The sequence below is a fragment of the Ascaphus truei genome, chromosome 3 (assembly GCF_040206685.1).
Source record: "Ascaphus truei isolate aAscTru1 chromosome 3, aAscTru1.hap1, whole genome shotgun sequence".
Lineage (NCBI taxonomy): Eukaryota > Metazoa > Chordata > Amphibia > Anura > Ascaphidae > Ascaphus > Ascaphus truei.
The window spans coordinates 400349571-400421659 of record NC_134485.1 but is presented as its reverse complement, the minus strand read 5'-3'; positions in this window follow the sequence as shown (position 1 = coordinate 400421659).

Genomic DNA, 72089 nt, shown 5'->3' with positions numbered 1-72089 from the left:
ATTCTCCTGCGTAACGGCTCACGTGATCAGGGGATTTAAACCAACCATAGGGATACCGGCACTCTTTAACAGGGTCTGTAACACAGGAAGCAGGGAATCCTCAGACCTGAAATCAATGTGATTCAGCTCCGGTGACCTCCCTGCTAGAATACTGTATTATTAAAATAACAGAAGTGCAGCATCATTACCTTAGCGGCTAACTGCTAAAGCAATGAAGGGTTAAGCAAAACTACCTGGTTTATTGGGGGCATATGGGGTGAGTGAAGAGGGTAATTGCCCCCAAGTGGGTGGTTAGGCCTCCAGGGAAGGTTGTGGGGGATTAACTCCTTCATTCCCTTAGCAATGGTAACTGCTATGTTAATGAAAGGGTTAACCCCTCCCACTGCCCACCTGAGAGGCCTAGCCACCCACCCTGGGGCAAGTATCCCCTTTACCCAATCACTCTACCCTCAATAAACTTTAAACTACAAACATCAATAAAAAACACTGAATCCCTGCCACCCCTCCGCCTCCCCCAAACACGTACAGTACAGTAATGGGCAAAATCCCTATTATCCATTACTGGATAATACTGTAGCTAATTAAAAAAAAAAAATACATAACCAAAAGATTAACCAGACAGCATATAGTAAATTAAAATTCTACTAACTCATTTCTGGATGGAGGCCGTACTCGTCCACCTCATCTTCCTCTTCTTCAGTGGTCACCAAAAAAAAAATTACTTCTAGCACTAATCCCTTAATCACCTTAGCAGTGATTAATTGCTATGGTAATTAAGGGGTTAACACCCCTCACGCTAGCCACCAGGGAGGCATAACCACCCTCTCTGGGGGCAACTACCCCCACCTCCTCTACCCATTGATTGGCACAGTGTTACACCAATGCCCTATGGGCATGGTTTGACACTATGACAGTCAATGGGCATCCTGCAAAACCAATAAACCCAGCGGCAAATAAAAACACAATCAATTTCCATTTAAAAAATGCCAATTAACCAATTTATTTTCACAGAGCCACACTAATGTCCCATGGGCATGGTTCGACACTATGACAGTCAATGGGCATTCTGCAAAACAAAACAAAAACCAGCAGAAAATAAAAACACAATCAATTTCCATTAAAAAATGCCAATAAACCAATTGATTGTCACAGTGCCACACCAATTCCCTATGGGCATGGTTTGACACTATGGCAGGTTGCCCATTGACTGACCAATCAAAAACTAAGCACCAAATAAAAAATATTACATTTGAATAAAAAAAATGCCAATGCAAACCAAAAAGAAAAACCTGCCAATCAAAAAACATTGGCATATGGCCATGCCCATAGGGCATTGGTGTGGCACTGTGCGAATCAATTGGTTTATTGGCATCTTTTTAAATGGAAATTCAATGTGTTTTTATTTGCTGCTGTTTTTTTTTTGTTTTGCAGGATGCCCATTGACTGTCATAGTGTCCAACCATATGTAAGGATTGGGCTTTGGTCCCGCCCCCGTGATGCGTCCGGTGACGAGACGGATGACACGCCTCACACTGAGGTTACGCACAGGTGCCATGCGGCCAGGCGTAAGGACCCCGCATGGATCGGTCTTATTGCTGCTACAGTATACTAAGTGTCAGACTTTCAAGTTAGTATTGCCACAGCAATGTTACATTCTATTTGGAAAATGTTACTGTGTAACCTTGGCTAAAGGGAGCTATAATCAAATTGTATCCAACAAAATGATGCATGCTAACAATAAGCATTAGGTTTTGCTAGAGGTTTACTTTAGGTTTTTGGGGGCAGTATTGCTGGGAGCGTTTCCTGCACCAAGGGGGGGGGGGAGGAGATTTCCTGCACGTTGTCTTCGCCCAGCTCCAGACATGCACATGCAAAACAGAAATAGAAAAAAGCATTAAACAATGAAACAATTTAAAACAGTCAACTGTCTTTTTTTTACATTAAAAACATTGGCGGCGCATCTATATTGTTAAAAAAATGTATAACTAGCAGCAGTCGTCAAACAATTTGATGGACCTCCAGGGAAGAGCCCTTCTATGCCTCAAAAAGCCATTGATGCTGTTTCTCATGGTTCTCATAAGAAGAGTGGTAACATTAAAATAGCGCTTCACTTCTTCCATAATTGTGTTCCTTAAATTTGCAGGAAGACAATTCTTGTATTTATTGCCTTCATTATTTAATTTTTTGGTCCACTCACTGTACAGCTCAAAACTGACGTGGTGTTTAAAGATGAACTGGGCATATTTCTGCGGTAAGAACACTGTGGAGAATTGGCGGACAGCCCAGGCAAGCCAAAAGCACTCACAACTCACCAGGTTGGGACGAATTACAAATATTTATTGATACTACATAAAAAACATAATGGGGACACAAAAAAAAAGGGGTTCTCCTCCCACGCATTTCATGGTATTATAGCGCTTTCTCAAGGAGTATATGTGAGGATTCACCATCCTGGCGGTCGCAGACCGTCTCCTCTCCCCAACAAGCCTTCCGTGACGGACACTCGGGATGCGCAGTTTCGTGGTCCCAGTACATGAGCGTGGACCTTACACGTCCTGTTACCCCGCCGGTGGCTTTGGATCCCGCCCCCCTCTCTGACGCACGATGGGTGCGTTTGGCCAGCCACCGTGCTGATGCGCGATTCAAGCCCCGCCCCCGCTCTGGTGAAAGTCAGGATCGCCGTGGGAACGACGCGCATTCTCGGCTCCCCCCCTGATCTCCGTGACACGCACGGGTCGGCGCACGATTGGTTCCGCCCCCTCTTGCCCTAAGAATCGGTGTAGGAGTGACGTGCGCTCCAAGCTCCGCCCCCTGGCCTCCGTGACACGCGCAAGACGGCACGCGAGCAGTTCCTCCCTCATCCCCAATTAGGCTGCATCATAGGGCACACCTGTGTGCACCAGCAGCCTATCGGCACTTACTTCCTGGTTCTGCCCTGGCTGGCTATTGGAGGCTCCTCCTATATATACCTTCAGTCTGCTCTCTATCCTTGCTGAGCATAGTCAGTGTGACGCCGTGACGCGTTGCTGCATTCTTGTTCCTGAGACCTTGCCTTGCCTACAGTAGACTCCTTGGGAAAGTGCTACGATAGTGTGAAACGCGTGGGAGGAGAACCCCTTTTTTGTTTTGTGTCCCCATTATGTTTTTTTATGTAATATCAATAAATATTTAAATTAATTATTATTATTAATTCGTCCCAACCCGGTGAGTTGCGAGTACTTTTGGCTTGCCCGGGCTGTCCTCCAATCCTCCACAGTGTTCTTTGCTTCTTCCCCTGATTGGACGGACCCTCAGCAGCAGTACAGGATCAAAGATTTGCAGACTTCACTACAAACAGCTCTGGAAGGCGGCACGGGATACCAAGCACCTTGTGCTTCACGCTGGCGCCATAACGAGATGGGAACAGACTGTGACATTGAGCAGGACCATAGAAGTATTTTTTCATTTATATTTTTCCTCTACTTTGGTTATTCCTGCCAGCAGTCAGTATTAAGCCTTCCAGCTCTACCTCTCTCCATCAAGGTCTATTATCTTCCATATGGAGAAACGGTAGTTTCATTATACTGCAAAGATCATACCAAAGCTGTACTTGAACGCTGCTGTTATTATGCCATTTATTCAGGATTATACACTTCTGAACAAGTTTTTGTCTGCATACAGCTATCTTTTGAGCTGTGAAGGGTTTGTTTGTTATCATATTTCTGCGGTAGACCACCACATCTGATCTTGTATTTATCCGGACGCTCTGGGGCAGTTCTCTCAACAAGATGTCTGGGAGCATTATAATCCTGGGTGCTAGAGTGGGTGAGTGTCTGGCAGTGGGCGGGGGTAGATGTCTGAGAGGATGTTTTCCTCCTGTTGTTGACTTATCGGGGTTTTCATCTCCTCCATCAGAAGGATACACATGTATTCTGCAGGCGGAGGGGGTGAGCGTCAGGGTCCTGTGGTGTGCTTGGTGTTGGCACGGTGAAGGTCAAATCTAGGGATTGAGAGGGTGCATGGGGGGCGGGCTATGCAGTTCCTCCCTGGGAGAATAAGGCGCTTCCAGGCCACCATCCTGCTCCTGCGTTGGAGATACAGGGGCATGGACTCCAAGCAAAAATAGAGCCCCACGATGTTCCACTCAATCTTATCCAGACAAACAACCATGCACCTATCCATATTCTCCATGGCCTCCCAAAGACAATCCATATTGGCCTCCATTCGGTCCCTGTATTGCTCTGTTGAGTTGTAAGTGAAAGTGACATCACTGAAAACATTCAGCATGCGGGCGACCAAACTGGATCTGGTGCAAGAAGTGCTAGTGTCAACCGGACGAACATCTGCGTGGCTGGCTGCTTGAGCAAGTAAGCTGGGGGTTTACGGACGGACATCGGCGTAGATGAGTGCTGGAGCAGGTACAGTAAGCTGGGGGTTTCCAGATGAGCATCAGCGTGGATGGGTGCTGGAGCAGGCAAGTTGGGGTTTCCGAATGAGCATCGGTGGACAAAGGGTCAGAGTGGGCAAATGTTTTGGAATTGGTGGTGGTGGGTGCTGGCAGTGAAAAGTCTGGGACGTCCGATTCTGCTTTTGTGTGTGCAGGGGCACTTCTGGTGTTCGGCCAAACAGATTGATTGAAGTTGATTTTGATCATTTTCTTCCTCACATAATAAGGACCAGGTTTCTTTGCCTCGGGAGCCTTCAGAATGTTTTCTTTATTAACCTTTGGCTTTGGTTTGGAAACAGTTTCCGCATTTTTGCTATCTCATGGTCAGTATAGCAGAAGAAAGCAGGTTCCTGCTTCCGTAGAATCGGGAAGATCCATGGAAGCAGATGAACAATGCACAATACAGTTTCTGGACAAGAGCTCGTTCAGAGAGAGAACAGAGGCTATGCAATTTGTGTCACCTTTTATGCACTGAATCCCTATTTGAAGTTTTTGAGTGGGCATGGACACGAGCTGCAGGTGTTAAAAGTGGGCGTACAGTGCTTAACCTGTTGAGCGAGGTCCATCACATTGTGCAAATACACCATAACTTCTATTGATTCAATGTACATTGAATATACATCGAATACACATCAAATATACATTCCTCTGTGCTTGATTTATTTTCTAAAGCAGCGATGCAGAGGAAACTTGTTTCAAAGGATCTCAACATGAGAATACAGGATATGTACAAGAAAGGACACAGAATTTTACAGATCAATGCTGGTTACATTCTTCGGGCCTCGTTTTAGCACAAATCACTGTCAGTTATCATGCCCATGGTAACGCAAAAAGTGTGAAGCGGAGTCCCACAGTCACAACAGAGTAAGTATTTTTGTTTTTATTACTGTACAGTATGTAATTACTGTATTACTTGTATACGCTTATTGCCTATCAAAATGCATTTGTATGTTTACTTGTTTTCTTTGCAAGTATTTTAGAGGCAAATACTCCAAGGGTTTAAGCTCGCCCCTCCCCACTTTCCATGTAAGCAGGGCTTTTTCATGCAGCTGGTTGGGACAGATTCAATGTGATCATTCTTCCTCTATATATAGAGGTAAATAAGAATTGTATTCAGTTAGTGTTAGGACCTGCACATTTGGTCATGCCTTGATGTGGTTTGCAGGCTTAAAATGCTTTGGCCAAAGAGTTTAACTAAATGACCCTTTTCAATGGATATATAGGTATTTCACTGTTTTTTGTCATATTGAATGTAGCTTTTGGCTTCTCTGTTTTTTGTTGTATACATTTAGCCACGCTGAGTAGCACTCCAATTGACACATATACATATACAGATTATGTGGTAATTTTTGGGGTTTCTTAGAAATTGCTGGGTATCTGTGTGTTTATTAACTTTGTCCAGCTGGTCTCAGCTGTTTTGGAGGTTAGTGGCCCCTCCCTCCCAGGGTTTAAGCTCACCCATCCCCACTTTCCATGTAAGCAGATCTTTTTCATGCAGCTGGTTAGGACAGATCCAATGCGATCATTCTTCCTCTAATTATAGAGGTAAATAAGAATTGCAATCAAATAGTCTTATGACCTGAAAATTTGGTCATGCCTTGATGTGGCTTGCTGGCTTAAAATGAGTTGGCCAAAGGGTTTAACTAAATTATCCTTTTTCAAGAGATATATAGGTATTTCACTGTGTATTTTTGTCATATTGGATGTGGATTGTATATCTCTGTTTTTTGTTGTATAGAATATTGACACACTTACACTTTGTAGATGTCGATGTGCCTCATGTGTATTTTTTCTCCAATAGAGCCTTGGAGGATTATATCTATATACATTTTTAAGATATTAGATTAATGTACAGTACAGTCAGCTTATATTTTCTAATTATTGGACATTATACCACTAAGTGGAAATTAAACCTTATTAGCTTGCATTTGATTGTGACTTTTACCAAGACCCTGTCCATTTTTATGTGGGACTAAGCTCATTAATTTTTATTCAGAGCTTGTTGCTTCTCAGCTGTTGCTCTAGATATTTGTATTTTTATTATTTGTTCGCTCCCATTAAACTTATTTTATGTAAGCCATTTGTTCATTCCTCTGAAAAAGAAGATTACTATGAAATGTATCTAAAAAGCTTGGATACTTCAAATGCAAGAATTGTTTGCAACTTTTTTATTTTTTTTACACAAACTACATGTGTATACAATTTCTCAACGTTCTATTGGAACTGTTATAATATTTGTTTTTCTTTTTTATACCCTGGCAACTAGGATCCATGTGCTTGGAGCCCTTGTTCTCTTATATTCATCTTGCAGTTATGCCAATATGATATATTATGCCATTAAAGTCGGGACCGATAAGAGTGCATCTCTATCTGAGACTTATCAGTATATCATTAACAAGTACCCATTTTACACAAAAATACCAAATGAAAAAGGCTAGAATAATTCTATTTAATACAACTTAAGCAATAATGATTGCTTTATTAGAACACCATGCCCGTCAAGAGGGGCGGGTGCTGGGCACTGCACACAGCATGATGGGTATGTTCAATGATGGCAACTATCAAACGATAAAAAGATTGAATAATTGACATTCCGAAACCGATAACTCCAATCTGCCCCCACCCGAGTTCCTGCCTCCATCTGAGTTCCTGCCTCCACCCGAGTGTGATGGCAGGGGGTAACCAGGCCCTCAAATAAAGGTCAAGCCTGTTCATGGTTACCCCTGATCCATATATAAGTGTTCAAGAGAGTTAGCTCTTAGACCCAGAAACACATTATCTTTCATTGCATAAACTGTACTAAAGATATTTTTTGTGTTTTTACGTTTCCGGGCATGTCAGTGAGCAGGGATTGCTAGGGCATGAGTTTGAAAGGGGATTTTGCCGATGAATTGTTGTCAGAATGTGCCTAGGTAGTTGGGGTCTGGAGTTGTCGGTTTCCCTAAAAATGTACCCGGGAATCATGCCTGATTCCTGGATACATGTAGGCACATTGTCCCGGCAATATCTCCCCTTGCGCGACTCACCATTAGGGTTCCCTGCTTCAGCATAGCCCAGAAAGGTAAATGAGGCACAGGGATGAAAAGTGTCCCTGTAACTGAAGTGATCCCTATGTTAAGGGTGGTACCCCAGTTAATGTTCAGGTAGCCCAGAACCTGTATTTGGTTTGTGGGTGCTCCAACCGTAGATAAGGTTGTGAGGGGACTCTCGGAGTCAAGTCTAAGTCCCAGAGATAGTGTGTGGGGAATAAAGGCTGATAGAAATAAAAGTACACCTTTCTATTCTATTCCACATACCCAGGGCTTAGAGATGTATTAAATGCTATTTTATTAATACATTGTAACATACTGAATTGTAGTGTTGTGTACTGTATGGGCTTGGGACTTTCAGAACTGATGCCCAGTCAGGCTACCAGGGCTACCAAGTTGGTTCCAGTAAGTCTGCAGGACATCGGAGTTCAAAGTAGTAGGGAACATCCACCTTTACGTTATACCAATGGAAACTCTGGCAAGATAAGTAATAAACTGTGGTGGATAGCCAAGTTGATAAGACCTGGTGCTCTTCAAACACCATGTGAGTTTTGAGCAATATTCTGAGTGGTCAAAACAAGTACACTACGGCGGCTCAAGGGGCAATTCCGATAAATTTGAAAAAAGCTATTATAGACAAACTGAAGAAGTCATTTAAATTCACTTCTGCACAATTCAAGATCATCAAAGACACAATCAATGCAATTTTATGGCATCAGAGGAATATGGGCTACCGTCTTCTGAGTGAAGAAGACAAATTTATGGATTGAATAAATACTGTTTTTTTTAAGTTTTTAATCAGATAAATACAGCTTTACAAATTTTTCATTTAATTAAGTACTTTATTGTAGTCATTATTTAATTATTGTTTTCATACCCTTTTTGGAGGTTGGGCAGGCTGATGAGTAGCAACACTGTGTTCGCGTAGGAAACACATCCAGAGATACTGTCAGGTAATGTGCTGTAATTCATGCATATACAGTATTTTCTTCTATAAATAACATTCTCACAATTAATTAACATTTGAACATGTAAAAGTGACAGCAAGAAGATGATGTCAGTTGAAGAAGATTGTATTATTTAAAAAAAAAGTTATGTTACAGTCATTGTTTAATTCCTGTTTTTATTCTTGTTTTGCAGGTTTCGCAGGCTAATGAGCATCAACACTGTGTTCATGCAGGAAACACATCCAGCAATACTGTCAAGTAATGTTATGTAATTCATGTATCTATTTATTTTTGTCAATACCTGTACTGCACATACTTTCGGTACAGTTCTTACATATTGAACAGTTTGCATGCACACAAATTCAATGACACGCATATGCGTTTCAACCAGGTTCCACATAAACTCGCATGCACACAAATTCAATAACACGCATATGCATTTCAAGCAGGTTCCATAGAAACAGTCATGCGCATACAAGTTTATCAGTAGTACGCGTACCACACAATGTAATTAATGCCTCTATTTCTTCTCGATTATTAACATATAACAATCTAATTTTACAGGTGACAGTGAACAAGAGCCAGCCCGAAGAGGATGCCAGTCAAAGAAGACTGTACATTTGGAAGAAGATCGAAGAAAATTGAAATACAGTCTTGTATTTTCACAAAGGCTTTGTGCATTATCTCTGTAGCGGTCATGTAAAATGGCTACAGTCATCTCTCCTGCTGACAGTAAGGCCTGGTAAGTTGTGGGCATGCCAGCAGTAATTATGGAGGTTTGCCCTCACACCCTGGTGGAGTGCCCTGTGTATGGATGGGAGTAGTCACATGCTCTGACTCCATGGTTAGTGATGTCAGAGGTGTGTCAGCTTCCAGAGTGTACATAAGGCACAGCACTGTGTCTAAGAGTGAGTTCTGCCAGAGTTCTGCTAAGTGGAGGAGGAGTCCTACAAGAGTTCTAGTACAAGTTCTAGCAGATGGTTAGGTTATAGTAACTGAAGAGGAGACTGTGTCCAGGGACCTGGCACAGGGCAGAGATCCCTGCGGGGATAGGGAATCCCTATCTAAGGAGGAATACACCTTTTAAAGGGAGGCACTGACTGAACATGAGTGGCTAGAAATCTACTGCGAGGGGCAGCTAGCCCACTCAGACAATAAAGATGTTCTCAATCACAAACCCTCTCGTGTACATGTGTGGAGTGAATGTACAGAGAGGAGCACCACGAAGGAGTTCCTCAACAGGATCATCCCCATGCGGACGCAGGGACCCTGATGAGGTGGAGGCGCTGCACTGGAACTAGGTGAGACTCAGCACACTACCTCAGCTGCCTGTCTGGACGGGTCCTCCCCACACACCATCATGCGGGAGACTCAGGAGTCCTGTTGCCAACAGGTGCACCACCAGACACTACCACACTGTAATGGGGGCCGGTTAGACCACAGGGGCCAATGTGAGATTGGGTGGGTCAGGCCGGTTCACAAAAACCGTTACATTTGGAGGCGCTGCTGAGATCAGATCTGTCATCAGGACAGGCTCTAGCTAGGCACACTGGGAAACAGGGAGAGAGTCTGCTGCCACTCTGTGCTGCGTAGGGATGGACCTAGGGGTGGTCAGGGGGCTGACGGGATATTGTCAGTTCGCAGGGACGACCTAGGGGCCTGAAAGGACTGAGGGGTCTGGAGCCGGGCTATAGCTGACCGAGTCACCTTGAGGTAGTGCTAGTTGGTAGGACGCCAGAAGGGATAGCCTGTTAACATGGTCAGGAATCCTGGAGAGGGTCTGCGCTAGGCTGACCAAGAGAGGTAGACGCCCCAAGTACTGCATGGCAGAGCCAGAGTACTCTAGCCCATTCCAGACACTTACCATAGGGAGCACAGACTGGGAGGAAGGAGTCACAGCAGACACTGAGAGAGTGAGCCTAGCCTGAGGTAGTGCAACATGAGTCCAGCCTAGATCAGGTACACATGTGGTGGTGCATCTGAGCAATCTTTATTGTTCTGGTGTGGAGGCTGCCCCGCAGAGCGGAGCCCCATGTACGATAACTGTTACGAGAGAATGGAGGATCCGCGTGGTGCGGAGAACACAAAATGGCGACCAGAGGCTGATGGGGAAGGCACCCGTGGCGTGCGCCCCACTGAAGAGCAAACTGTCGCCGAGTTATCTTTAACCAATCTGCTCTGGAGTGGAGCGAAGGCCATGGCTGCCCCGTTTTTATCCTGTCTGGGACACCGAGGAGCCACCCTTGAAGAGTGTGAGGAAATTGTGATAATTGGGGGAGAACCCCGCGAGGAGAGCAAACAAACTGACTTTTTGGGCTTAAAAGCCAACCAAAATGGCGGTTCCCGCTTGCTAGGGAAACCGCATGGGACAGTCGCAGAGAAAATGGCTGATACAGAACTGGCAAAGAGCTGGCCGGGAATGGCGCGAACAGCAGAGCCCCGCCCTGATGGGGGGCAGGGCGCGAAAGCTATGGCTGCGCCTTCATGGACAGTGATTCACTCGGCCCCTGTGCTGAGTCAACCGCTTAGTCTATGGGACCCTCCCCTGATTTCCACCAGGGGGAGTGACTTTCAATTATGGCCTGTGGGAATGCACCCACTGGGCCCAGGGACTGATATCCAGACGGCGCCACTATAAGAAGTAGTTCCGGCCGCGGAGGTAACGTGCAAAAAGGAGGGATATTTTGCACGAAAAGCAGCAGCTAGGAGTAGGCGGGAACTAGCCGCAGCCCAAGAATCCCACTCTGATGAGGAAATTGGCGCGAAAACGCAGACCGCGCCCACCAGGACTGAGAAAGGCGCGGCCTTAATTAAGGGGCATGATATTCCCCTGTGGGATCCACCCATAATTGCAACCCCTGGGGGCGGGTTCCAGCTATGTCAGCGGAAGGAGGAGCCGAAGCAGGAAGTGTCTGGCCCAGAAGCTTCTACCGGTCAGTTGCGAGGAACCACTGACCTGGAGAGACCCATACTGAAAGTGGTCCCTACTAAAAGAATGGCCTGCCCTCCCGCTGTGGGAACTATGGTCTCCACACAGCCCTACTCGGTACCCGGCGGGGTACTGGTGGTCAGGGTGGCTAACACCGAGACGGTGGTCGGGCTCTGCCTACAATGCGGGCTGCCCGGAGGCACTGTCAACACGGTGGCACGTTGCCCACATTGCGGGACATTATATTTGTGGCCCATGCCCACATTCATACCTATCCAACCTGCTGACCCCCCGGGGGACACGGTTAAGCGCTCCGCCGAGTCCCCTGGCGCACTGTGGATAAACCGTGCGAGTCCCGGAGAAAGGGGACTGGAGTCGACCAAGTCGGCTGGGTCAGTATCGACCGAGGCGGTCGGGTCGCTCCCCGACCGCGCAGAGAAAAGACTTTCGCCACGCTCGGTGACCCCGAGATCCGGGAAGGGAGATTACTCAGATGAGGACCTCCGTGAACTAGAGGTGGCGAAATCGGGATCCAGGAGGGACCCAGGACGGACGACACCCCGTGGGGTGAGTGGCAGTCTGGAAGACAGGGCGTCCCCCGTAGATCGGCGAGCCGAGAGACGGAGTCCCGCCGTCCCAGGACTGGGCGGCGACGGGAGAGAGACGCCAACGCCCCTGCGGACTGGTAAGAGAAGCAGCTCCATCACTTACCTTGTCCCGGCAGACAGCGTAGTGGAGGAAGGGCCGTGCCAGGCCCGAGGCGCACGTGGAGAGACGGCATCACTTCCGGTGAAGACGACGGCGGAGCTTCCGGATGTCGTCATCGAAGAAGAGATCCCGAATGGGGATCCGACCCGAGATGGCGGCGTTTCCGGTTCCGGGGAGGACATCACTTCCGGTGGCGACAGCGGAACCGCTGGGAACAACGCAGCGACGCTTCGGCGATCGGGGGAAGGTCCCCGATCACCTCCAAGGCCCAGAAGTTGTATGGGCGATCCGAGGACTGAGGAGGGTGAGATGTCCTCATTGGACCAGTCTACGGACAGCCAGGAACGGGTCGTAACCCCATGGGGTCCTATCACTCGCCCCTATGCCCCATCCCCTGGCCTAGATTAAGCCCCTGCCCCTGTCCCTGTCACCTGTTCCACGGTATCCCCACCTAGCCTGGAACTAATGGACATACCTTTGGGGGGGGAGGAGAGACGGACTGGGGAGAGACAGCGCAGTGGCGCTACGGAGGGCGATTCTCGGGGAGGGGGAGAGTTGAGAGTGGCCGCGGTAGGCCGGTGGTTGCCCACTGCAGTTCCTGAACCGGTGAAAAAGGCCCCGGGATCTTATAGGTGGTCTGTACCGCGATCTGAACGGTCGTCGGGGGTATTTTCCCTGGAAGATGATAGGGAGTCAGGGGGGTCACATAAATTCAGAGAGCACCGTTGGTGGGCCCCACTATTCGCACTCGGTTCCTCATCCAGCGAGAAGATGTAGTGGATTACTGGTGGGCTGTGGGAGAGTTCACACCTGAGCAAAGGGATAGAGAGTTGCAGGAGCGGTGGCTGCAGATCGAGCATAGGGAGATAGAACCCATGGGTCCTAGCATCCTGTCAGACCCCGTGGACCCTGATGAGCCCCTATCATGGGTGTTACCTGGGAAGGCTGGTAAGGCTGACCTGACCATGATAAGTAGGGCTGAGCGGACCATAATGGCTCGTTATAAATCATCCCACGGGTTGGAGTACCCGTATGTCCCTGAGCCTCTTATGGATGAAATAGAGGAAAACAGCTTAGGGAGGCCATTGAAATGCATTTAGTCAGAAGAGGAAGTGCAGTGGTAGGGAAGAAGGCCGAGGAGCGGATAGAGCACTTAGTGCGCATATGGGGCATAGGAAGGAACATTTACAAACATAGGGTGACATATAGGCCCGAGAGGGGACTGCCTAGGCACTATCACGTCACGTCCTAGACATGGGCGGTAGAGAGGTTAAGAAACCTGACCCGAGTCACTATTTTTAGGGGGTACTAATGCATTACGCGGGTTCGTGGCTACTGGTCGGGGCGGGCTTGGCGGAATGTACTGTAGACATTTTGTTATGATATTATGGAAATTTGCATGTGAAGTTAACCTAATTATGTGTTGTATTTCAGTGCTTCCTGGAAAGGGGTATACAAATTTAGGTCCCAGCGAGGACAATGGGATTCACCAGGGGGAGAATGTAGCGGGCATGTAAAATGGCTACAGTCATCTCTCCTGCTGACAGTAAGGCCTGGTAAGTTGTGGGCATGCCAGCAGTAATTATGGAGGTTTGCCCTCACACCCTGGTGGGGTGCCCTGTGTTTGGATGGGAGTAGTCACATGCTCTGACTCCATGGTTAGTGATGTCAGAGGTGTGTCAGCTTCCAGAGTGTACATAAGGCACAGCACTGTGTCTAAGAGTGAGTTCTGCCAGAGTTCTGCTAAGTGGAGGAGGAGTCCTACAAGAGTTCTAGTACAAGTTCTAGCAGATGGTTAGGTTATAGTAACTGAAGAGGAGACTGTGTCCAGGGACCTGGCACAGGGCAGAGATCCCTGCGGGGATAGGGAATCCCTATCTAAGGAGGAATACACCTTTTAAAGGGAGGCACTGACTGAACATGAGTGGCTAGAAATCTACTGCGAGGGGCAGCTAGCCCACTCAGACAATAAAGATGTTCTCAATCACAAACCCTCTCGTGTACATGTGTGGAGTGAATGTACAGAGAGGAGCACCACGAAGGAGTTCCTCAACAGGATCATCCCCATGCGGACGCAGGGACCCTGATGAGTTGGAGGCGCTGCACTGGAACTAGGTGAGACTCAGCACACTACCTCAGCTGCCTGTCTGGACGGGTCCTCCCCACACACCATCATGCGGGAGACTCAGGAGTCCTGTTGCCAACAGGTGCACCACCAGACACTACCACACTGTAATGGGGGCCGGTTAGACCACAGGGGCCAATGTGAGATTGGGTGGGTCAGGCTGGTTCACAAAAACCGTTACATCTCTAAACTGTAATTTACTGAAATCTAATTAAAAAAAGTATTTTAAAAATACTTTGTAGCCATCTGAAGTTTTTATGGGAATAACCTACTTTTAAATAAATGGGACATCATATCATACTATATGAATGGGAATAAGGAATGGGTTGCACTGCATTTAGATTGAAGACACTAGCAGACTAGCACCACCTATCATTACTGTGGAATATTGCAACCAACGCTAACTCAAAGTATTCCAGTCGCGAGTAGCTTATAAAACATTGGGAAATCAGATGTACTCCGCGAGACCCCGCCAAAAATAAATGACGCTTCATCTGTATGCTTACTGTATATTGCCAGGTAGGGTATTTTGATCAAATCCAAATGAGTTGTGGTATTTCCATGACATGTGATGCAGCTAATACATTTTAAAATATAAATAAAAAATGCCTTCCTGCCCGGAAAATAATGAAGCATACGCCGTTATTGTTACGTAGTTGATAGGCCCAATTTAACATATTTTTGCAAATAGATTATTAAAGCAAATAATGAGCTAATATTAGTTTGAGCAAACATGTGCTTGCAAACTCTTGTGTGTAGTCACATTTTTATTTGTATGGAATAGCAAATGGTAACATGTGAAATTAAGCAATGAAAGCCCCTTTTAGCACATTGTACAGAAGGCAAAGAAATGGCAGTAATATGCTCTTGTGCTCTACATTGTCCAAAAGCTCAACTCACAACTATAGCTAACTTAAGCTGTGTAAAGCATTGAATAATGACTATATACTCATTTCTAACCATCTTAGATTCTGTATTAATTATTTATGTGTTGGAGTCATACTGATACTTTTGTATGATTTATTTCATGCATTTCTTTTGTGCTTACATTGATTGCTTCTCCAAAGTCAGCATCATTAATGCAAATACACTCATACCTTCTGCATCTATTCAAAGGCACCTTTCCATAGTTTTGAAAATATCCATCCATCAAATATTTTCTGCTTTGAATATAATCTACTATGCATTGTGTAGGCATTTTTCCAGCTAAACCCCCAATACAACAGAATAAAGGGAAACCTGTTGAATGGGACTAAATCAAAGCCATTCCTAAAATTAAAAATAACAGTATTCATAAAATGTGACTTTCATAGTAGTTGATATATATGTGCCACTTGCTTAGATCTAAGCCAGCCTACAGTAGTTTAAAAAAAGCATAACATTATTAAATATTTCATATTTCTCACCTACACACCAAAAAGAGAGAACATGGATTGAGACACACAAAAAATACCTTTGCCCATTTACCAAAGGAAAAGACACTGTAATAGTTAAGGGACATGAGTGTATACTATATACAGGTGTAACGGGTGGACCCCCTTGTCTGACCCCCTCAATCTCACATTGGCCCGTGTGGTCTAACCGGTCCCCATTACGTGATTGTGTATGGTGGTGCACCTGCAAGTAACAGGACTTCTGAGTCTCCCGCTTGGTGGTATTAGGGGATGTCATCAGGACAGGTAGCTGAGGTAGTGGGTTCGAGTCCAACTTACTTCATGTGCAGCGCCTCCACCTCATCAGGATCTGTGCTTCCGCAGGGAGATGGTCCTGGCGAGGAACTCCTTCTTGGTGGTGCCATCCACTGCTGAGTAACTTCACACTCACACAGTGGATGTATATGCGAACAAGACATCTTTATTTGCATGGTATGGGCCAGCTGCCCCTCACAGATAACAGCTCAGCCGCTCATCTCTTTGCAGCACTCCATTAGGAAGGTCCCTTCTCCCTAATAGAGCTGCTTTCCACCTATACTCTCAAAGAGATTCCCCAGCTTCTCTGGCTGCTGTAATCTCCTCTCCTGAGCTGCTTTGTCTCTCTCAGCTCCTCTCTTGAGCTGCTCTGTCTGTCAGCTCCTCTAACTCTGCTCAATGTGCTGCGTATGCTCACTGACTCACAGCTAGCATGAGACACTGCAACACTGTTGCAGACCTTCACGTGCCTCTAACTGAACAGAGGCAGCACAACAACAGGAAACTGAACTTCTAACTTTAGGCAGTGCTGTGTCTTATATCACCCCCAGAGAACAAACCTGCTCTGTACCACTAAGTGTGGGCACATTGCATGTTGTCACTTCCTTTGGGGATATATGACACCTCACCAGGGTTTGAGGGTAAACCTCCATTGATTGTTGCTGGCAATCCTGCATACTTACCAGGTTTACTGCCAACATGAGAAAGAGATATGTACACCAATCTTAGACATGGCTACAAAGGTATACCCACCCCTCCCCATGCTTTTCCTTGTCACCCTTCCATGGCTTCAAATACTTTTTCAACCCACCTTATCTACAGTACATCTCTGTGTTTTCTTTTTTAAGTTGTTGCTTTCCCTTACACTGTTTTAGCCATAGATTCCTTTGCAAATCAGTATTGCCGACCTGAGGGAGAGAGGAGAACTCTCGAAAGCTTGTCCTATGACATACATTGTTATTCCAACTACAAAAGGTATCACCTAATTCTGAATAACTCATTATATATATATATATATATATATATATATATATATATATATATATAAAAGGAGTGATTAAAGTAGCGCCAATCGTGAAACAGTAGATAAATATGTGATATTAACAAATAAATGATTCAAACTACCTACAAAAATAAAAATATAATAAAAATAATTCCCATAAAAATGTAAAATAATTACAAACTAGAATATACACTCTAATATGGCAAATATATATACATTTAGGTTGAAATAATAAATAGTCCAAGTGCAATGTCCAAACCCTAAGGTAAGTCCTGAAAGATGATAACAGGATAATGTACAGGATCCAGGGGTCCACGGCAGCTCTCAAATGGAAGAACCAGTTCCGATGCAGAATCTATAAGAACAAAGAGACAGAGAGCGCACGCCCCATAGTGTAACACTGTAACATTTAATATGGGCAGGGAATGGTGGGGGGATTAAAAACACTCACAATATACAAGTGTAAATAAAGCAGTTTGTGATATATAATCACCACCGAGGCAGGTAACGTCTCATGACAGGTTAGCAGTCCAACATCAACAAGGCACCCGACTGCGTTAATCCTTTCAAAGATCACTCAAAGTCCTCCATGTAATATGGTATCGGAGCTGGCCTCAATAGTACATCATGCACTCTCCGGCCGTAAAGCGTGCATGCAACGTGATGACGCGATGTCGCAAGGTACGTCCCTGGCGCATTTCGTCACAACAAATGCAACTTTATCAACGGGAATGTCCCTGAACAGTAATGGCAGTGCTAATATACTGGAGTGTCTCGATCGTGATAGGTACATCAATTATCAGAGATTCTGCCCCTGAAGGGAACCAGAGTGTAACGGGAATCAAAGGTGGTAATTTAAAAGAAAAATTAAATAAAAAATTAAACGATCACTCAAGCATATAAGCACTGTCATATAAATAAATACAAATAGCAATAACAACATCTAATACTACAAAAAAGCTAAATCACCACAAATTTATAATATAAAAATAATAATTAAAAATATATAATGATTATTACTCAAAATCATAAAAAAGACTAAAAATATATTAAAGTGTTACAAATCTTCTTGTCCTTCCCTTTCCCCCTCCCCCACTCCCCTTCCCCCCTCCCCCCTCTTCCCTCCCTTTCTCTTCATTTTTGTTTCTATTTTATTTATTGGTATATTTATATCCTGTCTAGCTATATACTTTTAGCACTTGGTACCTGTGTGTGCGTGCACACTTTAGTATACATTCTTTGCGCACACAGTATTTGTGTTTGTGTTTGAGTGTGTGCAGGTGTGCACACGGATATTATCAGATTAATGGGTTGATATTGATGGGTATTATGTTACATTATATATGTATTTTATGATTGTTATATATATATAAAAAAAAATTTTTAGAAGATTTGTAACACTTTAATATATTTTTAGCCTTTTTTATGATTTTGAGTAGTAATTATTTATTTTTAATTATTATTTTTATATTATAAATTTGTGGTGATTTAGATTTTTTGTAGTATTAGAACTTGTTATTGCTATTTGTAGTTATTTATATGACAGTGCTTATATGCTTGAGTGATTGTTTAATTTTTTATTTAATTTTTCTTTTAAATTACCACCTTTGATTCCCGTTACACTCTGGTTCCCTTTGAAAGGATTAACGCAGCTGGGAGCCTTGTTCCAGGATTGATGTTGGACTGCTTACCTGTCATGAGACGTTACCTGCCTCGGTGGTGATTATATATCACAAACTGCTTTATTTACACTTGTATATTGTGAGTGTTTTTAATCCCCAGACCATTCCCTCCCCATATTAAATGTTACAGTGTTACACTATGGGGCGTGTGCTCTCTGTTTTTTTGTTTATATATATATATATATATATATATATATATATATATATATATATATACACCACAGAAAAGTTCAGGGCACTCAACATGGGTACAAAAATAGGAGAAATAACTTATCTTAGCAGTTGTGGTGCTTGCAGTGCAGCCAGGATCACCATCCAGCAGTGAGAATATACAAATAGATAATCCAAAAAGTTCGCAGCACTCAAAAATAATTTCAAAAGTCAATCCTTTAATATACCATAACAAGCATCAGGGGTAAAACCAGAAAAAATGGAGCAACGTTTCGGACCTCCCAGTCCTTTCTCAAGCCCCTATGGCAGTATATCAACCACTGCCTCTACATATAGTGCACATAATTGACAGTTTTGGCGCCAAAACCAAACCTCATAAACTAAGGTGGCCCGTATAGACTAAACAGAAAGCCCTTCCGTACAAATAAAAAACGCTGATCATCGCTGCTGCGCTATTGCGCTCATCCACGGAACCCACCAGAGTCATAACAGTATATACCTAAGCACCCCCATTATCCTCTCCTCGTAGTTCAACTCAAATTTTTATGCGGGATCACAACACATACCTCAGATCCCCTGTGTGCTGCATGCGGTGTTTGTTTACATACATTGAGCGTGCATGCGCCCACCGGTAGTCATAATAAGGGGCGGGCGTTCTGTCATAAGCTATCTGAAAAGCTGGTGGAGCAGGGCTCAACCCCAATCTCCTCTTCTGCTGTATGAAATGTTTATCTACTATAAGTGCAAGATAACCCCAGCACATGTATCTGAAATGAATCATTGTGAATATAAAGAAACTCTCTGTACCCTGGTACCATTGTTGGATACCCTGGGCTATAAACAAGTACCCCTGTCTCTATTAATGTTCAACCTACATACTCCCCTAGATACCACATGGGGAATAATACCACACGGCAAGGGGGGCCACATTAATAAAACAATCCATATCATATACACAAATATTATGTACAGATGCAGGATAACATCACATCAACCTGTAAGGCAAAGAAGCAATTAAAGTGATTACAGGAATTCATACTAAATAGGCAGGTCTATCTAACAGTATTAGTGAAAAAGGGTATGTAACCCATCTCCCCCCCCCCCCCGGTCGCAGATCGGACCCCTAGGGTTTAGTGAGGGCTGGCTACATGTCTTATGGTGGTGCATACCTGTGAGGAACAGGAGGGCCTGAGTCTCCCGGGATGGTATGGGGACAACAGGGACAGGCTTCTGGGGTTAATGCCTTCATCTTCTAGCAACGGTGCAGCGCCTCCATCTCTGGTAAGCCCCATCAGGGTAGGGTGAAATCCTTCCAGAGAGCCCTGATCTCAGGGCGAGAGATTTCAGTCTCACTCAAGTCTCTTAAAAGCAGCAATGTCTCTTTATTGAACTCTCTCAACAGCTCACAGCAGCAGCAGATACAATACAGTGTCTCTTCCTCCAACTTCTTCTCCTCCAGACTGTACCCCTTCAGGATGGGCTGTCTGGGACTCACACTGCTCCCGGCCTCCACCCCAAAGTGCAGACACTCAGGGTCGGGCTAGCTTTCCCCTCACCCCCTGAGCAGGGTGAGGGGCATTGGTCCACCACAGTTCTATGAACTCTACTCAGTCTGGCCTGAGCTTCTCCTCCAACTGTAATCCTGCATCTCTCTCCTGGAACACCTCCTCTCTCTTTCCAGGGCAGAGCTTCACTAACTCACACTCACTAACTTTAGACAGCCCCACCCATCATGCTGTCAGAAGGCCCCTCCCCTGTGTCTCTTGCCTTCCACACAGAGTCAGTGCCTACCTCCACCAATCAGGGCAGGGCTTGAAGCGGGGGAAACCCATGATAACTACTGGCAGCCTGCGCTTAGCAGGGCTCACACCAGTAGGAGGATAGACATATAGCCCAAATTTTTACCAGGGCTACACTCTCCCTCAGGTGGAATCCAATGGTCCCCACTTGGACCTAACTTTAGCAGCACCATCCTGCAGGTGAACAATCTATGAAACAAACACATAGTTGATTAGTGTCCTCACGTCAGACCATCCACCCGGATGGCGTATAACAAAATGCACACGGTTACACCCAACATGAAGAACCAACTTAATAATAATGTCGCGGGTCAGGCTTTCTCACTTCCCGCCCATTAGGATCCGTTACCTTAACATAGTACGGCTGTACCGACCCATACTCCGGCCGTTACACTACACGGTGCATGTATATGCTTCTCCCAACACTCCAGGCCCTGATCACATCACATATTTTATCCTCATTGTGATAACCCGCCTTACCGAACCTAGTTCGTAGATACTCCATCACTGCTTCTCTGAGCCAGCTATCTCTTGAAGTGGGGGAAACTCATGATAACTACTGGGGGCCTGTAGGAGGATAGACATATAGCCCAAATTCTTACCAGGGCTACAGGTATATAACCATATATGGTACATAAATGCGGGCACACCATCCAAATCATAATCACATAAGTAAATACTCCCTGAGAACATAATTAAAACTCAGTTTAACATATGCAATATGTTACAGTATCAGAGGATACACAGCAGCGACACTCTCAAACCAAGAAAAGTACTGTATCAATATATAGAGATCCATCAGGATAGCAGCTCCATGTGAACTCAAGCCACAGAATTCCCCTACTAAGGAAGACTAATGAGGTAATACTCATTATTATCCTGTAGGTACCCAGTCCAGTGCGGTAAATCTATGTTACCAATAAGACTGTAAGCTCCTCTGGGCAGGGACTCCTCTTCCTTAATGTTACTTTTATGTCTAAAGCACTTATTCACATGTTCCGTTATTTATATTATATGTTATTTATTTGATTACCACTTTTTGTATTACTACTGTGAAGTGCTATGTACATTAATGGCGCTATATAAATAAAGACATACAATACAATACAATACAGGCTAAGTGACTTAGTAGGGGGATTCTGTGGCTTGAGTTTGGGCCTATTGACTTGAATGAGCCATAAGGAATCTTCTGGAGATGCAATATGTCTTAAAGAAAAACACTGTTCAGAAAATATGGGCCAATATGTGTGTGTGTTAAAGGCAGCAGCACACCCTTGTATACCCTGTTCATTTATGTAACTGTATTTGTAACCATGTATTATTTGTCTTATCTCTGTGCCCAGGACATACTTGAAAACGAGAGGTAACTCTCAATGTATTACTTCCTGGTAAAATATTTTATAAATAAATAAATGTCACAGAAATCAGCTCTTGAGGAGAAACTACAGTAAACACCTAGATTTAAAAAAAAATGTTTTTAACATTTCATTTTTTAGTTACTCCAAGATTAAAATGAGCTTTTCTCAATGCAAGTCAATAGCTGCCAAGGAAATTTATTTTTCACCTTAATAAATTTGAACCTGCGCTCCCCTTTCTTTGTTGAAATAAACACATCACAGCATTTTTGGGTAAACAAGACCACAGCTTTATTACATTGTATCAACAGCAAGAAGATCTTGCCAACCTGACAGTGATGTTGAGCAAATAACATCGCTGCATCTCTTGATCCCCTCTGGCGCTGTAACTCCAGACAAGCAAGTGTATTATTGATAATGGGGAACACTCATGACCCATGGCACACCACCTGTTACAATTCAACTAACTAAATACATGGGCCTGGAAAGTCAACTCCACGAGCTGCGAGAAATGAAACACGAAAAGACATAGGTAAGGAGTGCAACCAGAGACACTGTGAGTATATTATTTCATTTATATAAAAAAAAGATGATTAAAAACTCACATAAAAAAAACATTCATCATTAATTGACACCAGCACAATCATTGTCGCAAAATTAAGGAGTCCATGCTGCCAGATATCCTGGAGCGGCGATAAGGATCCACAGGTACCATCCACAGACAAAGTACTTAGCAGCAACAATGTGTTTATCTACCAGTGGTCCAAAGTCACTACAAGCTCTTAGGTCAACCTAAATGTATTTTACATCCTCAGGGGACTGGCTCAAATCACTCATGGGGGCCTGTTGCAGGGTACATGCAACTACACACGTGGGTTTCTTGCCAAGGCTTATTTATTTAGCCTTAACAGATATACAACACACAAAACAAAAATAGCTTTTCTTCAGCAAAAACAAAATGAAACAGTTTCTCTTTAGCAGACAGTGTGTAACTCAGGCAACAATCCCTTTTCTAAGCAGGAGACAGACAGTTTATAATTCAGTTCCTTTGTTTATCAGACCTTGTATCAGGAAATCTCTTTAGCAGCAGCTTACTCCTCTCTCATCAACAATCCAAGATCCATGTGTCTATAGCCTGGGTTTTAACACACCTTGATTAGGCAGCTGGGATCCAACTAATTGTCCTGAGGTTCCCAGCTGAAGTTAACCTAGTCAGTGCTGCACTGCAGACTAGACATAGGTTTTCCAGGCATATAACTGGTGGCTTTTATTTACCCTGTCACATTCCTTCCCTGTTTAGTGTGTGGCTGGGGCTACGCATGGCTGAAGCCGACCATCCACCCCTTCTCTAGAAAAGAAGTCAGCATTTGCATTCTCTTTTCCCGGCCTATGCTGAATCTCAAATGAGAAGGGTTGGAGGGCCATATACCACCTAGTCAATCTAGCATTGGAATCCTTCATGCTATTTAACCACTTCAGTGGAGCAAGATCCGTCACCAAAGTAAAATGGACTCCTGCCAGGTAATGCCTCAAAGCCTCGATTGCCCACTTTACTGCGAGGCACTCTTTCTCAATCACTGAGTAGTTTTTTTCCCTTGGGAACAATTTCCTACTCAGGAAAAGGATAGGATGTTCAACTCTCTCAAACTGTTGTGACAACACTGCCCCTAGCCCTATCTCTGATGCATCTGTTTGCACTATAAAAGGGCTGTTGAAGACTGGGCTTCTAAGGATGGGACCCTCTGATAGACACCTTTTTATGTTCTCAAAGGCTCTCTGACAATCCTTTGACCACACCACTTGTGTAGGGGCACACTTTTTTGTGAGGTCCGTTACAGGGGCTGCCACTTCCGAATAGTTGGGGATGAACCGCCGGTAGTACCTTGCTAAACCCAGCAGAGAGCGTGCCTGCGTTTTTGTTTGGGGGGTCGGAACTACTTTCAGGGCAGCTACCTTGTTGGCTAGTGGCCTTACTTTTCCACCTCCCACTGCATACCCTAAATATTTGATTTCCGCTTTACCCAAGGCACATTTCTTAGGGTTAGCTGTGAGCCCTGCCTCTCTTAGAGATTTGAGGACCGCTTTCAGCCTATTTAGATGGGCCCGCCAGTGTTTACTATAAATGACAATGTCATCTAGGTAGGCTGCGGCATAAGTCCTATGGGGCCTCAGTACCTTATCCATGAGTCTCTGAAATGTGGCTGGGGCTCCATGCAGTCCAAATGGCATTGTCACAAACTGGTATAAACCCATGGGAGTGGCAAAGGCTGTTTTGCATTTGGACTTTTCCTCTAAGGATATTTGCAGTATCCTTTTGTCAAGTCCAACGTGGATATATATTCCGCGTTAGCAAGGGCGTCAATTAATTCGTCCACCCTTGGCATCGGATATGCGTCAAACTTGGATACCGCATTAACCTTTCGGAGGTCCACACAAAATCTTACCTTCCCATCGGGTTTAGGGACCATAATTAGTGGACTACACCACTCACTGCATGATTCCTCAATCACTCCTAAGTGTAACATTTCTTGTACCTCCTTCTCTACCAGAGCCCTACAACTTTCTGGCAACCTATAAGGACGGGAACGTACTTTTACCCCAGGTGCTGTCTCGATTGCATGGGAAATTAAGTTAGTTTGTCCTGGTAAGTCAGAAAAAACATCCTGGAATTGTGTAATTATTGCTAACAAGTCCCCTTTTTGTTCAGAGGACAACTGTTTACCCATTGGGATTTTATCGTCACTCACGATGTTCTCCCGTGGAGGCTGAGGACCCAAGTCTGTTTCTTCCTCCACCGGGTGGATGAATAGAGACCGCTGCATCTTCCAGGGTTTCAGCAAGTTCACATGGTAAATTTGTTTACCCTTCCTGGACCCTGGTTGAGCGATCTCGTAATCCACATCACCCGTACGGCGGAGTACTTCGAATGGGCCCTGCCATTTGGCCAGGAGTTTACTCTCGCAACTGGGTAACAATAACATCACCTGGTCTCCTGGGTGAAACACTCTCATGCGAGCATTCTGGTTGTAATGTCTCTCCTGACTGTCCTGGGCTGATCTAAGATTCTCCCTGGCGAAATGGCCGACCACATCTAGGCGCTTCCTAAGGTCTAGTACATATTGCAGGGTATTCTTAGAAGGGGACTGCTGTTCCTCCCAGGACTCCTTTAGAAGGTCTAGAATACCCCGGGGTTGGCGGCCATAGAGCAATTCAAATGGAGAGAATCCCGTGGAGGCCTGGGGAACTTCCCGCACTGCAAACAGCAGAAAAGGGAGAAGTTCATCCCAGGCTCTCTTCTCTGAATCTACAAATTTCCTCAGAATCCCTTTTAGAGTTCGGTTAAATCTTTCCACCAATCCGTCAGTTTGTGGATGGTAGACCGATGTCCGAACAGACTTGACTTCTAGTAACTTTAAGACATCCTGCATCAGTTTAGCCATGAAATTTGTACCTTGGTCTGTCAACATAGCCTGGGGAAGTCCAACCCGTGAGAACAGTTCCAACAACTTGTTGGCTACTTGCTTCGCCGTTGCTGTTCTCAGGGGGAACACCTCAGGATATCTTGTCGCATAATCAACTATGACAAGGATAAACCTGTGTCCTTTCGCAGAAGGTTCTAGAGGTCCTACCAAGTCTACCCCAATCCTCTCAAAGGTAACTGACACCAAGGGTAGAGAAACCAAAGGGGCTGGTTTTTGTCCTTTTGGACTAGTTAGCTGGCACTCCGGACATGCTGCACATAGCTTAGCAATATCACTATGCATCCATGGCCAATAGAATCGGGATGAAATACGGTCCAATGTTTTATTCCTGTCCAGGTGACCACCCCAAGTGACAGTATGGGCTAGAGTGAACACAGATTTAACAAACGCCTTGGGAACCAATATCTGTCTGGTGACCTCCCCTGTTTGTGTCTGCCTATTCACCCTATACAGGATATCCTTTGAAAGCTCAAAATGGGGGAATACTATCACCCCCTGTGCATCTAAAATCTGTTCATCAATTTTCACCACCTTGTCATACTGTCTAGCAAGGACTGGGTCTTACCTTTGCTTCTGGCGAAAGTCAGGGAGGTACAGGTCTGGTAAATCTCCAGGGCCTATATCCCCCTCCCTTTGGCCATCCCCAGCCATCACTTGTGACCTCTAACTACTAGAATGGTCACCTTGAGACCCAGATTTCTGCAACCAGTCCTGTTTGTCCAAGCGTCTTTGCTTCCGGGTCTTTTGAACCCAGTGTCTACTTGGAAAAAGGTCTGCCGAGAAGGGGAACAGTTTGCCAGGGTTCTCCTGAGCCCTAGAAGGAGGCTCCTCGTGAAAGAGTGGGGCCATTAGGTCCGAAAAGAAAGGCCAGTCCCGACCGAGCACAACGGGGGCAGGGAGCCAAGGAGCGACTCCTACTTCGAGGTAAGCCTCCTGACCTTTTAGCTGTAGCCGGATTTTGGCCGTCGGATAGCGTTTTACATCGCCGTGTATACATTCTATGCTCCACGGGGAGTCAAAAGAACACACGTTGGGCGGTAACAGTTCCTGTAGGACCAGAGTATTCCCAGAGTCCGAATCTATAAGGGCCTGGACGTTTTTACCCCAATCAGGGCTGGAAGTAGCCAGGGCTTGTAATTTTCCCCAGTAAAGGCCGAGGCGACGGTTCTGCTGAATGAACAATCCATCTGTGGACAGTCCACATACCGGTGGCTTGTTCTCCGCAGGCGGAACATGGAGAGGGTTCCCTCGCAGGAGGGGGTTGTGGATAGCGCTCCGCTGGACCGGTTACTGGAGACCAGGCATCTGGTGGGTCCTGTGGGCGCCGTTCTCGGAAGTTTCTCTCATTTTGCGATGAGCCGACATCCGGAAGCAGATGAGGGTCTCGGCGGGGACCAGCATTTGGACTCCGTCCTTGCTGGAACGACTGCTCCTTTCGTTGGACTTGGCGGTTCCGTGACGGGCCGTAGGTTCCCCGTTGATCCGACCTCCCTCTTTGGGCGTCTGCAAGTGCCAGTGGAGTCGGGTCCAGGACACTAGCCTGCTGCTCAGCCCCAAGGAAGTTCTCCACGAGTCGGACCGCCAAAGCTAGGGTTTCAGCAGCGTGGCGTTTTACTCACGAGCGTGCGGAAGGGGGTATTATTTGTAGAAATTGTTCCAAAACCACCTGCTCAAGAATTGCCTCCTTAGTGCACTCCTCGGGTTGTATCCAGCGCGTACATGAGTCCAATAATCGCTGAGCGAGGACCCGGGGTCTCATCTTAGAGGTGTACTTCATGTTCCGGAACTGCTGCCGGTAAGTCTCTGGGGTCAGACCTAAGCGATCCAGTATGGCGGCTTTTACTTGTCGGTAGTCCATTGCCTGATCTGCTGAGAGACCCTGATATGAGGCCTGGGCTTCTCCTATGAGGAGCGGGGCCAAAGCAGTTGCCCAGCGATCAATAGCCCAGCCCTGAGCTTCGGCAACTCTTTCAAAAGTCAGTAAAAAAGCCTCTGGATTCTCGTTCGGAGCCATTTTCCTCAGGATTATAGGGGGTCTTCTTGCTAGTTCTGCACTGGCAGACCCTTGGAATTGGGTCAGCAGCTTGGCAATCCGTTCATCCTGTGCTGCTTGTAGTCTTTCATCTCTCTCCGCTTGCAGCCGGGCCTGTTCCTGCATTAACAGTCCCTGCTGTTTGGTCTGCTCCTGCATTAACTGTCCTTGCTGTCTGGTTTGCTCACACAGAAACTCTTTCAACATTTCTTCCATTCTTGTGTGTCTGTGTGTGTGTGTGTGTGTGTGTGTGTGTGTGTGTGGCCCTTTAACTGCAGGAGCCTTTTGAAAAAAACCTTCCCAATTCTTGACACCATATGTTGTAGGGTACATGCAACTACACACGTGGGTTTCTTGCCAAGGCTTATTTATTTAGCCTTAACAGATATACAACACACAAAACAAAAATAGCTTTTCTTCAGCAAAAACAAAACGAAACAGTTTCTCTTTAGTAGACAGTGTGTAACTCAGGCAGCAATCCCTTTTCTAAGCAGGAGACAGACAGTTTATAATTCAGTTACTTTGTTTATCAGACCTTGTATCAGGAAATCTCTTGAGCAGCAGCTTACTCCTCTCTCATCAACAAACCAAGATCCATGTGTCTATAGCCTGTTTTTTTAACACACCTTGATTAGGCAGCTGGGATCCAACTAATTGTCCTGAGGTTCCCAGCTGAAGTTAACCTAGTCAGTGCTGCACTGCAGACTAGACATAGGTTTTCCAGGCATATAACTGGTGGCTTTTATTTACCCTGTCACAGGGCCATATATATATATATATATATATATATATATATATATATATATATATATATCTTTTTGGGGAGACGTGGATTATGTACGTGTATATATATGACCCCCATTACTGATGTGAGTCAACCCACTGATGTGAGCAGTTTATTTATTAAAAACATATGCTTAAATATATCTGTAATATGAGTTTGGGATGTGACTCATTTAAATATACTTTCCACATCCATTAGCATGTATCCCAGGGTACCTCAGGTGTGCTCCTTTTTGGGCATAGGAATCTCTCCTAAAGTTATTTGGATGGATGTTTGAGGGGATATATATACAACTGGAGTTAGTACTAAATTGAACTCCTCCTTCACCTCCTCCCTAAAAATCTGCCCATCTCGACTATATTGTAGATATTATTTTATAATTATTATCCTCTCTTCAAAGTGAACCCCATGAGTGGCAACTTATTGGCTTCCTGATTATCAGGTGCCATTTAGCATTGCCTAGCAACATATTATAATACAACAGTATATGCATCGGGTGGAACAGGTCCTGCTGCAATTTAGGGAGTTTATCATTGGATACAGTAGTGGTGGGGCAGAGCTAGAGCCTCTGGAGACTTTGTGAGAAGCTGAGCTAATGGCCAGGGCCGCCAGCAGAAATCATGGAGCCCAGGACAAATGAAAGGAGCAGGGCCCGCCATCCCCGAACCCATAGCACACCTCCCTCCCCCTAAACCCATAGCGCACCTACCAAAAAAATAATTTAGCGTGCAACTTTTACTCAACGGGTTTCTTATTGTAATACAGAAAAAAACATTACAATGCAACCTGTTTATTTTTATATTTTCAACAAAAGACAAGTGAGTGAATGACTGGGTGGGTGGGTGAGTGACTGGGTGGGTGGGTGAGTGACTGGGTGGGTGAGTGACTGGGTGGGTGAGTGGGTGACTGGGTGGGTGAGTGAGTGACTGGGTGGGTGAGTGACTGGGTGGGTGAGTGAGTGACTAGGTGAGTGAGTGACTGGGTGGGTGAGTGAGTGACTGGGTGGGTCAGTGAGTGACTGGATGGGTGAGTGAGTGACTGGGTGGGTGAGTGAGTGACTGACTGGGTGAGTGAGTGACTGAGTGGGTGAGTGACTGGGTAGGTGAGTGACTGGGTGAGTGAGTGACTGGGTGAGTGACTGGGTGGGTGAGTGACTGGGTGGGTGAGTGACTGGGTGGGTGAGTGAGTGACTGGGTGAGTGAGTGGGTGGGTGAGTGAGTGACTGGGTGGGTTGGTGGGTGGGTTTTCAGGTTTGACTTGGGTGGGTTGGTGGGTTCGGGTTGGTGACTGGGTGGGTTTGTGACCGTGACTTTTAGTGACTGGGTGACTTTGCGGGTTAGTGACTGGGTGACTGGGTGACAGTGACTGGGTGACAGTGACTGACTGGGTGGGTGACAGTGACTGGGTAACAGTGACTGACTGGGTGGGTGACAGTGACTGGGTGACAGTGACTGACTGGGTGGGTGACAGTGATTGACTGTGTGGGTGAGAGACTGGGTGGGTGGGAGACTGGGTGGGTGGGTTAGAGTGACTGGGTGGGTGGGTGAGAATGACTGGGTGACAGACTGGGTGGGTGAGAGTGACTGGGTGGGTGACAGTGACTGCGTGAGTGACGGTGACTGCGTGGGTGACGGTGGGTGGGTGATGGTGGGAAACTGGGTGGGTGAGAGTGACTGACTGGGTGGGTGAGAGCGACTGAGTGGGTGGGTGAGAGTGACTGACTGGGTGACATTGAGTGGGTGGGTGACAGTGGGTGGGTGACAGTGACTGGGTGGGAGACAGTGACTGGGTGACAGTGACTCAGTGGGTTGAGTGACACTGGGTGGGTGACAGTAACTGGGTTGTGGGTGACAGTGACTGGGTGACAGTGACTGGGTGGGAGACAGTGACTGGGTGGGTGACAGTGACTGGGTGACAGTGACTGGATGGGTGACAGTGTGACAGTGACAGGGTGACAGCGTGACAGTGACTGGGTGGGTGACAGTGACTGGGTGGGTGACAGTGACTTTAGAGTGACTGGCTGGGAGACAGTGACTGGGTGACTTACCTTGACCGGGTTGGTGCTGGTGCTGCTTCCTTGTCCCTTGCCTGACAGTCGCTTCCCCCCCCCCGCCCCCGATATCCCCGCTGCAACTGCCTGGCGTGGGAGGTGGGCTCAGGGGGGGTGCGGGAGGTGGGCTCAGGGGGGCGAGAGAGGTTGGCGGCTTTTGAGACAGACGGGCTAATCCCGCAGCTGTTGCCCATGTCAGGAGGCGCACGTGGGGGTAGTTGGGTTGGGGCGCGTGGGAGAAGTTGGGGCACACGCGCGGGAGAAGTTGGGTGGGCACGTGTGCGCGGGTGAAGTTGGGTGGGCACGCAGGAAGCTCATGGCACTTCCCCTCCGTCCCACGTTGGGAGCGGAGGAGTGGGAGCGGGGGGCGGGGGATGATTGGGCAGGCCCACAGGGAGCATCAGGGAGCGGGCGGGCACACAGGGAGCGGGATGGATTCCCTGCTTGCCCTGCGCATGCGCGAGGGAAAATCGCCGCCATTTTTTAAGAAAAAAAACCCTTTTTAAAAAAAAAAAATTACGAGCATGGCCGCGCAGGGGGCCCAGACGGCCGGGCCTCCATGGCTCACGGGGCCCGGGATGCCAGTGCCCTCTGTCCCCCCCTGTTGGCGGCCCTGCTAATGGCTGCCATATCCAGTTTGAGAAAAGGCCATTGGTTCCTGAAACATTGCTGTCAAATATTTTTGCTGTATGTCCTGACATTATCAGTAAATATACCTTTTGATACTTATCATTTTGAGTGCTGTAGACTTTTTTTTGGTTTGAGGTGTCTCAAACAGATATATCGCTCTCAAATTCCCAAAGTTGTACAGATGCAGCCACCAGTATCCGATCACTTGCATGCTAAGGCATCTCACAGTAAATGCCTCAAAATGCCTCAACAATTCTGTGAGATTCCTAATGGCCCATCAGATTAACACAGCATTTTGAATCAATTTCAAACATCAATTTGAATGGGACTGCAGGGACCCCCTGCTGTGTTAATCCGATGGGCCATTAGGAATCTCACAGAAATTTTGAGGCATTTACAGTGAGATTGCCCCAGATTTTCCAAGGCAAGTGATCTAATACTGGTGGCTACATCTGTATTTCAAATTAAGTAATTCGTACAAAATTAAATCTATCACTGATTATGCAGTATCTATAAATAGTGAACCATTCCTTCTTTTGCTATTGTGCAGGTATCTGTTCAGAGATGAACAGATGTGATTTTTGTTTGTGGGGGCGGAGTGGGGAAGAGAGATTTGTAAGATAGTTAATATCTACACTAAGAGGTACTATCAGTCTGTACTTCCTAGAGTAGTAAATATGAATTGCATCTATTTGTAGAAAGTACTTCATAGACATGTTTCAACCTTAATGGGTATCATCAGTGTGAAGTTGGTTGTACTGCTTGCATTGTAATTTTCAAGACTGTAGGGTTTACCATCACGTTTTAAGTTATGGTGGGTGAAAAAGGCAACAAGAAACCTCCACCGTATTGCATATAGCACATAAAAAGATCACTTGTGAGCACATTCTTAGGCCTGGGACATAGTAATCGGAAGCTCGCTGAGCCGCGCTCCTGCTCTGCCTCGCCTGCTGAAAATGGGGCTTTTTTCTGTCCTTGCAGGCGAGGCAGTGAGCGCGCTCTGGGGGCGGGGTGGAGGCAGGGCGGAGGCGGAGCGGAGGCGTGTCAGGAGGCGGAGTGGGAGGCGGGGCTAGTCCCCCGCTCCCATTGGATGGGAGCAGTCACGTGACCGCTCCTCCGCTTCCCCGAGCGGCAATTTTCAAACTTCCCTGTCTGTTCCAAGTTTCTCAGCCTGCGCACGCATCAGCGCACTTGCGGAGGGGGAAACTATACCGCGCTGATGACAGATGCAGGGGCTTTGTGCATCTGCTCAGCGCGGCTCAGCCCGCCTCATCAAGCTTAAACTTACTATTTCCCATGCCTCAGGCAGGTCGGCAACCCTGCCTGTCTGTGAATGGTTTCTCTGGCTTTGCATCTGATTCCCATGCTGTGCTTTAAAGCTTTAAGTGTTAACAGCAAGCATTAGCTTATATGGGCTCCATGTAACAATGGTTTTTCAGGCAAAAGGTGATACGTTGTGCTCATTTGCATGTCATTTCCCAGAATCCCTTGCTGCAGTGGAAACACTGTATGTTGGGTGATAATGGTGAAAGGCGGGGTTGCAGACCTGTCTAAGACATGTGAATGTGCTCACAAGTGATCTTTTTTTTTGATATCTACAGTATATCTATATCTAGAACACACACACAGACACACACACATATATATATATATATATATAAAAATATATATATATATAGTACCGATGCTCGTCTCAAGCAGGAAACGGACCCGCAGGGCTGAGGAAGGAATATGAAAGAACCGACCTGAGCTGAGGGACAGAGTCCTGATACAATAGTGAGTCGTAAGCCGAAAGTAAGGGCTGGCAGCAGAGTTGCGTAATCAGTGAGAATGCAGTGGTTGAGGCAGGTGGAAGACAGAGGTGGTTGAGGTACGTAGTCAGGTCTGGTAACGAGGAAGACAAAAGGTAAGTGTGTGGCCTGGACTCAGCATGAACTGAAACTTTTCTCGGCAACTTCCTACTTACATGGCTGTCCTTTTAAAGAAAGCTGCCAGGAGCAAAAATGGAGGATCCTGCTACATAGGGCGAGCTAGAGCAAAATCCCGGTCCGGACTCAGAAAACCCAGGGCGGATTATGCAAAACCTCATATTACCCACCCCCCCCCTCTCCAGAATCGATCTCAGGATGATTTAACCCGTGCTTGTCAGGGAACTCCGGTGGAAAACTGGGATTAAGGTGGAAGTGTGGACATCATTAGCCTTCAACCAAGAATTCTCCTCTGGACCGTATCCCCTCCAAGATGCAAGGTACTGGAGACTGCCTCGAGACCTATGGGCATCCAGGATCTGACGAGTTACATACTCCAAATGGCCATCTATTGGAACAGGGCCAGGGAGGGTGGGAGCGGAGGAGAAGTTGTTTCAGGCCACCGCCTTTAGGAGAGACACATGAAAGACCAGAGGAATCTTTAGGGTACCTGGTAACTTCAATTTAAACGTGACCGGGTTTTCTTGTTTCGCAATCTTGTAGGGACCTACTGTATGAACCTTGGTACGAGCTTTAGGGAAAGACTTTTCAGATGGATGTTCCTGGTAGATAACCATACGAATTCTCCAACCTGGAACTGCAGGGCTGGCCGCCGGCGATTATTTCCGTGATCCTTCTGCTGAAGGGAGGCTATAGTTACGTTGCCATGAATCCTCCTCCAGAGAGATTTTAGCTCCTGGACCTTGTCTTCCGCCGTGGGAATTCCAGATATGTAGGTGGACGATGGAAAAGTAGAAGAAACTGCTGAAATAGTCTGAGACGGTGGAATGACTCCTGGAAAAAAGTAGATTGGGTCATTGAATGCCTGATGCGGTGGTATCCCCTCAGTTTGCGTCTTGTTGAAAACATACCCAAAATCCTGGTGTGCAAGCATAAGGCCATCGGGGAGAGATTCAGACGACAGCGGAAAGTCAGAGCTGGGATGAGGTACCCTCAAGCAACTCCCATGACATTGCTGGCCCCAAGTGTCACTTGCCCCGTTAACCAGTCGACAGTAGGGTTGTGGGCTTGCAAACAAGGGAGACCTAATACTATAGGTGCTGATGGTTTGTTGATTACCATGAAAGGGAGTAGATACTTATGCATAACTTCGATGTTCACTATCAGGGGAATGAACTCCTGGATGATTGTACCGGGTCCTAGGGGTCTTCCATCGATCGCTGCAATCTCTAACGGTTTCACCAAAGAGAGGAGGGGAATTGCGTGCTGTTTGGCGAACGAAAGATCAAGGAATTTACCGGCTGCTCTGGAATCCATGAAAGAATAGTAGAGACCGAGGCCAAACCCCATGAGAGGGAAAATGGTTGTAGAATCTGGGAAGGCACAGAGTAAGAAAGGATGGTAGCGATGTCCAGCAAATGTTCTTCCAACTTCACTGGACACAGGCATTTTCCCGGCCCCACGATGATCGGGCAGTCACGGATTCGATGGTCCCGGGACCCACAATACAGGTACAATTCCACGGTATGCTTCCTGCTTTTCTCCTGTTCTGACAGTCTGGTAGTACCCAGCTGCATAGGCTTCGTCATCTGGAGGAGACAGAGAAATGAAATTTGGGGCCAACTGAGTCGTCGGGCTCCTAACAGCATGGCACTTCTCAAACAGGCGTTCCTGAATTTGGAGATCGATCCTTATGCTAAGAGAAATTAACTCCTCAAGGTCCTTAGGGAGGTCCTGACTGGTTAGCTCACCTGTCAAAAGGCTGCTACTTGAGCTTCATTATTCCAGCCAAATCTCAGCCGTATAGGCCTACCGTGCGAGTTCCCTGGCGAATCTGCAGGAGTGAAGCTGAAGCAGAAGATACACGTCCAGGAGCATCAAACACCAATTTGAACATATGGATGAAAGCAGGGGAGTCGCTGATCAGGGGTGATTCCCCTTTCCAGCGTGGGGATGCCAAAGCCAGTGCCACGTGAGTGAGAAGATAAATAATGTAGCCCACTCGGGCTCGGTGCGTGGTGAACATGGATGGTTGTAATTCAAATTGGATAGAGCATTGATTAAGGAATCCCCTGCATGCTATAGAGTCCCCCCATACTGTAGAGAAGTTGGGATCAGAGGTTCTCTGATTGCAGGAGATAACGGAAGCGGTATTGAAACTGCATCTGCAGCCTTCAAGTCTGGCTTTTGAGTACCAAAGTGGGTAACTAAGTCCTGCACCGCTTCACACATCTGTGCCAGTTGCTTATCAGGTAGAACGAGGCTTTACTCAAGATCCCCCATGTATTGTCATTGCAGGGTAACAGCTTGTCCTACCTCAGCTGGGACCATGTTTAGGCCGAGCAAAATATAACGATGCTCATCTGAAGCAGGAAATGGACTTGCAGAGCTGAGGTAGGAATATGAAAGAACCGACCCGACCCGAGGGACAGAGTCCTGATAGAGTAGTGAGTCATAAGTCGAAGGTCAGGGCTGGCAGCAGAGTTGCGTAGTCGGTGACATTGCAGAGGTCGAGGCTGGCGGACGACCGGGGTGGTCGAGGTACTGTATGTAGCCAGGTCTGGTAATGAGGATGACAAAAGGTAAGTGTACTCAGCATGAACTGAAACTTTGCTTGGCAACTTCCTGCTTACAGGGCTATCCTTCTAAAGGAAGCTGCCAGGAGCAAAAATGGACGATCCTGCCAAAGAGGGTGAGCTAGAGAAAAATCCCGATCCGGACATAGAAAACCCATGACAGATTTTGCAAAACCTCATATATATTAAATTGAAGACACTACTAAATTGTAAGTCTTGTTCTCTCGCAACACATTTCTCTCTCTCGCAATGGATTTTGGATTTCTCTCACAATGGATTATGGATTTCTCTCTCTTTCACAATCTGTCATCATATCTCCCGCTTATTCTCTAACAATCCAGCAACAGATTTAGGGTTTTTCTCACTGTAAAATTGTTTTTAAAAATGGCAGATTGGCCTCTCTGTGACAAATCCACAGACCAAAGGAACAGACTGATCGGAGGTGGATCCAAATCCAGAAAAAAATTCCCACCTCTATTTCTAAGTAAAATCTAAAATGTATAGTCACTGTAATGCAAACTGGTAGCTACCATATATTCTAAATATAGGGCACTCATATTACAATGATATTTTAAGAGAATGTATATATATATTTATATATATATATAAAGTTCACAGATGTTTTCACTAATCTATAACAACATTTGTGCTAAACTAAACTATCCCAAAACATTTACTAATCCACAGAAGAATATTTCAGACACCTACATACATCTAAAAAATACTACGTCACCATGGGATTTACTGTAGATATCAGACATAGCAGAAAGAGGCGCAAAGTCCAAATGGCTAAATAATTAATTTCCCGTAGAATAGTGAGAGTAAGAAAATCTCCTTGACTTCATCTAGGTGTAATCATTGATGTACTGTATGTTTGTTTCATTGAACAGATTGGTATAAATGCTACATCCACAGCAAACTGGGAAATTCAAAATACACATTTATCACAGAGAACTTCAATACCCTACTTTACATAAGAGTTTGTGATATAATGGTGTTTCTCCCTCAGCTCATTTGCATTGAAATGAAACAACTGTAACCCTATGCTCCCAACTCTGTCATATTTCTGACTGTTTCTAGTTTTGGTTAGAATAGTAGGGGGCCCCTGCTGCAGCCACACTAATAGGATAGGGTGATGAACGGTGCTTAGGGTGTACATACAGTAGTGAAGGAATAGAGAGAGAACCCTGTATAGCACTCAGGTTCACGCTCTGATGGTAGATGAGTGATTTAAAACATAAACTTTATTAATAGCATATATTAAAATAGTGGATGTTGGAACAACGTGCTGGAGGTAGGTTGATCCTGAATAATAGTAGCCGTGTTGGCTCCGGATCAGATAATATCTTATATACCAGATATAACTATATTGGAACACTGGTAACAAAACGGCACATAGATCCTGATGTGGACCTTTGTGATAGGTGTGGGTTCCTGGGTGTGCTAATAAAGGTACTGAAGTAACATATCACACACTGGCATAGTCTGCGTACTTCCTTTATTAAGGTGGTAAGTATGATATGTATATATATGCTGGTAGACGCTGGGAACGAGTATAGTATGATTCTCTGCAGTCGTGAGTGCAGTCAGCTAATTAACCACTCTATATATATGGGTGTCTCTGGCCAAGTGTCAAACTGACCTAAGGTAACCTTCTATTGTATATACTGCAGGGTAGGTGCCCTGCACTAACCTCTAGGGCTGTGTAAAGACTGTAAGCAGGTTGAGGTTATAGAGACTTATGTGAGGGAGGCACTGTGGCTGGATAGTAAGTAATCATAATCCCATAATCAGTACTTCAAGGATATTACTATACTTACCATTCGCCTTGAGAAAGCCCCTCGCGAAACGCGCGCGTCGGCTCCCTTCTCCCACGTGCACGCGCAGGCTTGTGACTGCATCCGCATTATGAAACTCTAACCGCGAGTTCATGCGGCAGCCTGCTCGTGCAGGATATACAGACTAGCAGTGCCCCGACGGTCATTGCAAGTCTCCTCTGTGTGGTGTTCTTTTTGGAGAGTGCTAATATCCTTGAAGTACTGATATAGTGACCCCCAGCAACACCATAGCTGCGCTGCTGTCAGGGATATTCTAGACAGCAGCACTTTAAGGGTCACTATTGGTGCTTACCCTCAGCTCACCCTCTGCTATGGGATTATGATTACTTACTATCCAGCCACAGTGCCTCCCTCACATAAGTCTCTATAACCTCAACCTGCTTACAGTCTTTACACAGCCCTAGAGGTTAGTGCAGGGCACCTACCCTGCAGTATATACAATAGAAGGTTACCTTAGGTCAGTTTGACACTTGGCCAGAGACACCCATATATATAGAGTGGTTAATTAGCTGACTGCACTCACGACTGCAGAGAATCATACTATGCTCGTTCCCAGCGTCTACCAGCATATATATACATATCATACTTACCACCTTAATAAAGGAAGTACGCAGACTATGCCAGTGTGTGATATGTTACTTCAGTACCTTTATTAGCACACCCAGGAACCCACACCTATCACAAAGGTCCACATCAGGATCTATGTGCCGTTTTGTTACCAGTGTTCCAATAAAGTTATATCTGGTATATAAGATATTATCTGATCCGGAGCCAACACGGCTACTATTATTCAGGATCAACCTACCTCCAGCACGTTGTTCCAACATCCACTATTTTAATATATGCTATTAATAAAGTTTATGTTTTAAATCACTCATCTACCATCAGAGCGTGAACCTGAGTGCTATACAGGGTTCTCTCTCTATTCCTTCACTACTGTTTCTAGTTTTGGGAGGGGATATAATAGTACCTCATACCTAGCGTGTCCCAATGTACAATAAACAGGAAGATAGATAATAATATTTATTAACATTAAACAATAAATACCTTCTTAAATATGGATGTGAATGAACAAATAATGAAATAATAACATAATAAATAATAAATCTAAATAATATTTAAAACCACGGCGACGTGGTTCCCTTTACTTGCTAAATGCTAATTAAGTGAATTTAATTTTTTTTTTCAAAACACCAAAATTCACTTTGGACAATTCAGCCGTTTGTTTAAAACAAGACACTAATAATGATAAACACAATTTACCATTAGCCATTGAGAAATTCCAGTCAGTCTCTCTGGTTTCCCTATGGTCTGCAGGGCTGCCAATCACTTTGTTCTTCTCCAAAAGGGCTCTTTACTTCTGTGGTTGCTGCTTCACTCCCATTCCTTATCTGTCTCACTTTCCCCATTATCTAACTGCTCGCTGTTTACTTTGGCTAGCTCTCTTTTACTTTTACCATCTTTCCCTTTACATTACCTTCTCTTACTGTATATCTTTGTAGCCAGGTCACCTGATGGCTACTATCCTGGTCACCTGATGGCTACTATTCTGCCCCGGGGCTGGCAGTAAACCCTGGTACAATCAGGTTGCCAGTAGTTGCTATGAGGCAGTGACATCAGGCCTGGGCATGACGCATGAACAATCATGAGCCAGACCTGGTGTCTTCTTCCTGGAAGTAATTAAAGGAGGGGTCGCCCTAAATTTAGTAGTGTCCTTTCCCCACTGAGCAAAGCAGGACCCACAATTGGGAGCCTGAGATTGGGGCCTTCCCTTGTGCTATTCCCCCTGGGGGAGAGTGAGTATGGACCATACCTCTGCTAGGGAGGTGGGGAAGAGCTAGGACCGCTGCGGGTCACCTTGGCCTGTAGTGACAGTCCAGGGACTAGCCTTCAGCAAGAGCTGAGAGTACTGTATTTGGCAGAAGCCTGCCGTGTAACTGTGCAGTACAGAGTGAATAAACCGTTCCTGTTTTTATATGGCCCCTGCCAGGTGCGTGACCTTACTTGTTCTACCGTGGGAGATCACCTTCAGTTCCTTGAGCCTACGGCAGATGGAGGCGTCTCTCTCTCTCTCTCTCTCTAGCTGTGGAAATTTGTGGGTGTATTTCATGATTTTATAATATAGAGGATAATTTTATCTATACCATTTACAATACTTTTTAATACTTTTAATATTTTATTAAATTATTTTGGAGTTTTCACTATGGGTAGGAATATATATATATATATATTCCTACCCATAGTGAAAACTCCAAAATAATTTATATATCTGTAAAGGATTTTCTGGACTGGCCTGACCCACCCAATCTCATATTGGCCACTGTGGTCTAACCAGTCCCCATTACAGTGTAATGTCTGGTGGTGCACCTGTTGGCAACAGGACTCCTGAGTCTCCCGCATGATGTTGTTTTGGGGATTTGCCAACCCAGAGAGGCAGCTGAGGTAGTGTGCTTGAGTCCTACCTAGATCCAGTGCAGCGCCTCCACCTCATCAGGATCCCAGCTTGAGCTTGTGGATGGTCCTGGTGAGGAACTCCTCTGTGGTGCAGCCCCCTGTGTAATCACTCCACACTTACACACGAGGGTATCTTTTATCAGAGTCATCTTTATTAGTACGGTGGGCCAGCTGCCCTCCACAATGGATGTAATTAGCCCTCCATTGTTCACCGTACTTCCCTTTGAAAGGTATTGTCCTCCTAATGTTGGGATTCCCTATCCCCGCAGGGATACTTCACCTGTGCCAGGTCCCTGGTCACAGTCTCATTAGTCCTTTAGTGTACTGACTCTGAACTTCTCCAACTACTTAGCAACAATCTCTGGACCTCTCTACTAACTTTTGATCAGTGCTGTGCCTTATGTATCCTCTGGGGGCTGACACAACTCTGACATCACTAACCAGGGAGTCAGAGCCTGTGACCACTCCCATCCATACATAGGGCACCTCACCAGGGTGTGAGGGCAAACCTCCATAATTACTGCTGGCATGCCCATAACTTACCAGGCCTTACTGTCAGCAGGAGAGATGACTGCAGCCATTTTACAGCATGGTTACATTCTCCCCCTGGTGAATCCCACTTTCCCGGCTGGGACCTAAATTTGCAGTACCTTTCGTCAGGAAGCACTGTAAAACGGAACATACATTATTATTAGAACATCATCTGTTTATAACATAACAATTCACATTGCGCCAAGCACGCCCTGACCAGCAGCCACGAGCCCGCGAAATGCTACTCAGTACCTCCTAATAGTAGTGCCGTGGATCAGGTTTCTTTATCTCCCGACCCCCCATGTCCAGAACAGTTACATGGTAGCTACGCGGCAACCCCCTCTCAGGCCTGTATACTACTTTGTGTTTGTATACACTTCGCCCGATACTCCATACCCTTATCAGGTGCTCAATCCTTTCCTCTGCCTTACTACCAGTAATGGCACCCCCCTTGTTGACCATGTACTCCTCTATGGTCTCCCTTAACCACTGGTCCCTGTTATCCTCAATCTCCTGCATGAGGGGTTCAGGAACGTACGGGTACTCCAACCCATGGGAGTACTTGTATTTTGCAGTGATCGCCCTTTCAGCCCTACTACTCCTAGTTAGGTTGGCGTTCCCCGCTCTCCCTGTTAATACCCAGGACAGGGGCTCATCTGGATCTACGGGGTCGGACAATATGTCAGGACCCATGGGTTATATTTCATTTCTGCCTATCATGAACCACCGGAATTGCATCTCCTTTTTCTTCTCGGCGGGCGTGAACTCCCCTTTAGCCCACCAGTAGTCCACTATGTCATCCTTCTCTAACAAGAACCGCGTGCTAATAAGAACAGCCCACGTACCCCTCAAATAAGGGCACCCACCAACGGGTCTCCCTAGGCTTCTCGCCCCACTCTAGAGAGTCTCCTTCATCGGTACCCCCCCAGGAACATACCCCAGAGGTCCCTGCGGAACGGGGCCTGGACCACCTCTCGTACTTTGAGGCCTCCTCATGAGGTACATCCGCCTCTTCAGGCACCCAGCGGGACTTAGACACCTGTCCCAATTGTCCTCCTCCCCGGGACCCACCCTCGGAAGCAAAGCTGCTCCGTCTTTCCCCAGTCCGTTTTTCACCAACCCCCAAGGATTCCTCCGACACCCCCAAGCTGGATAATGATCCCCGGGAACAGGTGACTGGGACAGGGGCATTATCTAGGGCGTGGGGTTGGGCGTAGGGATAGGCAGTCGGCAGCCGCGGGGTTCCGACCCGTTCGCCTTCATGGAATTGTCCCGTACCACTGGAAAGTGGTACCGCCGGTTGCGTCTCACCCTTCTCGGTCCGCCGCTTGCTTCGGGTCTTTTTAATCGATCGGGAACCACCACCCGATTGCTGAGACGCGTGTCCTCTACTTCCGCTGGTTCCGCCACCTCCGCCGGAAACGCCGTCATCACTGGAGTCGGAAGCGCCGCCAACTTGGGATGGACCCCCATGCGTGATCTCTTCCTCCACGATTAGGTCCGGATGTCCTTCTGCATCCACGTGCGCCGTCCTGGCCTGGCACGGCCTCTCCTCCTCGAGCGGTGGTATCGGAGCATGGCAAGGACAAGGGCTATCCTTACCAGTCCGCAGGTTGGGCGTGGATCGCCCGTTACCACTGGACCCGCCGGTCCCGAGAACAGCTGGGCTCCGCCTCTCCGGTCTCTGCTCCACCGGTGACACCCGGCTCCGTCCACTGTCACTTCCGGTAAGTGGCCTTTTGATCCCATTCCCTCCACCGGACACTGCCACCGGCCAGACCAAGGTACTAGTCAGTTCTTTGGGTCCCTCATCCGAGGGATCCGCACTAAGGGTAATTGGGGTCGCCGAGCGCGCGACCGCCTTTTTTTCTCTCGGTCGGTTGCCGGACCAACCACCTCACACTCTTCTGGGTCCGCACCCTTGGTCCATAGTGCACCGGGGGACTCGGCGGACAGCCTAGCCGTATTCCCCCATGGGTCATTGGTCTGAATAGGCACAAAGGTGGGCATGGGCCACAGGTACTGTGTGCCACACTGGGGACAGCGCGCCGCCGTGCCCATGGTGCTGCCGGGCAGTCTGCATTGCAGGCAGAGGCCCACTACTGTCTCCGCGCCCTCTACACGGATCACTAGTACCCCTCCGGGTATTGCGTAGGGCTGAGTTGATACCATCCGGTTTACATCTGGGGAGCAGGCCATTGTCTTGGTGGGAGCCACTCTTAACACTGGTCTGTCCTGGAAGCTGGTTCCGCGTGAGTTACCAACAGGGGTTGAATGGTCAGCACTCCTTGGTTCAGCTCCGCCCTCATTTGACACAATTGGAATCCGCCCCCAAGAGTAGCGATTATGGGCGGGACCCACAAGGGAATAGGATGTCTTTAATTGAGGCCGCACCTCTTTCAGTCCTAGAGGGCGTGACCACAGATTTCGCGCGCTTTTCCCCAACAGGGCGGGGTTCTTCTTTTTCCGCCAACTCCAGCCGTTGTCTTTCAGCTGCCTTGCAAGCAAAGTAACCTTCTTTCTTGCGCACAATTTCAGCTGCCGGAACTACTTCTGGTAATGGGTCCGTCAGCGCACCAGCTCCTGGGCCCGTGGGATTCATACCAACGGGGCATAGTTGGAAACCAGTCCCCCTGGTTGATATTAGGGGAGGGTCCCACAGACTAAGTGGTTGACTCAGCACTGGGGCTGAGTGAGTCACTGTCCATGAAGGCGCGGCCGCAGTTTTCGTGCCATACTCCCCATGCGGGCGGGGCTCTCCTGTTGGCGCCACGTCTGGCCAATTCTTGGGAACTTGTGCATTTGCAGAATAGTCTGCCATCGGCCCACGCGGTCTCCCAGGGAAGCGGGAGCCGCCATTTTGGGTAGCACTGTCAGTCCGATCAACGAATGAGGTAGCGTTCATCTGTTTGCAAGTCAACTGACATTCACTCTCACTGTGTTCTCCTCCTGTTATAACAACGTCCTCAACGCAGTCCTCCAGGGTGGCGCCTTGTTGTCCTAGGCAGGACCAAAACGGTGCGGCCACAGCTTTCGCTCCACTCCAGAGCAGGCTTGTAAAAGACATGTCAGCAACAGCTTGCTCTTCAGTGGGGCGCACCCCACGTGTGCTCTCCCTATCAGCCTCCGGTCGCCATTTTGGACTATCCGCACTGCGCGGATCCTCCATTCTTGCGGTCGTCATTCCCTCGTAGTAGTTATCGTACATGGGTCTCCTCTCTGCGGGGCAGCCACCACACCGGTACAATAAAGATTGCCCTGATGCACCACCTCGTGTACCTAATGTAGGCTGGACTCGTGTATGCACTACCTCAGGCTAGGCTCACTCTCTCAGTGGCTGCTGTATCTCCTTCCTCCCAGTCTGTGCTCCCTACGGTGAGTGGTCTGGAATGGGCTAGAGTACTCTGAGGCTTCCATGCAGTACTGGGGCGTCTACCTATCTTGGTTAGCCTAGCGCAGACCCTCTCCAGGATTCCTGATCACGTTAACAGGCTATCCCTTCTGGCATCCTACCAACTAGCACTACCTCAAGGTGACTAGGACAGCTATAGCCCGGCTCCAAACCCCCCACTCCTTTCAGGCCCCTAGGTCGTCCCTGCGAACTGACATACGCCATCAGCCCCCTGACTGCCCCTAGGTCCGTCCCAACGCAGCACAAAGTGGCAGCAGACACTTCTCCCTGTTTCCAAGTGACCTAGCAAAAACCTGTCCTGTTGACAGGTCTATCTCAGCAGCGCCTCCAAATGTAAAGGATTTTCTGGACTGGCCTGACCCACCCAATCTCATATTGGCCCCTGTGGTCTAACCAGTCCCCATTACAGTGTGATGTCTGGTGGTGCACCTGTTGGCAACAGGACTCCTGAGTCTCCCGCATGATGTTGTTTTGGGGATTTGCCAACCCAGACAGGCAGCTGAGGTAGTGTGCTTGAGTCCTACCTAGATCCAGTGCAGCGCCTCCACCTCATCAGGATCCCAGCTTGAGCTTGTGGATGGTCCTGGTGAGGAACTCCTCTGTGGTGCAGCCCCCTGTGTAATCACTCCACACTTACACACGAGGGTATCTTTTATCAGAGTCATCTTTATTAGTACGGTGGGCCAGCTGCCCTCCACAATGGATGTAATTAGCCCTCCATTGTTCACCGTACTTCCCTTTGAAAGGTATTGTCCTCCTAATGTTGGGATTCCCTATCCCCGCAGGGATACTTCACCTGTGCCAGGTCCCTGGTCACAGTCTCATTAGTCCTTTAGTGTACTGACTCTGAACTTCTCCAACTACTTAGCAACAATCTCTGGACCTCTCTACTAACTTTTGATCAGTGCTGTGCCTTATGTATCCTCTGGGGGCTGACACAACTCTGACATCACTAACCAGGGAGTCAGAGCCTGTGACCACTCCCATCCATACATAGGGCACCTCACCAGGGTGTGAGGGCAAACCTCCATAATTACTGCTGGCTTGCCCATAACTTACCAGGCCTTACTGTCAGCAGGAGAGATGACTGCAGCCATTTTACAGCATGGTTACATATATATATATATATATAGAAGAGAGAGAGGAGAGAGCGCACGCCCCATAGTATAAAACTGTATATTTAATGATGGGAAATGGGAGGGAAGGGAAAGAAATACACTCACAAGGGTACAAATATTAAAAGCATTTTGTGATAATATCACCACCATCCGGTATCTGTACTTTGATCAAACGTCCGTCAGTCTCTAGGAGGTGAAGGAACTGTGATCATCAGGATGTTCAGGGTGTGAAGAAAGTATCAGCGAAATCGTGCCAGAATCCCAGAAAATCTCTTTGCTGGATGGCCTCTGTGATGTTGAACGCACGAACCGGCCTGTTCCTGTGCATGCGTGATGACGTAATGTCCGTACGTATTGCGCAATTACGCTCCCTGACGCGTTTCGTCCCACACGGGCGACTTTCTGAAAGGGTAGTGGAGAGGGGATGGACGGAAGTATATATATACACTAATGGTAACGTGGCAACCCCTTAAACCAGCTGAATTGAACACTAGAACAATGAGAACTCAATCTACTAATTACTACCACACTAATAACTATAGAAATGGAGGTTAAAGGAAAAACGGACCATGCCATGAATACTGGAGAGGCTAATATACCATAATGCCATGAAGAGAATATATATAAAATAACTAACATATGAATGTATAAGAGATATTCAGATAAATAAATAACATAATAAAAGGAATATAATTTAAAATATAATTAAAAATATAATTAAAAATATAATTAAAAAGTGTGTGAGTGCCCATCTGTCATAACTCAGTAAATGATATCACTGCTAGACTATACAATACCTATAATAAAAATTCTACCAGAGGGTCTATTCAATCAACACACTATAAATAAAAAATATATATGAACTAATATTGACATAAATAACTCAAAAATCCAAATGTTCAATTACTACAAAACCGATGAAAAAAAGAGAAAAGCAAGAGAATACATAAGGAAAAACCATAAAAAAATATAAATATATATCATAAATATATTCTATATATCATATCTAATAGTCATAACAAAAAATGCATAAACAATATAGAATATATAATATGGAAAATAATAATGCACCTATCAATCTGGAAAATCCCAGATTAAGGGGCCCTGAGTTGGCTCTGAAACGTTGGATAGTTTTTTGATAGATATTTTTTTCACTTACATTCCAGTGCTTTGTTTCCTTACGCAGCACTGGGCCTTTTTGTATTTTGTTCTATCATGAGGTCACAATCCTAGTAGTACTCTTTTTGATACTACTGTACATATAGTGTGGTGGATTTAGGTTCTGATTTTACAGGAGTTGTTTGTTAATTTCAGTTGGTTAAACAACATGGAGGTTAGTGACCGCTCCTCCCTGTTTCCAAACTCACTCATCCCACCTTTTTAATTGCAGTTATTGCTAATAATAATAATTGTTTGTTCTTGTATAGCACTGCTAGTTTGACGTAGCGCTTTACAGAGACATTTTGCAGACACAATACAGATATAAGTCGTTTTTAATGTAGAATAAGTAGTTTAAATGTATGTAGGATGGTATTTAATTTGCAAGTATGTAGGGCAAGCACAGTTAAAGGTTAACAAAGGGTTAACTTTGTGGGGTATATAAGGTCATTGCCAACACTAAGATTGGATACTCCTTATGAAGAGAAATCAATCCTTGAAATGCGTCTGGTTAGGAGTAGCGAGGGTCAGCTACTGGCACGATATGCAAGGTACTTTTGAAACCCGGAACTGATGTCATTCGGCAACGATGAGGAGTGCACAGACCGGCAAGAGGATGCCAAAAACACCAGAGAGTGCTGAACCCTCCATCAGCAATTTTACAATGCTCTATTTCCTATAATGTTTTAGAGTGCAATGATTTTTTTAAAAACTTGTTGATATAAATATAACGGTAGGAGGCCTACCCAATCTCATATGGGCCCCTATGTGCATAATCTGCCCCCAGTTACATCTCAGTGTAGTGTCGTGCACCTGCTGGCTCACAAGACTCCTGAGTCTCCCGCTCGTTGGTAGTTGGGATTTCACCATGACAGACGTATGAGGTAGTGCTGAGTTCTACTCACAGTTGGTACAGCGCCTCCATCCTTTCCAGATCCCCGCGATAGCAGGGAGGAGTTTCTGGAAGAGAACTCCTGGGTGCATCTTCTTCCTGAATAACTCCAGTCTCAGGCAAGAAGGGTCTCTTAATCAATGGCATCTTTATTTGCATCTTGCATGGCAGACTGCCCATCATAGCGGCCGGTATTTAGCTGCACATCTTGTGGCAGCACATCATTAGGAAGTTCCCTCCTGACTCTGTAATAGAGCCAGGGATATTCCTGACACCTTCTCCCCAAGGGAGGCTACCAGCTGTGCCAGAGCCCTGGACACAGTATGGGGTCAGCTTGTCACTCTGCCACTTGAGCTGCACAGACTCACAGCTCTTGCATCAGACACTTGAACTCTGCAGCCAGGCTGAACTCTCTTGACTCACTAACTTTAGGAAGTGATGCGTAATATATAGGTTCCAGAACACCCACCCCTGTGTCACCAACAGTGGACACAGAGCATGCTGTCACTGCCTTTGCTACACCTTACACCTTCTGGCAAACCTGCCCTCTTAACAGGAATTACAGCACAGAATGGGAAAGGCATGTAACCCAATTTTACACAGGGCTACATAAATAAATAAACATATTGAACTATATTCTTTATTCGCATTTGCATACCCTAAAACAAAAAACACCTTCACTATTGGTTTTCTTTTTTTCTTCTTTTTCTTCCTTTTTAAGCACCTTTTGGAACTATTTTTTGCACATTTTGGTTTTTTGAAACTTGTTTTAAATGTATTACTGTATACAGTGTGCTGTATATGATCAGAGAGATCCATAGGTTTCTACAGGTAAATTAAAAAGTTAGATCTCAGATGACATTTTTTTTTTTTTTACTATAAACTATTTATTCCAAATGTGTCTACCGCTGGTTTGAGAGTGAAAGAGCCCAGATGGGATGAAAGCATTTCATGGCTTTATCTGACAAACGACACTATGACAAATACAAGATTGGTGTCAAAGCAGTTCTAAAATAAGCTAAGCTTTTCTTTAATATCAGCGGATGAGGAACTGAGGAAATGAAAGATGATATCCACACTGTCAGCAAGTTGGGGATTCATTCAGTTCAATTAAGAAAATAGTTTTGTGTGCATACTTTACACAGCTTTTATTGCTTGTACGAGGCAGATAGACAATATTATTTGCTGCCATGATATATTGTGTTGATATACAGTACAACAAAATTATGCTTTCTGATTACAAATGTGAGATATTAAATCTAACTATAAAAATGGTGCAGCTCCAGTAGGAATGCTCATAAAATCCCTAGAAGCAGAAAGCAAAATCTCATTGCAGAAGTTATTTAGATTTTTTTAAATAATTTCCCATTCATTGTAATCTCTGTAATCACTATAATTCAATTCTAAACATACAGTACATACTGTACTCATTCTCTTATTTTTATTTGACACATTTTGTTTCAGATATTAGCCCCCATATTTGTCTTCCTGTTCTGAATATTGTACATATTTCTAGCAATTGTAGGATAAATGCTCCCACTGACCACGGTGCTGCTGCTCCAAATTAAGGGCATCATTCAGAGAAGGTTGATACAAATTATCGCCAGGGCATTTAAAATGACTTTTTTTTGGGTGTTGCTATCACGGTATTAAGAAAGGCTTGATTACCTGTGATAGCAAAATTCCCAATACGGGCGAGTTGCTGCCAGTGAGAGCATCGAGCCTCTGAAAAGGCCTAAACCGATGATTCATTTCTGCTGCAGAGAGAGCGTCTCTGAAAGAGTCGCCTTTCACAGCGGAAATGTCACCCAAAAATTATTTATTTAAATATACATTTCTTTCATAGTGTATATGTGCAGGGGGTCTCCGGAGCTGAACCGCGTTGGTTTCAGGTCCAGGGACCCCCTGCTTCATGAGCTACAGGCTTCTTTATGGGGTGCCAGTATCTCCTATGCACGGAAATGTCCCGGTCATGTGACGTGGGACATTTCAATGCAGAGGGATACCGGCACCCCATAAAGGTGCCTGTATCTCGGGAAGCAGGGGGTCCCCGGACATAAAACCAACGTGGTTCAGCTCCGGAGACTCCCTGCACATCTACACTATGAAAGAAATGTATATTAAAAAACATTTTAATAAACATCAATACACGCCCCCCCCCCCACCCTCCGCCCAAACCCATACAGTATAGTAATGGGCAAAATAACTATTATCCAGATATGGATAATAGATTATTTGCCCATTATTAAACACTGCATTAGCATACATAAATAAAGAAAATAAATACAGTTATACTTACCACAACAGCAGGTCCCTCTGTCCTCCGTAGCAGGAAAGCATATATACATAATAAAGACATTCTAATGGCCCCTAACCCCTTAATCACCTTAGCGGTTACTAACCGCTATAGTCATTAAGGGGTTAACCCACCCTGACCCGATACAAACCCAGGAGGCCTAAGCACCCACCCTTGACTGACTATACCCACCCTGTACCCATTGAGTAGTATAGTGGTACATCATACCCATATAATAATAATATGGGCATGATAAGCCTCTATAGTACTCAATGGGCACCCTAATTACAATACATTAATACACAAGACACACAATAATAAAACATAACTAAACTCCAAAAAACCACACTTCACTAAATAAAAACAGTAGCCAGCTAATCCAATGAATACAAGCAGTAACAACATCAACAATGAATTAATTAAACCATTAACCAATTAAACAAATTAATTCCTAAACAAACTAAAAATGAATAGTAACACTAACCAATCAAACCAATTAATTACTACAACATTAATGAATTTAAACATTAAAATAGAAAGAAAGAAATTCAAACAATATCTGAAATAACCATAAAACGCAGTATCTAACATAATACAACATTAACTAAAAACGAACACCAATCGTAAACATTTAATTACCATTAAGCAGGAAAAAACAAACAATGACATCCACATAATAAACTGAAATGAAAAAAAAACAACAGCAATACCAAGCCAGAAATGCCCCCCAAATATTGTCATAAAAATGTATATAGTGTATAGTGGTACAGATTAATTTATTATCGGTCAATGTGCCTCCCCCAAAAAATAAAAAAACACATCCAATGAAGAAATAAGATATATATATAGTGCAGATGGTAGATCACTGCTAGAATAACATTCAATAACAGGAATAGAACTCACAAAAATCGTGGTAGGTTATAGCATGTCAGAGATCCATCTCTCTCTGACTGGAGCCCTTTGTATAGCAGGAATCAGGATATCCCTCAGTGGAGTGATTGATATGTAAATAAAGAGAATCACAATAGTGCATACAATTTGAACTATAAGTCATGTATTGATCACAAATGGTTTAAGGAAACTCACATTTTCCCTTAGTAAAACTGGTGGTGGAGAGAACCGCCGATTGAAGGGTGGCGTTGTGTATAGCTGCTGCCCGGTGCTTCACTTGCACCTCCCGGTGGATTTCTGCATCAATCTCTGCCGTCGCGTCACTTCCGGTCGCGTCACTTCCGGTCTCGTCACGGTGAGGGCGGTGAAGCCAAAATGGGTCTGGTGTCGGCGATGAGATTGCCAGTCCTTCAGTGTGTGGATTCTCTTGATTAACTCTACGCGTTTCGCACACTGCTTCGTCTGCTTTCGCACACTGCTTCGAGGATACACCTGACGAGGTAGTTGAGCTGCTTTTTCTTACACTATATATTTTTATTCACCTTTTGGTGTAAGGTTTATTTGTGTATTCACTGGTGTGTTATTCATTACACCAATTTATTATTATTTGGGAAGCGCCCAGTCCATTCACTTTCCCCACTCCCCCACCTTTTGTAACATCCAATGAAGAAACCTGTAAAAAGAGACATTTACAAACATTCAATATATTACTTACCATTTGAAGCGGTGGCCCTCCGACTCCCGGGGTAACAGGAAGCTCACGTACCTTGAAGGCCTCCAACAGTATTCGATGCCATCCGCCATGAAGATCCGGATCAAGTACCCCAATCTTCTTTTTTCTTTCTTTAATCACCTTCTTCTATCTTCATCTGTCACCATTTCTTGATCTTTTTTATCTTCTATCTTCATCTGTCAGTCCAAAAAGCAGCATGATAAATCCCAACCGATGTTGTCTCGTCGTCTTCTTGGGCTCAAATGAGGCGTCACGGCCTTAAATATGGCTTGTGACGTCACATTTAGCCTCAAAATGGTTAACAGCCACCTGATTGGCTGTTAAAACCATGTTCCGACTTTAATTTTTTTTTTTAAATGACGTCACTTAAAGGGTATGATGCCAGCCAATTAGGGTGGCTGTGCTTCATTTGCCTTTAAGATGACGTCACTAAATCCAAGATGGCCGCGACACATGGTATTTCAGCCAATTAGAGTGTGGAATTGGTTCCCACGATCTGATTGGCTGAAATACCATGTGACGCCGGCTTCGTGACGTCATCTTAAAGGCAAATTAAGCACAGCCATTCTGATTGATCGAGGACTTATCGAGGATTACTGAATACGAGTAGCCATTTTGGTCAATAAGTGCTCGATAAGGGCCTTATCGAGGCTTTCTGAATGAGGCCCTAAGACTATTTGGCAGATTCTCAGAAGCAAAGCCATCAAGCCAAATCACTACAGCTTACAAAAGAAAATCTAACAAGAACATTTAAAGAAATATAATTATAGTTACTCTGGATGGTCTAAACGTCCTAAGTGCTATAAAATGAATGTGTTTTTCTCCATTAACTTACTCAGACATACTTTCTGCTTTGTGCTGTATTAAATATATAGAAATGAAGGCTGATCTACTTAATTTATTCCTCTCTGCTTGTTACTGTATCCTTCCCTTTTACAGTTTCCCCTGCTCTTTACTTCCTTTGAAAGTACTTTTCGAACACTTTAATGGAGGTGATGACCACCTTTAACAAATAGTGCAGGAGGGGTTTCAGCTAGCTCATTTTTGCCAACGCACTATGCTGTAGGCACCACAAAAAAGAGATCGGAATAATGGAACCCTTGGGCTTCCAATTCTATTTTGTGTCTATTATTTTGAGGTGGAGGTCACATTAAAAAGTAACACAGGTTCACTTGTTATTTATTTTGTTCTTGCTTTCTATTCCTTTTCTACTTCCTTTAAAATATGAACCTACTTCTTTCTTTTACTCTCTTTGGGGCTGTTTCACAAAGCAGTGATAAGTGGTTTTAAGGGCGATAAATGCTCTTATAGTGCGATACTGCCTGCTCTGCGATTCACAAAGCAGTGATAACAGTATCGCACTATAATGGCTTTTTATCATGAAAAGTGGAATTAAAAGTTGGTAGGTTAATAGAGCGCACGTTTCTGCAGAAACGAGGGATAGATGGAGATGGAGAGGGGGAGAAGCGAGAAAGAGAAAATGAGATGAGGTGATGGTCAGAGAGAGGAAATGGGAAAATGGAGAAATCCATGAGAGAAAAGTTTAGTGAAAACCAGGTCAAGGTAGGGGCCATGGTTATAGGTGCTGGCTGCAGTCCACTGTTGAAGGCCAAAAGAATATGTTAGAGAGAGAAAGCGGGAATCCCAAGGAAGAGAGGTGTAATCAATGTGGCAGTTGAAGTCCCCAAGGAGAAGAACAGGGGAGTTGAGGAGAGAAAGAAAGAGAGCCAGGATTCAAAGTGAGAGAGAAAGGCAGAAGGGGGATGACTAGAGGTAGGTGGGTGATAGATGACCGCCACGTAGACAGGAAGAGGAGAGAAGATCTGGACAGTGCGAGCCTCAAAGGAGGGAAAAGCAAGAAAGAGAGGAATAGGAAGGGTTCGGTAATGACAGAGAGAGGGCAGGAGCCCCACGCTTCCACCCCGGCCATCAGGGCATGGAGTGTGGGAGAGAGAAAGGCCACCATAAGAGAGGGCAGCTTCCAGAGCAGAGTCAGACTGAGTGAGCCAGGTCTCAGTTGTAGCAAATAGGAGCAGAGAGTGAGAGAGAAAGAAGTCATGCACAGAGAGGAACTTGTTAGAAAGGGAGCGAGCATTCCAAAGGGCACAGGAGAAAGGGACAGAGGAGGGAGGGTGGCAGGGGATGGGTATGAGATTGGAGGGGTTGACACCAGAAGGAGTAGAAGTTGCATTTGGCAGGCGAGGAGGAGAGCATGTAGAAATAAAGCAGGGACCAGGATTGGGAGAGATATCACCAGAAGCAAGGAGGAGAAACATGGATAGAAAGAGAATGTGTGAGGATGATTTGTAGGGGTGTGTTTTAGTGCAGGGGGTATAGCTGTGTGGTGTCAGAGGGTGCAGGTAAGAAAGGAGTTCAAGTGAACTGAGAAGAGGCAAAGGAAGGAGAGATGGAGATATATGAATAGAGCTAGAGACAAAATTAGGCTGGTGGAAGGAAGTGCATAATTTGAAAAGAAGTGAGGTCACAGCAAATATAAAAAGTAAGAACGGCATCACAGCAATAGTTAAGTGTTGAGATATGCAGTCTGAGATGATATTCTTCTTACCAGCATAGGTCAAATGCAGGAATAGCATGACCAGTAGGTGTTGATCCCTTTTTCACTCCCTTTTAAACCCCATTATGCTTGCCACTTAAATGGGCCACTTGACATGGGGCTGCAGACAGCTGGGAAATGCTATGCTGACTGGTTTTATAGCTCTATAATGTCACCTGACTTAAGTACAGTCCATGCAACTTAATTAGCAAATGTGAGGAAGATTAAAACAGATGTTTTTTTTCAGGGTGTTGTCCAAGTACAAGTTAAATACAGATCAATTGAAGATGGGTTTAATTTAAAGGAAGGGTTCCAATCACAGAAACATACCTGAGAAGAGAAGAATAAGATAATATCTGTTAAGTAATACATTAGTCCTCGCTTTTAAACTCCACTATGCTTGCCATTTAAATGGGCCACTTGACATGGGGCTGCAGAAACTCTGCCAATCAATTGGTTTTTATTAGCATTATTTTTTTAAATGTTTATTGGGGGCAGAGGGGGTTAGTGAAGGTGGTACTTGGCCCAGGTTGTGTGGTTAGGCCAACCGATCTGATCGTGGGGGTTAAACCCTTCATAACCATAGCGGTTACTTGCAGATATAGATAATATGGATTTTGCCCATTACAGTACTGTACGTGTGGGGGGGGGGGTTCAATGTTTTTTATTGATGTTTGTAGTGTAATACAACCAAGGTAGGGGGAGGGGAATGGGGGAACAAGGAACCCTCGCTACTGCCTAGACACAGGTGCTACAATCAGGGGAAATAAATGAACTAGAACTTGAAAGAAAAATAACCCCTATAATGAGAGCACTCAGCGGCTAATGAACTGATCCTGCTGACCTAGGAACCTGAATGAGGTAAGTGATTCTATCTAACATGTAATGATGAAATGCTTAAAACTCAATATTTATTCGGAGAAATCCTCAATTAAAATATAAGTGTGTGGATAAACCTATGTGTGAGGTGACCCTGAACAAAAAGGCGAAAATTTAAAAAGGAGAATGGGGGTGGGGTAAACAGTCCTATTGAAAGCAATAGGTACTCTCTAAACAACTTCACCTGCCAAAGGTTGTGAATGGTGACAGAATATGCTAGTGAGCACAAGTATATAGTACCGTGGCTGACCTGAAATATAGCTGCAGACAAATAATAGTGTCTACAGCAAAACACACAGCTGTAGGAGATGCTAATGACTCAAGAGGTCATGAGTCAGAAACTTGCGGGTAGTGAATGGAGTAGTGAATGGAGACTGCTTAGGATAGCGTCATAGCCCATATAGACAAGTGTTTAACATAAACACAAACTGAATGGGACTGCCAGGCACCCCTGCTGTGTTAATCCTATGGGTCATTAGTCAATGCAGAAATGCCTTAAACTTGCCTTAAACTATCCAGGTTACACCCAGCACATTCCCAGAATGAACCGGGCTAGTTTAAGGCAAGCTTTAGAATACTGGTGGTCTCGTCTGTATATAATGGAAAAGAACACACCAATTATAGACATTGTTTTTTTGTCATTTTGTTTATTAACAATAATAATTAATAATAATAATAGTCTGTTCTTGTATAACGCTGCTAGTTTTACGTAGCCATGAGTCAAACAATCATCTATCTCGACTAATACATAGAGTATTACATAGCTTTTAAATAACAGTTGTACTTGGGGTGACAGACAAAAAAAACCCAAAGTAAAAACCAACAAGGAAGGTGGGGGGGGGGGGGAGGGGGGCAAATGGGTCTGCTATTGTTCTAATGTTTCTAGTTTGGAACTGATGAAATTGCTTTGGCTCACAGCCCGGGGGTAGTCTGGGTTATTAAAGAGGGGGGTGAGTTGAGATAAAGGAGAGGTGAGTTTGTATTTTTCTTTTGTTTCGCTCCCGATATTCCATGTGCATCTCATCAGGCTCAATTTGAACATTTTGATATCAGTCTCATAGAGCCTTTGCTAGTGAGGTATCCCTCGAATAGTGGGATTCGATACTCAGCCAGCAAAACAGCCTTGTGTCAGTATTCCAATCCACAACCTGCCGCAACTGGGCTGCTTGATAATATTTTAATATATCCAGGACCCCCACACCCCCTCTTGCTCTAGAGTTTAGCATAACTGACCTTGCCGTCCTGTGTCTCATGCCCTGTCAAATTAATTGAAATATTTTACTTTGCAGGTTTTTTAATTCAGAGATCGGAATTAAGACTGGAAGGGTATGACAATAATATAACAGTCTAGGTAGTATATTCATCTTCACCGATATTATCCTCCCGATCTAGGAGATCTGGTACTTATCCCACCCCTGAAGATCCTTCTTGATCTTGTCAAATAAAGGTGGGTAATTGTAGTGGAAAAGAGAGCCATAGGATCTGGCAAATTTAACTTCCCGATATTTAATATGGGAGGAACTTGTATTTGCGCTCAACACGAAACGTACCTTGGTTTTATGATGTCACTTCAGTGATGCCCGTGGAGTGAGAGACGGATCAGGAGCTGAGCACACACAGCTCAAATTGTATGTCGATTTTCAGAGAAACTTAATACGTGTGGTATATCAATACACACAAATAATCCTAGGATTACAAACAGCCCCCTAAAGTTGCACTCAAGGTAGGTGACAAAAAAATCTATTGTCTACTAATAACTGGCTGGATAGTAGCCAAATCCTAGCATAGGATTCACCACCAAAAAGGTCATACTCAAATGAAAATAAAAACACTGTAATAGTTATACTGTAAAAAACGACGAAACACTCTAAAAATGCACAACAGTGCATAGATAAAATCCCCAAATGTGTTTGGTCACGGTAACTATATGAACAGATAGTGTTCCAAACATATAGCTGATAATGAGTCAATGCATAGAGCTGCAGTATTACATACACAGGTGTGGTGAATATTGAATGAATATAAAGGGTAGATAGCAGTGGTCTTAATGCAAACGCTATATGATACAAAATCTAACCAACAAATCTTTTGTATAGGGTGGTCAGTACACTCAGATATAATCAGTAAATGGATATATATATAGAGAGGCCCTATAACAGCTTGCTTGGGACCAATACACCCATACACAGAATTGATGTACACATACAATTGTAATTAGTCAATAATAGACTCTGTGTAGTGACTCTGGGTAGCGCACGCAGAAAAGCACAAAATAAATACTCCAAAGCATAGAACGAGCACTCGCATACAATCGTTCGTTTGTTGTCAATAGTAGACTCTGAGTACTTGCTCTGGGTGGCGTGTACTGCAAAGTGCGGAAGTACAAGCCCCCAGAGAGGTAGAGTAACACCAAACCAAAGTAGGATAGTATACAACCTGATATGAAATATCAATAAGCAGCGTTTTGCTCTGTGTAGCGACCGTTCCTCCAAACACAAACCGCGCATGCGTCAACGTAATGACGTCACGGCGTACTTTTTGTGCTTTTCTGCGTGCGCTACCCAGAGTCACTACACAGAGTCTATTATTGACTAATTACGATTGTATGTGTACATCAATTCTGTGTATGGGTGTATTGGTCCCAAGCAAGCTGTTTGTCACGGGAGACTCCTGTGGCGGGTAGGATCTCGGTGGCCGGAACAGCACGGGCGTAGTAGGGGTCACAATCAGAGGGTCCGAGGCAGGCGGCAGACAGCGCAGTCAGGAAACAAGCAGAGGTCCGAGGCAGGCGGCAGGTAGCGAAGTCAGGTAACAAGAAGAGGTCAGCAACGAGGAGACTGGAACAGGACAGGGGAGCAAGGACAGGTCTGGGGGCAGGGACTGAGAACAGGAACAAACAGGGACAAGCCAGATTACCAGCAAGGGCTTTTACTGTGAACAGACTTCTATAATACAGGTACAGGTACATAAAACAGATCAGGATCAGAGTCATGTGCAATAGGAGTCTGACTTCAAGCAAAGGCAAAGGAAACAGACAGGAAGCAGAGCTATAAAGGACAGAGACAGAAGCAACAAGAAGACAGACAGGCAGACAGAGGAACCCAGAGGAAACAGAAGACAGCAGCGCACCCAGTGGACAAAGAAGAACTATGGCTAGGCAGGAGGTCTAGGAGACCCTGACACTGTTATGGGCCTCTCTATATATATCCATTTACTGATTATATCTGAGTGTACTGACCACCCTATACAAAAGATTTGTTGGTTAGATTTTGTATCATATAGCGCTTGCATTAAGACCACTGCTATCTACCCTTTATATTCATTCAATATTCACCACACCTGTGTATGTAATACTGCAGCTCTATGCATAGCATTTGACTCATTATCAGCTATATGTTTGGAACACTATCTGTTCATATAGTTACCGTGACCAAACACATTTGGGGATTTTATCTATGCACTGTTGTGCATTTTTAGAGTGTTTCGTTGTTTTTTACAGTATAACTATTAAAGTGTTTTTTTTTCATTTGAGTGTGACCTTTTTGGTGGTGAATCCTATGCTAGGATTTGGCTACTATCCAGCCAGTTATTAGTAGACAATAGATTTTTTTGACACCTACCTTGAGTGCAACTTTAGGGGGCTGTTTGTAATCCTAGGATTATTTGTGTGTATTGCTTTGTGCTTTCTCCCTTGCACCAGGTACAGCAGCGGCAGCTTTTATTCGAGTAAAAGCCACCGGCTGCATGCGTCTGGGAAGCGGGTAGCCGCGGCGCGTGGCGGCGCACTGTGATGTCACAGTCACATGCGCGCCCGGCTTCCCCGTCTTCCCCGGCTTCCCCAGGCTTCCCCGACACCCCTGGAGATCAAATTAAGGTAAGCGGGGGTGCGGGGAAGCAGAGGGGCAGAGCAGAAGCCGGGTTCGGGGTCCGGAAGGGGGGCTAAATTGCGCGCGAAGTGGAGGGGGGGTGCGTGGGGGAAACGCGGCGGCGCGCGGTTATTACTGGCGGCAGCTGGGGTAGATCCCGGCATGCCGCCGGCATTTAGTGCAAAAAAAGATGTCGCTACTGTAGATTGTTTCCTGTTTAAGTTTGTGTGTTTGGTGTAGTTTGTGTATATTACGTGTGGTATATGCAGTGGTATTGATAACTACGCCTCTATTACCCACACCACTGACTGGAAGTAATTACTTTGGATGATATACTACGCAATATTAGGATTGAGGATATATGTCGATACTTATATTTGGTTAAGATCAAGTACCGCTACCTATCTACTATTTTTTACAACTTCACATACTGTAGTGCCAACGATTATTCTAAAACAAACTTGGGGCAATCTCCAAAAAGACCCAGGTAGATGCTAGGTATAGTGATACAAAAGGGTGATCTGCGCTCATAAATGGTTAAAGGTGATTGGTGATATTGTGACCCTTTAGGGAATTAAGACACCTGATTAGGATGAGGTTTATGCCGCTGCTCTGGTAGGATGGCTCAGCACTCCAAACTAGTACAAAACAAAAGAAAAAAGAGCGCAAAAAAACCTCATAGTGTAGTATATTAAAAGATAATTTTATATAACAAAGGTGAGTATTGCACGTACATCAGGATTAAAATAATACAGCATGACATGTTAAGGACATGTTACCACTCGGCGGGACAGCAGCACAGGAACACCGGATATGGGCTTTAGTAACCTTCCTCTGGTAGCAGGAACCAAGGATCGAAGAGACCAGCTCGCAGTCGAAGTTCCTTCCTTAGTAATGGGGATATCACTGCCGTTGGTTCAGAGGAGGCAATTCTCCAGTCCGGTTCTGGGTTAGTCCGCGTGTGCGTATGACGTCATCAAGCGGCGTCTCTCTACCGTCCACGTCGCGCCGGATAATACATCAGACAAGCGAATGTCCCAAAAAAACCGCTGTTCAAGCGGGAAATACCTCAATGGGTAAAAGAAAGTCAGGAACGCGCCCTCTCCTACGCGTTTCGTATCGAAATTCTTCTTCAGGGATAATGGAGGAAGTTCCGGGGGCGCTTCATATACCCTCAGTTCTCCCGTGATTGGCCGCACTGATTTAACTCAACTCCCCCCACATGGAGAGACATATACCCATTCAGGGGTGGGTCAGGTTATGTTTCACTTATGTATGGCACTACCTGCTTTACTTCTTTAGATATCCTCTCCCTATTGCCCCTGACATATCAATCAGAGCTCACACCCATTGGTAACCATGACAATGGATGTATTACACAGTATGGAGGTATCTTATGTAAGATTAATCAACACATGACATCAGAGCTGCAGGTTTCTTGTGTTATTTTAATTGGGTGATGGTGATTGGTTAATTGACTTTCAGTGTTTGATATATATCCCTGGTTTTATTATGTTTCACTTATGTATGGCACAACCTGCTTTACTTCTTTAGATATCCTCTCCCTATTGCCCCTGACATATCAATCAGAGCTCGCACCCATTGGTAACCATGACAATGGATGCAATACACAGCTGGGTGATTAGCAGTATGGAGGTATTTTATGTAAGCTTAATCAACACATGACCTCAGAGCTGCAGGTTTCTTGTGTTAATTTAATTGGGTGATGGTGATTGGTTAATTGACTTTCAGTGTTTGATGTATAAATATGTGGTGAACTGTGTCATTCTCCCTTTGTATCCCCCTAAGGAAGGTCCCATTCTGTAGGATCGAAATGTTGGGTTTCTGGATGTATTTTTGCTTTCACTAATACACTTTGATTTTCAACATTGAGTGCTGTCTCTTGTTTACCAATCCTTGGAACGGTAACGTATAACTATATACATATATTAATTCCAGACCTATCTATCTATATATATATATATATATATATATATATATATATATATATATATATATATAGATAGGTCCGGAAATAATTGGACACTGATACAAGTTTTGTTATTTTGGCTGTATACCAAAATAATTTCAAGTTACAGTTAAATAATGAATATGGGCTTAAAGTGCAGTGTATCAGCTTTAATTTGAGGGTTTTCATATCCAAATTGGAGGAAGGGTTTAGGAATTACATCTCTTTAAAATGTAGCTCCTCTTTTTCAAGGGAACAAAAGTAATTGGATAATTGACTCAAAAGCTGTTTCATGTACAGGTGTGGGCTATTCCTTCATTATTTCATCATCAATTAAGCAGGTAAAAGGTCTGGAGTTGATTCCAGGTGTGGCATTCGCATTTGGAAGCTGTTATTTGAACCCACAACATGCGGTCAAAAGAGCTCTCAATACAAGTAAAACAGGGCATCCGTAGGCTGCAAAAAAAAAATCCATCAGAGAGATAGCAGGAACATTAGGAGTGGCCAAGTCAACAGTTTGGTACATTCTGAGAAAAAAAGAACTCTGCAACACTAAAAGGCCTGGACATCCACGGAAGACAACAGTGGTGGATGATCTTAGGATCATTTCCATGGTAAAGAAAAACCCCTTCACAACATCCAGCCAAGTGAAGAACACTCTCCAGGAGGTAGGCATATCATTATCCAAGTCTACCATAAAGAGAAGACTTCACGAGAGCAAATACAGAGGGTTCACCACAAGGTACAAACCATTAATAAGCCTCAAGAATAGAAAGGCCATATTAGACTTTGCCAAACAGTATCTATAAAAGCCAGCCCAGTTCTGGAACAGCATTCTTTGGACAGATGAAACTAAGATCAACCTGTACCAGAATGATGGGAAGAAAAAAGTATGGAGAAGGCTTGGAACGGCTCATGATCTGAAGCATACCACATAATCTGTAAAACACGGTGGAGGCAGTGTGAAGGCATGGGCATGCATGGCTTACAATTGCACTGTGTCACTTGTGTTTATTGATGATGTGACAGAAGACAGAAGCAGCCGGATGAATTCTGAAGTGTATAGGGATATATTGTCTGCTCAGATTCAGCCAAATTCAGCGAAGTTGATTGGACGGCGCTTCACTTTACAGATGGACAATGACCCAAAACATACTGCGAAAGCAACCGTGGAGTTTTTTAAGGCAAAGAAGTGGAATATTCTGCAATGGCTGAGTCAATCACCTGATTTCAACCCGATTGAGCATGCATTTCACTTGCTGAAGACAAAACTTAATGCAGAAAGACCCACGAAAAAACAACAACTGAAGACAGCTGCAGTAAAGGCCTGACAAAGCATCACAAAGGAGGAAACCCAGCGTTTGGTGATGCCCATGCATTCCAGACATCAAGCAGTCATTGCCTGCAAAGGATTCCCGACAAAGTATTAAAAATTAAAATTTTATTTATGATTGTGTTCATTTGTCTAATTACATTTGAGCCCCTGAAATAAGGGGACTGTGTATGAAAATGGTTGCAATTCCTAAACGTTTCATACGATATTTTTGTTCAACCCCTTGAATTAAAGCTGAAAGTCTGCACTTCTATTGCATCCCGGTTGTTTCATTTCAAATCCATTGTGGTGGCGTACAGAGCCAAAATTATGAAAATTGTGTCAGTGTCCAATTATTTCTGGACCTAACTGTGTGTGTATATATATATATATATATATATATATATATATATATATATATATATATATATATATATATATATATATATATATATATATATATATATATATATTATATATATATTATATATATTAGTGAAAGCACTGTATGTTTGCCTGCCTGGATGTCCGGTGTCCCTAGCGGCAATCTCATTGGTCCCTTGGGCCGCCCGCCCCCGCACACCTCTCATTGGCCTCACACACTCACACCACCCCCTTGGCCCGCCCCCCACACCTCACATTGGCCTGAGACGGAGCGACGGGCCAAAGGTCCACAAAAAAAAAAAAAAAAAAAAAACACACACACTGTCACACACACTGTCACACACACACACACACACACACACACACACACACACACACACACACACACACACACACACACACACACACACACACACACACACACACACACACACACACACACACACACTGTCACACACACACTGTCACACACACACTGTCACACACACACACACACACACACACACACACACACACACACACACACACACACACACACACACACACACACACACACACAGTGTTACATACATTAGCGGGGCTCACAGTGTTAGCAGCACATCTCCCGCTCTCTTCCCCACCGGTCCCGGAAGCTCCGCCTCTCCCTGTTTCCCGCGCTTTCACCCCCCCCCTCCACGTGGGAGCTGCCGGACGGGTGAGGGAGCTGCCGGACGGGTGAGTGAGCGGCTGGACGGGTGAGTGAGCGGTCTTCACGTCCCCTCACCCCCCTTCACCTCCCCTCACTCACTTCCCCTCCACCCCCCCGGCGCCACTACAGTCAGCGGGGGAGCGGAGTGATCACCTCCCCTCACTCACTTCCCCTCCACCCCCCCCCCCCCCCCGGCGCCGCTACACTCAGCGGGGGAGCGGAGTGATCACCTCCCCTCACTCACTTCCCCTCCACCCCCCCCCGGCGCTGCTACACTCAGCGGGGGAGCGGAGTGATCACCTCCCCTCACTCACTTCCCCTCCACACCCCCCCCCCCGGCGCCGCTACACTCAGCGGGGGAGCGGAGTGATCACCTCCCCTCACTCACTTCCCCTCCACCCCCCCCGGCGCCGCTACACTCAGCGGGGGAGCGGAGTGATCACCTCCCCTCACTCACTTCCCCTCCACCCCCCCCCCCCAGCGCCGCTACACTCAGCGGGGGAGCCGGGGGAACCGGTCCTGCACAGGTACATGAAAAAAACGGCTATTGACATTTTTGAAGCAACCTTGAGGAGTATGAGGAAGCCAAGTATCTATGTAGCCATTTGTAATACATACACCGTGTCCATGACCTAGTACACTACAGTAGGTGCCAACAAGTTTATATATATATATATATATATATACAGTGCTTGACAAATCACCCAAAAATCTACTCGCCGAACAAAAAAATCTACTCGCCACCTAGTCCCACCCCAACCCCGCCCCTAGTCCCCCTACCCCGCCCCTAGTCCCGCCCCTACCCCGCCCCTAGTCCCGCCCCTAGTCCCGCATTTAAAAAAAACCCTAAATGAAATAAATTGAATAAATTTCTAGTAAGAACATTCGTTTTTGACATAAGTTTATTTATTGTATTACATTATACTACAATAAGTCCTTGTTACATGTGTGTGTGTGTATGTGTGTATAAATGTCGAATCTAGAAAAAAAAGCCAGGTGTGAATGACTAGTTTCCTGCACCCCTTAACTAGTGCTTGGACGTCCCCGCTTCACAATATTTAAAGCAGCAATCCCGCCTGGGATCTTACCTGATCCGCAGTCCCTCAATGTCCAGGTACCCTCATTCCTGCAATGTTATACATTGGAGGGAATGTGTTCCCTACCTGTCTTCTGGGTTAGGGGGGGTTCCGATGTCTTCCGTGTGAAGCTTGAGTCAGATCTGGAAGAAAGCAGTATAGGTTATTTCGGTGTAGGTATAGGGCAGTTAAGATATACAGGGTAAATAAAATATCCAGATTGTGAGACAGAGAGAGGGTGAGAGAGATGGTGAGACGGAGAGAGGGTGAGAGAGAGAGTGAGAGAAAGAAGGTGAGAGAGACGGAGAGAGAGAAGGTGAGAGACGGAGAGAGAAGGTGAGAGAGACGGAGAGAGGGTGAGAGAGACGGAGAGAGGGTGAGAGAGACGGAGAGAGGGTGAGAGAGACGGAGAGAGGGTGAGAGAGACGTAGAGAGGGTGAGAGAGACGGAGAGAGGGTGAGAGAGACGGAGAGAGGGTGAGAAAGAAGGAGAGAGGGTGAGAGAGAGACGTAGAGAGGGTGTGAGAGAGACGGAGAGAGGGTGAGAGATAGGGTGAGAGAGACGGAGAGAGGGTGAGAGAGAGGGTGACGGGGTGAGAGAGGGGCTGAGAGAGGGGGTGATAGAGGGTTTGAGAGAGAGACGGAGAGAGGGTGAGAGAGACACGGAGAGAGGGTGAGAGAGAGGGTGAGAGACGGACAGGTGAGAGACAGAGAGAGGGTGACTGTGGGGGTTGGGGTGACTGGGTGGGGTGATTGGGGTGTGGGGTGATTGGGGGGTAGGGTGATTGGGGGGCTGGGGTGACTGACTGGGTGACGGGGTGGGGTTATTGGGGGGTTGGGGTGACGGGGTGTCTGACTGGGTGGGGATTACTGACTGACTGGGTGGGGTGACTGGGCGACTGGGCACAGGGCAGGGGGGTGGGATGACTGACTATGACTGACTGGGTGGGGGGGGGATGACTGACTGGGTGGGGGGATGAATCACTGGGTGTGGGGGGTGACTGACTGGGTGGGGGGATGACTGACTGGGTGGGGGCATAACTGACTAGGTGGGGGGATGACTGACTGGGTGGGGGGATGACTGACTGGGTGGGGGGATGACTGATTAGGTGGCGTGGGGGGGTACTTCTGGTGTCCTACATGTTCTCTCTCTCTCTCTCACACACACACACTCTCTCATACCCATAAACACACTCTCTCATACACACACACACACACACACACACACACACACACACACACACACACACACACACACACACACACACACACACACACACACACACACACACACACACACACACACTCTCCTACCCATACACACACACACACACACACACTCTCCTACCCATACACACACACATACACACACACATACACACATACACACACACACACACACTCTCCTACCCATACACACACACATACACACACACACTCTCCTACCCATACACATACACACACACACACACACACACACACACACACACACACACACACACACACACACACACACACACACACACACACACACACACACACACACACACACACACACACACACACTCCTACCCATACACACACACATACACACACACACACACACACACTCTCCTACCCATACACACACACATACACACACACACTCTCCTACCCATACACACACACATACACACACACATACACACACACACACACACACACACACACACACACACACTCTCCTACCCATACACACACACATACACACACATACACACACACATACACACACACACACACACACACACACTCTCCTACCCATACACACACATATACACACACACACTCTCCTACCCATACACACACATACACACACACACACACACACACACACACACACACACACACACACACACACACACACACACACACACACTCTCCTACCCATACACACACACATACACACACACACACACTCTCCTACCCATACACACACACATACACACACACACACACTCTCCTACCCATACACACACACATACACACACACACACACACTCTCCTACCAATACACACACACATACACACACACACTCTCCTACCCATACACACACACATACACACACACTCTCCTACCCATACACACACACATACACTCTCCTACCCATACACACACACATACACACACACACACACACACACGGGATGGGACGGGGAAACACCCCGCTACTACCTGCCGCCCCGCGCGGGCAGCGGGAGCGAGGGGAGGAGGGGGTGTAAGAGAAACACCCGAGCCGCGCGGGCAGCGGGAGGGGGGTGAAACACCCGAGCCGTGCTGGCAGCGGGAGGGGGTGCAGCACCCGAGCCGCGCGGACAGAAGGAGGGGGGTGAAGCACCCGAGCCACGCGGGAGGGGGGTGAAGCACCCTAGCCGCGCGGGCAGCAGGAGGGGGGTGAAGCACCCGAGCCACGCGGGAGGGGGGTGAAACACCCGAGCCGCGCGGGCAGAAGGAGGGGGGTGAAACACCCGAGCCGCGCGGGCAGAGGGAGGGGGGTGAAACACCCGAGCCACGCGGGCAGCAGGAGGGGGGTGAAACACCCGAGCCGCGCGGGCAGAAGGAGGGGGGTGAAGCACCCGAGCCGCGCGGGCAGCGGGAGGGGGGTGAAACACCCGAGCCGTGCGGGCAGAAGGAGGGGGGTGAAACACCCGAGCCGCGCGGGCAGAGGGAGGGGGGTGAAACACCCGAGCCACGCGGGCAGCAGGAGGGGGTGAAACACCCGAGCCGCGCGGGCAGCAGGAGGGGGTGAAGCACCCGAGCGGGCAGCGGGAGGGAGGGAGGGGGGAAGAGAAAGACATGAGCCGCGCGGGCAGCGGGAGCGCCGAAGGGAGGGGGGAGAAACACTTCTGCTACCTCCCGCGCGGGCAGCGGGAGCGCCGGGACCGGATGTATCAGTATAAATATTTATTAAAGGCATTAAATTCCCCACACCTCAAGCATGTGTCCACAATCCTCTCCATGACCGGATCAGTGCAGGTCTTGTAAGTAGGAGGTGACACAATTATACAGGAGGATATATAGGAAGAGGAGGAGCAGCAGACGCGCGCACCCCCAACCCCCCCCCCCCTCCCCATTACTTACCCGTGCAGAGAAGGAAGGGCGGTTTGAAGTCCTGGCAACTCCAAGCCGCGTCACAGCCAGAGGGATTTTTTTTTTTTTTCGAGCAGGGGATTTTTTTTTTGCAGAGCAGGAGAAAAGCTACTGGCCACGAGCCAATATCCGATCGCAGCTGGCGAGTTGGCGACCGGGTTTGTCGAGCACTGTATATATATATATATATATATTCAAGGTCAGTGGTCTAGTTGAACTACGGTGGTGGAGTAGCTCAAACGCGAGACGCCAGGAAGGGGAAGGATTTCCCTGAGTCGCGCGCAGTACTGATCAAGTTTGCCAGGAACCACAGGCTGCAGTTTCGGGTTGCTGGAGGGACAGTCTACCAGGTGACACCAGCAGCAGTGAGGTCTGACGTGACGGAGCAAACAGACGGCGATATGGCTACATGTTGGCGCATGGGCTCACGCATACAATGCTTTTTATGCAGTGACAAATTGTGAGTGTGCATTTGTCGTGATTCATGTTATTAAAACTTCCTTACTGGATTTTACACAAGGATCGGGAACTTTTCCTCTTCTTGTTTTTCTCATAGGTATCTTTTGGGAGGTTGTTGACCCCAAGGAAGAAGCAGCCCGGACCCCTTAATATCCTCACAGATTTTTACCCATTAATGGGTTAAAAGGACTTTTTTACAATTTTTTTTGAATTTTTTTATTGTTGCATATTTTTCTAAATCATTTTTTATATATATATTTAATATATTTTTTCATTCACATAATCATTTATCACATCTCACATTGCACCATCAGAGTTATCAACACCACATTTATTTTTTGCACTTTTATTGGTTGATGTAGGTCATCTGTGCTGGCATAGTTGTTTGGTAATTTGTTGGGGATCTGTTAGACTGCCTTTTTGGTTGGTCACCTTAATAGGCGCTGTCTATTTAATTATATTAATATATATATATTAATATATATATATATATATATATATTTATATTTATATATATATTTATATTTATTTATTTAGCCCTTTTGAACAATATATCCGGTGTAATGGTTAAACTTTTTTAAAACATCGGATCATTTGTGAGAATATTCCAGTGTCTGCGTATTATTTTTTAGATGTCCATGAACAGAATATACAGTGTCAGCACATTGGTCACCTTTAAAATATTGAAAAAGATTGTCCCAGTAGCTGAGGGTATCTGTATTTCCAGGAAATTGAAAATTACATCCAATCACTTGTGTAGCTCTGGGGTACAAGTAGAAATAGCAACAGAAATGTAATTGTGTGGTATATACAGTATTTCTAATGAAATTACCTCTCATGTAGAGTATTCACATTGCAATCTGATTTAAAAAAATACCTTTAAAATAAAAAGAAAATTATTCATAGGAAACTCTGGAAATATTGAATAATATGCATGTTCTGTCACACATTTGTACTCACGTTTTGATGGTGTTCTTGCAATATAATGTGCTTTAACAGTCATGTTTCTTTTATGAATTTCGTTTTCTGTTGTGTTTAGAATAGAACATCTTTTCTCCATCAGTGAACAGTCGTGTACTATGCCCAAGGGAGCTCTCCAAGGTTATTAAATGTATTGCAGTGTCACACGTGAGTTAAAACTACACAAGCTCCCTCTTTCCGTTGGGAAGCTACAAAAATCTTTTTATTCACCCACATTGTAGAATGTAGAGTAATTCGTTACTTTAGGAACACACAGAAGCAGAAAAAAAAACAACTAACATAATGCATTTCTAATACTCAAAAATATAGAAATAATAGTTTGAGCTACTCAAAACAGACTAAATACAGGAACCCAGAAATCATTTAACTTAATTGCTCTGTTTGGGGGTTTATTACATTTTGTATATGTAATAAAATGAGTTCATCCCAGGTTCACTGCTTTATTTTATAAACAATGTACCACACCATTAACCACACTGATGAAAAACATAGATATTTTATAGGAAACAGTTATTAAGACTGGTATGAAACAAGAGGATTTTAAAAGAAAGACCAGAATCAGCAATGCATTCAAATTATCAAATTAGAGTAAAAACTGTAAGATGTTGAATTACAAATATTGTGTTGCAGACAAAGGATTGATTGAACCACCTTGTATTTGGGAATGAAGCGTCAACAAATGTTATTCAATAATATAATTGAATAGTAATTCTTGTATAGTACAGATGTAACAAAGGTTATTGCACCTGCTGGTGCCTTGTGGTAGGATATTCTATGATGTTCAGCATTATCATAGCCATTGAATCCCATGAACAGTAAATGCTGGGAAATTCTATGTTATAACACAATATACTGTTTTGTCAGCAGCAGCACTAGTCTTCTAAATCTGGATGCACACATAAAGCTATCATGTTAGTATGACCAGCTTGAAAAAACAAAAACGTACTGCAATCATTTATTGAATATGCTGCATGACATGTATTGGACCAATTATAACTAAAATATCATACAGCACATATGGACTTTGGTGAGAATAGAAGTAGAAAATTAGATGCTTTAAACCTTTTGGTGCCAGAGAGGGCAGCTTTTGTAGGCAGAGGTTGTACAGGCAGCAGCATGGAACTTGTCTTACGACACCACTATACTACAGTATACCCATTCATTTTCAGTTCTAACACTACAAATTTATCTTGAGGTATATTATTTAGTTCGGTGGGCAGACATTTGACCAGAAACTGTCTTGTATCATTACACCAGGGTGTCTACTATATCCATTCATTTTCAATTAGCTTAGAAATGTTTGTTTACCTTGAGGTATATCTTAAAGCAGCAGTTCAAGCAATATCCTACGTGTTTTTTTTTTTTTAAATAAATCAGTTCTGTACTATGAGAAAATACTTGTAGCATTTAAAAAAAAAATGTTTAAAGAGATGTTGAATGTTTCTAATGTAGGAAGCATTTCCAAGTGACAACCCCTTTCCCCTTCTGATAGGCTCTGGCTCTTGAGCCCCGCCCACTCACTAGCAGTGCACCAATTGTATCTAGTAACTGCCCAGTCACTCAAATTCCAGGACTTCATTGACAGAATACTGTGCAAGCACTCAATTAAATAACCCAGAGCAAGCGATCTATTACAGGAGAACAGATCGATCTGCAGCGTTGCTGATCACTTGTCAGTGTGCAGACGGTATTGATGCACATATTGAATGGGAATATATATATATATATATGTAACAGGGTCTCCTCTGGCCCCCCTCACCTGCGCGGAGTAGCGGGGACCCCCGCGGTATGTCAAGCAGTTGCAGGGGCGATCGCGTCGGCGGGGCTCCCGGCAACATCAGTGACAGGTCAAATGATGATAAAAATTAAACAATAAACAATAAAATTCAAAATATTAAATATCCACTTATTTGTGGTAAAAGTTAGTTCTTGGTACTGGAGAGTCCAAGGGGCCTATTCACTAAACAGTGATAAAATCAGTGCATTGACGATTGATTTTGCATTGTTTTTTCGCTCTATAAAACATTTGGGTCAAAACGGTATTCACTAAGAAAGTTTCCTGATTGGCTGGCTTCCCTTCTTTTGATGAGGTACAGTAAAATCCTTGAAAAAAAAAATCTGTCACATGGTACACCATCCAATCAGGTTGGGGTGTACCATCTGACATTCATATGTGACATCACAGGCCTTATTCAGTATAAGGCCTTTCCCATCTCATTTGAGTTTAAGAAGCCGACTACCACTTCCGCCCAATGGATTGGATTACAAGTACAGAAGAGGACTCAAGTCTGAAGAAAGAAGATAATAATTTAACACAAGTTGAGGAGCATTGCGTCGAGGATCAAGAGGTTCTTGCTGCAGTCAGTATCGGAGAGTGAAGATATCAAAGGTAAGAAAAACATTGACTGTATATTATTTTTGTATTTTTGGTATTTTTATTGTACCACCTTGAGAAAGGTCCCACTGGGGGACCAAAACATCGTTTTTTGTTTCTTTTTCAATACAAACAACTTGTGATCAACTTACTTGAGTGTTGTCCCTTGATGTCGTGCTTCAACCGGTATCATATGGTCTATTATTTTGCTATGGGATAAACAGCAAACTTTGTTTACTTTCAAGTGGAGTGCCGGCTGTTTTCTGGATTATATATATAGTCCAAAGAATCACATCGCGCTATATGCGGATCGCGTTAGAATTAATGTACAATTGTATTCATTGTAAAATAAAGTATTTAAGATACCAATAATCGTGTTGTAAAGTATTCATAAATACAAAAATGTTGCCCATTGACTGCCAATGCCATTTCGGGCCATAGATAAACACAGTGAAAAACAATAATTTTTTCGCAAATGTTGTTTTTTATTTAATTGTTATACAGTATATTGTAATTTTTGTTATGTGTTTATTTTTTTAAGGCTGCCCATTCAATGCCAATGTGTTTATCTATGCCCCTTTATGGGTATAGATATGGACAGTGACAAGCAATGTATATTTTTTTAAATGCTTGTTTTTATTTAATTGTTATGTATTGTATTTTTGCTGATTGTTTTTATTTAATTGTTTTTGCTTTATGGTTGGTTTTATTTAAATGATTTGGCTTTGTGGTTATTGGTTTGATTTAATTGTTTAGGATTAGTGTTTATTGGTTTTATTTAATTGTTTTGGAATTTTGGTTATTTATTTTATTACATCGGTTAGTATTTTTGTCGATTATTTTTGTTATGTGTTTATTTGGCCATGTAATGTGTTTTATTTTGCAATGGAAAGCGTTTTTATTTGCCCCTGTTTTATTTTTCCTTCACCATTTCTTGCTATAGTGTTAAATCATGCCCATATTATGTGGGCATTATGTACCCACTGTACCAATGAATGGATGAAGGGTGGGGGTAGTTGCCTGGGGAGGGTGGTTAGGCCTCCTGGGTGGGTAGCGGGAGAGTGTGGATTGACCCTTAATTACTATAGCTGTTACTAACCGTTAAGGTGATTAAGGGGTTAGGGGACATTAGCAAATCTTTTTTTATTGTACTGTAGTTGGTGGCAACGGAGGACATGGACGGTGATGAGGATGAGGACAGACTTCATCGTGGCAGCTTGGCAGGAGTGAGATTTATTTACTTTATTTATGCTGCTTAATGTATTTTAAATGGGCAAATGCATTATTATCCATATGTGGATAATAATAATTTTGCCCATTATTGTACTGTATGTGTTAGGGGGCAGGGGGGAGAGGGGGGTGTATTTATTTAAAAGTATTGTTTTTTTAGGGGGCAGAGGGGGGGCACAGGATTGGTACCACTAGCAAGCGAGGACCCCCGGACACCTGCGGGGACCACCCGAGGACCATCACCGGCTTTTTTTTTAATGTATTTTTAGGGGGTATAGGGTTTGTTGGGGCACAGGGGGTGGGTTGTGTATTGCAATGTTTATTGGGGGCAATTGTCCCCAATAAACATGTTTTTGTGCCTTAAACCCTTCATTGCCTTAGCAGATATTTGCTAAGGTAATGAAGCTGCTTTAATGTAATTTTTTTTAATAGTGTGGGGGAGCAGGGGGTCTCCTGAGCTGAACGCTTTGATTTCTGGCTCAGGAACCCCCTGCTTCCTGAGTTACAGGCCCCGGTATGGG